General features: G+C 40.1%; 5 protein-coding genes across 5 annotated transcripts in view; 2 read left to right on the plus strand and 3 right to left on the minus strand.

Moving 5' to 3' along the window:
* Positions 1–12,032: 12,032 nt before the first annotated feature.
* On the minus strand, positions 12,033–47,575 carry LOC119727549 (TBC1 domain family member 19-like). The gene is made up of 10 exons (XM_038199469.1): positions 47,502–47,575; positions 45,912–46,032; positions 44,579–44,651; positions 42,912–43,033; positions 42,730–42,804; positions 42,309–42,372; positions 38,344–38,504; positions 34,573–34,645; positions 28,758–28,909; positions 12,033–12,357 (listed from the first exon to the last, which is right to left on the minus strand). The coding sequence occupies exons 2-10, from the start codon at positions 46,014–46,016 to the stop codon at positions 12,325–12,327; spliced, it is 858 nt and encodes a 285-aa protein (XP_038055397.1). The 5' UTR covers positions 46,017–46,032; positions 47,502–47,575; the 3' UTR covers positions 12,033–12,324.
* Positions 16,880–20,534, minus strand: LOC119727548 (piggyBac transposable element-derived protein 4-like). Its single transcript, XM_038199468.1, has 2 exons — positions 17,525–20,534; positions 16,880–17,380 (listed from the first exon to the last, which is right to left on the minus strand). Exons 1-2 carry the CDS (start codon positions 19,993–19,995, stop codon positions 17,326–17,328), a joined length of 2,526 nt encoding a protein of 841 aa, XP_038055396.1. The 5' UTR covers positions 19,996–20,534; the 3' UTR covers positions 16,880–17,325.
* Positions 47,576–53,067: 5,492 nt separating the features above from the next.
* On the plus strand, positions 53,068–60,094 carry LOC119727550 (cholecystokinin receptor type A-like). Its single transcript, XM_038199470.1, has 5 exons — positions 53,068–54,438; positions 55,227–55,342; positions 55,547–55,690; positions 56,097–56,214; positions 56,578–60,094. The coding sequence occupies exons 1-5, from the start codon at positions 54,027–54,029 to the stop codon at positions 57,069–57,071; spliced, it is 1,284 nt and encodes a 427-aa protein (XP_038055398.1). The 5' UTR covers positions 53,068–54,026; the 3' UTR covers positions 57,072–60,094.
* A 2,234-nt stretch (positions 60,095–62,328) lies between these two features.
* LOC119727871 (monocarboxylate transporter 12-like) lies at positions 62,329–65,631 on the minus strand. Its single transcript, XM_038199947.1, has 4 exons — positions 65,433–65,631; positions 64,963–65,106; positions 62,855–63,682; positions 62,329–62,761 (listed from the first exon to the last, which is right to left on the minus strand). The coding sequence occupies exons 1-4, from the start codon at positions 65,629–65,631 to the stop codon at positions 62,646–62,648; spliced, it is 1,287 nt and encodes a 428-aa protein (XP_038055875.1). The 3' UTR covers positions 62,329–62,645.
* A 2,130-nt stretch (positions 65,632–67,761) lies between these two features.
* LOC119727872 (monocarboxylate transporter 12-like) overlaps positions 67,762–71,763 on the plus strand; it is a 5,143-nt gene continuing 1,141 nt past the window's right edge. Inside the window, exons 1-4 of the mRNA XM_038199948.1 lie at positions 67,762–67,960; positions 68,700–68,843; positions 69,874–70,689; positions 71,673–71,755. Coding sequence (XP_038055876.1) covers positions 67,762–67,960; positions 68,700–68,843; positions 69,874–70,689; positions 71,673–71,755 — 1,242 coding nt within the window. The remainder of the gene's footprint in view (positions 67,961–68,699; positions 68,844–69,873; positions 70,690–71,672; positions 71,756–71,763) is intronic.

Here is a 71,763-nt window from a genome sequence, read left to right on the forward strand (position 1 = left end):
TGTAATTTCCATAGTGAAATTCATTTCCCTTGTTTCAAGCACGGAGCTTAACATGAATAGCTCCAGCATTCAAGAAGCCTTTGATGTGATAACCAAAGATTTTTACCCAATTATCTCAGTGTATGCGGTATTCCAAGTGCATTTTATCAGGACCTATTCAAATATTCACATTTTTCATACAAAACAACGTACCAATAACCTAAATTCGGAGCTCAGATGTAAGATTTGAGAATTTCCAACTTTACTTTAAACATTTATAATGTGATTTATATCTCTAGAAGAAATGTCACCGTGGGGAAGATGCATTTGATTTTTTTTCTCTCAACGCATTGTGCGCCAGTTGTCGCCTGAAGATATTACGGACTTCTTAATTCATGAATTAAATTATCTTGCTTTCAGATACAAAGCACATTGTACCCTGCTGAATGAATTTAAGATGCACTCACCAGGGAGGATAATTGCTTTGGAGGGGTCGAATATAAAAACAAAAAAATCTGGGTAAAGCGGATCAGCGGCACTAATGTGGCCAGCGCGTGGCCAACTATTACAGGCTAGCTAGACATAGAACATATTAACCCAAATGTAGCTGGATGAACTCACTAAAGTGTGTTATCAGCCCATCTCGGGCCACGGGCGGAAAACTTCAAACGCCCACCCAGAGAGCATATCTCCCTCCCGTCCTGAGAAAAACATGATTTAATTAGGAAAGGGGTTAAACTGTCCCGAGATGTCGCCGGCGTTAAAGGCGTCGTTTGTCATGAGAGGAGGATGGGGCTTTTAAGAAGGAGAAGATGATGCGTATTTGGGGCTTGAATTGGCTAGATGAGTTGCTACAGTATCAGATAGGACTTGATGTATACTTCAGGGGCCGAGATAATCGGAAGATTCTTGGTCTGAGATCGAAATGGTTTTATTTTTTATCACAGTGATTTAGAACACTGTTGGCAATGTACTGGTAAGTTACATATGGGCTGTATTAACATGCCTGTATTAAAAAAACACCGTTCGGTAGTTAAATCACACTATTGAATACCACATTCGATCGAACTCATTGCTAACAGTGTAGAGTTCCTTTTTAAGAGTGGATTGATAGGCTTTCGAATCACAGTGTTTAAGTTCACTTTTATTCATCCTGGCCATCTTAGTTGGGGGTTGTCCTGTTCTTGTTTTGTCTTATTTTGTAACAACGAACTGGACTTTTTATCATCATGCTGCCTTTATTCATACCTCCTTGCTTTTGTTTACACTAGTTTGTATTGTTTCATGACTTCTTGTACTACTTGTCTCCTGTGTAGAGTTACATTGTCATATTCTCTGCATTGTTGTACATTTGTTGCAAATCTTGGGCGAATAAATAATAGTAATAATAATAATAACGGGGATTGGGTCATTAGGGAGACTTTCCCATAGACTTGTGCACACAATTTTTCAAACTTAAATGTGCCCTAACCCAATATTCCCTTGTCCTTTTTCCACGAATTTTGGTATGTTCACTATTAAATTAGACCAAGAGCAACAAATATAACCTAGTTGCGACAATAAAATGTTGCCTCTAAAGGGGGGCTGTGACATTAGGGAGACATGAAAATGTCTCCCTAATGACCGGTGTCTCCCTATTATCGAAGAAATTACGATAATGTGTCTCCCTAATGGTACTTTCAGAAATATAATACTAATCATGAAAAGGTTGTCGCTACTTGTGAGATACAATTAAACTAATGTATTTTGAAATTCATTGTAGAAAATCACACTGTTTACATGCTCTTCAAGTAGATTTTATTTAAAAAACTACATGTATCAGTTTTCCATGTAAGCAATAAATCCAATCAAGTTCCAGCATGTTTCACAATTCATCCTGTGGATCCTTCACCGGATTTCAACTGAAAACGGCTGTTCTGACTTTTCTGACAAACAACTTGATTGATATAGAACAGAAATGAACAAAACATCCCAAATTGTCCACTATTATTGATATTAACCAACATTTTGTACAGAATGATTGATATATTTTTTTGGTAACATTTTGTAACTCTATAGTGCACACAGTTCAACTATAGGAGTCTGAATTCTGAATGTGATTCTGAAGCTGAATGTCAACTCCAAAGAAGAATGTTTTTTAAATTGTCTGTTTTCCCTCAAACACCCAGCTTTATTTCACTGTATAAATACAAACCAAGCTATCTCACAAATACCATATTTGCACTGCGAGTTGGCTCTTTACACCAATATTTGTTTTGGAATGGATCCATGAAGGAAAGTGAATAAAGTTAAAATCACTTGTATTATTTACACAAACAGCCCTTTTTTCTCACTCTAGTCGACTCTCTCAAACCCTAAGGGAACGAGGATTATTAGAATTGATGAAAACTGAGAAATGTTAGCTAGAATCTGCGTAAGGTATATCAGCATATGTAATTTAAATATCTGCAATATCTGCAATTCAATAAATGTTCAAAGTAGGACAACATCGCTGAAATGAAAACACTGGTCATAACAAACTGACTACATGTAGATGGTTTTGCACAGTTTTTTGTATTGGATTCATTCATCTTTGCTCTCGGTAACAGTGATGGGGTTTTATCACAGTGTAATAACTGCATTTGTCACTCATTTTAACTCAGGTTTGTTGATAAGAAATTAAATTTTGCTTTAAGTCATCACAAGCAGAGAAAAAAAACCAGAGTAATGTAGAGAAAAGACATAAATCATCACAGAAACATGACCATGCATATTCTGAATTTCTGATTTGGAATTCGCAAAGTTTATTATCAAATTCAAATTCAGACATTATATTACAAAAGCACATTAATAATGCATTATTCAGATGTTTGGCAGATTTCATTGCGTAAACGCTGCAATGAAATTTTATGGATGTAAATTGCAACGGCAAGATTTTAGCATTATGCATTTTGTGGTTAACGATCTTGTGGGCCATTCGAAATGTGTACCTAAAACTTGGGAAATTTAGGATGTTCATCCACGGGTTAGACGATTATTATGGGGAAAATCATGTCGCTTCACACACGAAATCAAAGATAAACTGAGACAACGCTCACTGGCACTTGGCAGATCCAAAACAAAACAAAACAAACATTAATCAGCAGACCAGATTTTACAACATGAAGCTGGGTAAATCTCAGTACACATTGACATATAACTGTTTCCATCCCGAAATCCGGCTGCACTTTTTTTGATGCTCAGTGTACAATTGGAGATTATTCAAGATTTGAACAATCTTTCAATCCCATACGGAAGTTTTCAACCTAGAGTGAAGAGAATTGTCCAATCGCCAATTTTCAGCTCTCTTCTTCCTTACTGTACTTTCATTCTAGTGAGTCCAAGATTCAACGTCCCCCCCCCCCCCTCCTAAGTATCCGGTTTCAGTCGCGATAAACTCCAAAGCACACCATCGACAGACGGTTCAATCCAACTGTCCGGACTTTTGCTACATTGTATGCTATTCTGGCCGTTCGTGACTATAATAAAGACGGGGCGATTCGGGGCAGGATAAACCGGGATAAAAAAGTCTTTCTTGGCACCCGAATCTCTAGTTACAACAGGGGGGTGTTTTCCTTCATCGCAATCAGTCTATTGAGTCAGATTTCCAAACATCACAAAATCTTGGAAGATGGAAGCGCCTTCTTCTTTTGTTTAAACTAGCAGAAGTGCTGTGTTGTGTCGAGCAGGTGTGGGTCAGTGAAAAGCAGATGGAACAGCCTTTCCAGTGTAGGCAGCCAATACAATTTTAGGAACGAAAAGCTTTGTAACAAAGGGATGCTGTGATTGGCTTGAAGCTGCCAGGCAGAAGCACTCGTATCATACTTCATAAACATAATTAATTTGACAACTTAGATGTGATTTACAGTTACGTATTGTTACTAATGAGTGATATACGCTTGCAAAAACAACATATTAACATGTGCTCTCAAGTTTTACCAAAAATTGAAACGAACAATTGTGTTCAAATTCAACAAATTTGAAATCTCAGTGAGCAAGAATAACAAAAACATGGTCTTTTGGACCAAAGGTTATTACAGAAAAAGACATGATACACGTGGTTGACTTTTTTAGTTGCATAACTGGAAACTGTCCAACGTGAACATGTTGAGAACTTTGAAAGATCCCTCAACAAGCTTTGTACTACACCAAGTGTGCAAGTATCAAGTGATTCATCATGCCAGCTTGAAATTGAGTTTAGTAGGAGACTGAAAGACATGCCGGACAAACCCAGTGGAATTAGGTTGTGAAGAAAGAGGGGGAAAAAAAACAACGCAAAACCGGATGCAGATGCCCTTCAGAAATCGCACCAAATAAACCAAACTGAGCAGTGCTCAACTGCGCGACTAATCAAATAATTAGGCAAATGGACGTATCCACGTTCAAGTTAGAGTGGGGAGGTTTGCGCCGAGTGGAAAGTCATTATTCAAATGCATTCGGCCACTAGGGCCACAGGATGGAAATGGACAACAAATTAATGCTCCACTCCGAAAGTAATTAAGTGGGCCAAGGTCTTCTCTCAGTACTGAGAAACATGAAACGAGATGACAGACATGATCTGAATTTCAAAGGAGATCATTCAGTGTAAAAGAAGCTGCCTTTTGCGGCTTTATGTCAAGCACAAGTACTGCATTCATTGACATTTAAGAGATAGTAGAATACAAATTGCATGTACCGGTAATTATATACTCAACAAATTTAATGCACTGAAGTAAACATGTACTAAGCCTATGTTTTCCTACATGTACTTGAGCTTGAACCACTTGAACACACCGTATGTACAGTTTCAGCTTTCCACTGAAAACTATTTTACAGCTACATGTATGTCTTCCTTTTTCAATTTGCCAAATGATAAATGTTGAAATTACATTTGACTGTGCCTAATAAATGTAATGCCATTAGGTTCTGTCTAGCCGTCATTAAGGAATGCCGCTAGTTTGAGACATGATTTACAGAAAGATACAGCTTTTGGTGGCCACTCTGTTTCATTTATTAAAGCAATCCAATTGTTTTACTGTGACTTGTGAGAAAGCCCAAAAAAAGATGCTATTCCCATGTGCCCAATTTGTCACAGTTGACCCGTGAAATTGCCATGAGCCGTTTATTGTCCCCAGGCGTCCTAAATTCACACAGTTCAAAACTAAGGCTGGCAAAGACTGATTAGCAGATCATCTGATGGCTCATCTCTGGTTAATGTTTGCCCAGGTTTAATTACCACAAGTAAGGCAACTCAATTTTCTCCCTGATCACCGTAGGCCAATGGTCATATGTGTTTACTTTTGTACTACACTCTTTACATTTTGCGCCAATTCAGGACTCAAATTGAGCGAACGTTTGCACGTTAGGAGGATTTTGGTGGAAGAGTGTGTCAGATATATCCACCACGCATCTGCAAGATTTAACCAGTTCATGCAGGGAATATTGGACAAGAACGGAACCAGGCGCAGACTTTTCACTCGGCCTCGATGGCAGGCGGGTTGAAGCCATCACTCTTGGGCAGCACGCTTGTATTTCTGGCCTCGCTCGCTGCGTGTTTCTTTTTCATCTGTTCCAAATACTGCAAAATCCTTTGCCTGTATCCGGCGCGAACTGGTTAAAAACCCTATGCAATCAGAATTAGAGGAGAATTGAGCACTATCCGCTCCGTTCACAAGTACCTCCTCACCGGCAAAGAAAGTACAGTTGGGGGTGACCGACCGACGCCATCTTGCCTGACAGCAATTTTGCCACGACGCGCAGCCGTACCACTGCGTGTACTTAGTACAAATCCCCTGGTGTGTGTGCGTCACACACAAGGAACAGTGCGAGTCAACCAGCTAAATGTCCCGCCCATGGGACGTCGTTGCTAGGTAAAACAGTCAGTGCGCAGGGTTCGGAAAAGTGCTTGCGTTTATTTGCAGCGTATGCATAACTCGCTTGGTAAAATGAATATTCATGAGATCGGGGACCACATTTGGAAATTCATTTTCTTGATAACCAGTCTTTAAAAGAAAGTTTTTACTCACAAATATAGTAGAGAATACTCAAGCCTAATTGTGAAATGAGATTTCTAAAATTTTCATAAAGTATTTTAAGAAATATGAGAATGAAAGTTTTACTGAAATTGTCGAGAAATTTCGGTTTGCGAAAACCGTCTTTTTTCTATATAAAACGAAACCGTGCAGCATCATCTTACAGTTCGATGAGAAGCTTTGTTATTAAATTCACAAATTTTCATAACCATGAATCATGTAAGTACTCAAAACAGTCAGGAGCACGCAAAATTTACGGCCATTCTGAACGTTCCGGGTACGAAAAAAATGACACTCTGGAAGCACGTGTAAGCGCCGCACGGCACGAGTGTACATTCCTCATTGGGCAAGACCCGCAACCAACACGCGTTTTGACCAATCACGTAACAGCACACAGGTCTTCCGTATGTCGGGTACCCCGCTCTACGCGTGCTTATAGATATCGTATAATCTCGAACTAAATGTGCCCAACTATAGAAAATCAACTGGCGATGTGTCCTCTCTCAAAACGATCTAGTTTCAACGACTGGTGTGCAAGAAAATAATATACTGTCAATGCTATTATTCTAGACCGTTATGATTTAAGATTCATGTAATAAACCCTTATTTTTTGGCAATAATGTCTCCCATTTTCCTGATGCTTTTTGTTTGTTGACAGGTTCAATGTGCATGAACATGAAAAATATAAACACAAATAACAATGTGTATGAACATGAAAATATAAACACAAATAATCAAAGGCATGTCTCTTTTTCTTGACTGAAATTCTGGAAAACGATTTAATCATAAAATCAGAACTTTTTAAAAGTCACATACTTTTGAGCTGGACATAATAGTTACATCAATGAGTTAACATATTACTTAAACCCTGGAAACTTGAACCACTCACACTTACAAAACATTGCTTACAAAAAGAAAGTTTCTGAAAACATAGAATGACTTAATGACATAAATATAAAACAACTTAAAAAAATGAACTTAAAAATACATGCAAGCCAAACTTTCTTCAAAGTGTAAGGTTACTAATGCTCTAGGATGTACATACACTTTCTTGCTATATTTCATGAGCTTATAAAACAAATTCCCTACCCAAGCTTGTCCACAAGCAACTCATTCTAGGACAATAACGAGGCCATTGAACTGCTCCATTCCTCGGCAATAACAGTTAAATATGCTAACAATTACACAAATCTTTAAAAAAAATTACAAGATTTGTTTAGAATGCAGTGTACAGCCGTCTGCAGAAATTTTCATCATATTTTTGGTTTTTAAATATACAGCACACTCACAAAATGACTAACTTGAGAAAAAAAAAGAAACAGTGGAAATTCAGCAATGATTGAATTGATTCTTCAGGGTTCTTCTTATACATGATCTGAATACAACATGCCATGAGAATCCCCGACGCCTAATTTGTGGATTGTTGATGACACGTCTTTGAATTTAGACATGCCAAATAAGGATTTCAGTCTAGTGATGTGTTGGGTCAGATTGACCAGGCCAAACCAACCCAAAACATTATTTTGTAAACCGAATCCGAACGGAAACCAATTTGAACTCCCTAAAACCAATCTGATCCGACCCGACAAAAATTAAGGAAAACCAACGCAAAAAAATGTTGCAACCTGACGCCACTTCCAGGATTGTGTACAAAGTCTATGTAGAGTCAAGACAATTTTAAGTATTTTCTAACAAAATTGGAAATTTATGAAAAAAAAAAGTGGCGTCAGGTTGCAAGATTTTTCCCATGTGAATTTCCAAACTGTTTGGGGTTATTTTGGGTTGAACTGACTCAACGCAATTAGAAGACTGCAAACACAATACAGAAACCGACCTGACCCGACTAAAATGGACAAACTGATGGCGACCTAACAGAAAGTCAGTTTAAGTTTGGTCGGTTTCTGGTCGGGTTTGAACAACACTAATCCGGTCGCAGAATAAAGTTTCATTTCATGGTAAATAAAGTTCCATTGAAATAGTTGCGAACTGTCTGCAAGTTCAGGTGTTGTGTTCAACTAGTCTTGACAGGAAAAAGGGTCAATCACTCTGCGTACTTGGCCTGTAAGAAAAGAGAAAGAGAGAAAACAAATCTAAGTAATAATCTACATGTATTTTGCTGATGTTTAGGAAGGAATTGTTTTAGACTACCATGACTACTTCAAAAAATCCCATCCCCACGGCAAGATCTGAAAAAAGTACCAGAGAAGAATTGTTCTTCATATTTTATGACTGACATGAATTGACCGACAAGGACAATCTTGAGTGATGCCTGTTTAATTTCATGAATTAAAAAAAAAAAATCTGATTTTTAATCGTATAGGCCTAGAGTAGTAGTATAAACATTGTTCGTACTTGTGACATGCAAAACTAACGGGTAGGAACCTATTGTCGACATCGGTGGTAATGCACCCACAAAATACGCACACAGTACACACAACCCGTACACAAAATACACGTATGACGTCATTCGAATCGCACATCGCGACTGCAATCATGCAATTTTCGCAAATATTTCGTATCAAATTAAAAATCGGCGGTAGAACCTGCAAAGGTGGGAATGCTATGGTTCGAAAGCGTAACTCTTCAACTTACCAGAAAGTGACGAATTTTGTCCCCAAATATCCCAAAACAGTCAGGAGCACCAAAAAAGTACAGGCATCGTCGAAAATGTTCGAGAATCACCTCTCATTTCACATCGCTTATTTATAACTTTAAGCTTGTAATAATCAGCAAAAAATGGTATCAATCGACGCAGAAATTATCGTAGTTTCAGAATCCACTCCATTTTTAGTCAGCTACTGCTACGAAACGGGTTTCCTGTCACTTTATCCAGGGGCACCACCGAACACTCGCAAAACCTCGTGCAATCTCGAACGGTCCGAGACCGTCCACGCGCTGCAAATAAAATCTCGCTGTGTGGCTCATTATCGAGTAGGCTGCGCACTGACTGAAAAGGGCGCCCTCTTTCGTTGGCACACGGGCCCATTGCATCATGCACAAATGCTCAGGAGCTTTCCTCAGGACATCCACGATAGTTAGCAGGAGGTCGCAGGTTCGACTCCCACCTAAGTACGCTTGAGTAATCTCTAAGAAAGCACCAAGTTTACAGAGCTTTTATTATTTTGGTCAGAGGGCCATTCCATAAAATCCACCGTATATCCGACCACATGATGTACATATACAAGATCGTAAAGGTGGTGGTACCTTAGTTTGGTCTTGTAATCGTTTTCTACTCATTGGATGTCACATATAAGTGGTGTCACATATAAGTGATGTATCACATTCACTTTTCCAACAGCAGCTCATTAAAGTGTCTGACATGTACGTCCACATTTACAAAATAGCCCCACAGGCAAATTATTTTTGACAAATCCCTTCATAAATGAACTTAACCAAAAGGAAAGATGAACAGAAAAGGGATGGCTGGAAACTGAGCGATGAGTCTTGACTCTTCTTGACTCTTCTTAGACATAAGATTGAATAGCGTGCTGTCTGACTGCAGAATCGAAGGATTTTTGTGTTTCTCCTGTTTTTCCTTGCAATGGTTCCTCAGTACTAGCTTTCTTTGCTTTGATTGGCTCTTGGACCTGATGTGGTCAAATCCGGCACATGCTACGGGTCGATATGCACCAGCTGGATTACTGCCAAGGCCCACACTTTGTATACATCCACACACTGATGTGCATGAGCATGGGTCCTAATCTAGCCGCTTTCAATTGCCGGGTGCCTCATTTTATAGTCCATTTGTCCGCTCCTCTGACAGCGGTCGACTGTGAAAACGGAGCGTGAACGCAGGCACGACTTGGGTGATTGAGCGGCACGGCAGTGGATGTTTACTGAGGGACAACCGATTGGGCAAACAGAGGGCCTGGAGGGTTTCACGGTGCCACTTCCTGGATTGGTACGGTGCCTGTGTGCGCTCTGAGATCAAGGGGTAGGGTAAGGGGTAGGGGGGGGGGGGGACACGGGGATGTCTTGGGCATAGCGCTTGAGTTAGCATTGGAGTGTCTGTTGTGATGCCGGCGTGGCATTATAAGCTACGGATCAATGGCGGTATAGGATGCAAGCAATAAACTGGCTTTGATTGTAAACTGACTTATAGTTACCGACAACAGGTTTTTGAGAACAGACTCTCACACAACCATGTAGGCTATGCTTCACCGATTGATATGAGAATAATCATCATACATTCAACTATGTTCAGGGGCTCTTTCATAAGAGAAGCCAAAATAATATTTACTTAGGCCTATTGCAAAAAGCCCCAGAGATAAAAACAACATAGGACATTTAAGTTTACTGTTTATCCAGAGTTACTTGTATGTAAAGACAGGAAAAATCACAGAATTATAATGGTTTCTTTGTATAAATTATCTGATCACTTCAAAATGCAAATGATCATATCAACTTCAACGATGATAAAATTACGTCTGGTATCTTTTAAACATGACATTTCTGTGGCGTCTATCTGCCATAAAGTCAAGTCATAAATAAAACTTACGTGCATAGCATTAATAAACTTTAATTTATGCAAATAATTTAAGCCAAGAGTTTTCCCTGTGAATACCAACACAACATGATCGCCCCAAGTCAACTCACAGCTACACTCTTAACCGCATGCAGAATCGCACGCTATATATGTACATGACAGATTTGCAAAAACAGGCTTACCAAAAAAATCTTCATGCAATGTACATTTGTACATTGCTTCTTAGTTGATCTGTGCTGTGCACATAAATTGTAATGCTGTAAGCTGGGAAAGAAAACAGAGAAGAAAACAAAGAAGAAAACAGAGAAGAAAACAGAGACGAAATCAGAGAAGAAAACAGAGACGAAATCAGAGAAGAAACGGAGAAGAAAACAGAGAAGAAAACAGAGAAGAAAACAGAGACGAAATCGGAGAAGAATCGGAGAAGAAAACAGAGAAGAAAACAGGGACGAAAACAGAGAAGAAATCGGAGAAGAAACGGAGTAGAAAACAGAGAAGAAAACAGGGACGAAATCGGAGAAGAAACGGAGAAGAAAACAGAGAAGAATCAGAGAAGAAAACAGAGAAGAAAACAGAGAAGAAAACAGAGAAGAAAAACAGAGAAGAAAACAGAGAAGAAAAAAAAACTAGAGGTTTGTCAAAGGCTTGTTCCAGATCTTCCAATGTGCGACAGGTTTAACCAGGCAATGTGATTTTGATCACTCATTGCTCTAACCTGCCATTGAAAGACGCTCGATCCCTTTTGCCAAATACATGTTTTGATATTGGCTAGTGGTAATAGACAGGTACAGTGATGTACGGTCAATGATTAACCAAGCAAACTACTTGAGCTCCGTTTGTCAGATCGTTCATTAACGCTCTGCCTTCCTTGCATTCAAAATGCAAAGCGGCTTTTTGATAAGTCATTAAAAACTTTATTTAATACCAATTTTTTAAAATAGTGATCAATACACGTTTAAATGCAGTGCCACTGCCAGAAGGGAGGAGAAAATTCCATTCTTACTGCAAATTCTCTATGAAGTTTCTCTCCTCAACAAAGGGGGGGGGGCTTGAAGAGGAACTTTGCTCCAACACAATGTTGGTGACAGTGCTCAACTTGAGCTTCACTCAAAAAATCTCAGCCACACCCTTTTGTTTCCACAAAAGTTGCATATTTATACAAGATACCTTTCGGTTTTTTCATTAAAAAAAAACACAAGTAGAATATTTAACCATCTGGTTAACACTCTCAAAATGTGTTACAAGGACAACGCCTACACTTTTTTCTTTTTAATTCTAAATGAAACTGAGGTTGATAGTTCGGTCTGTTTAGTCAATGAAGTCAATTGGGATGGAATCACCGAATGTAATAACAGCATTTCCGGCCCCCGCGGCCAATACTACAGGTGGCAACGTTGCAGCAAATCGTTTTTCCATATCACCGCATCCCAATCCGCAATACTGCGCTCTTCCTCATTATCGGATCCAGCACCGGTGAGCTGTAAAACTTCACTCAATTTGGGAGCCGACAAGTCCCGACTCAATATCCAAAAAAAAAAAAAAAAACACCCTTTTCCTTTTTTCTGTTTAAAATTCACATGCTTCTCTTTGTTTTAGTTTCCTCCTCCCTTTGCCACGCACCTGTTCGTAACAATCTCGCCTGATTTAACGTGGCCAGAAGCCAAACGGAGCGTTTCTCCGCTTACACAACGCACACACGGCTATCCCTGTCAGTCACTGTGGGCCCTGACGCGTTGCCGCAGACTCCCCCGGTTTTCATTAAACCAGCCTCCCAGTAGATGATACGTTGGCAGCCGGTGTCAGTCCGGGAGAGACGACACGGCTTATTGGTTAAGCTACACCGTATGGTGTGGGACGGAGTGCCTGCAGGAAAAAGGTAAGGGTAATGATTTCCCTCAACTGGTGATAATCCAATCTGCTCACACGCAGGCTCTGTGGAGAGGCTGTGCTGAGAACTGGACAGTCTACCTGTATCGCTGGGGGAGTGGAGGTCTCTGCTGTGCCTGTGAGTGAGACAGCATCACTGCAGAATGCTCCGTTCCTGAGAGGGTGGCATAACAGGTTCGGCTCTGACCGCAACGACATGTATACATAGTCTCAAGCCGGATTAGGATGATGACAAACTGTTTGGCTGTGGGCTTGGGTCGATTCCAAACCAAGTGCGGACTGATCGCGGGAGAGGCATCAGGGAAGGATTAAAACTGCAAGTGAAATGTAATCTTTAGCCTGGTGATTTATTGACCAGTGCCTCAGTGACTGGACCGTGTTGGACTTTCTTCATAAAAAGTAAGACAACTTTCTTTTACCTTTTTTTAAATTCATTCCATTTTTTGTTAGCTTATGAACTGAAAACAAACAATGTAAGTCTGGTCTAAGTTGCTTATTTCAAGACTTTAATTTAAAGAAAAGTATAGCATTCCAATGAATTGCCTAATTTCAGGGTCTGCCTGTTGGAATGTGAGAAAACATTTTTTTTAAATTCTCAAGAACTTTGTATTGCTGCATATCGTTCATCCGAAATCTCCTAAACAAATCTTACAGTATTGGACAGTTATCTGGTAAAATTCCTATCAGATTTGTGAATTTCTCAAGTCAGTCCATTCTTCAATAAAAATGTGATTCATTTTAAACATTCACAATGCCATTACCATGCAAAAAGATTTGCAGAGCATGAGACTTAAAACCACAATGATCGACAACCCAGGGAGTGGTACACTTTAGAAAAAATTGAAAGAGAACTAAATCAAAACAAATATTGAAAGTACTTACAAAAAAGTAAAAAAGAGGAACCAAAAACAAAAAGGAAAAAGAATCTAGAGCCTAAGCCATACGTTAGAACTAAAGGGAGGTAATTTAGATTGGTACTGATTTACAGGGAAATTATTCAAAAGGCTGCTTGTGTAGAAATTCATTGGCCACAAATTAAATAAATCAAACTTGTGTACACCAAGTTTTGTTCAGTTAACACAATCACACATAACAATGTATGAAAATTTCTCTCGGAACTTTTTCGTTCTAAATTTTTCCAAATGTTCAATGTCTTCAAGGGCAGATCCAGGAGGGGGGGGGGGGGGGGGGGGCAACGGGGGCCATGTCTCCCCCACCCCTAAAAAAGAAACGAACCCAATATTGTGTTTTTGTTAGTGACGTCACAATAAAGGCAGGCACTGCATACACCACCATCTTTTCCTCAAAAAAAAATGTTTAAAGTGGCCGGAAATTGCCTCAGATTGCCGTAATTTTTTGGACCCACTTTTTGGGGACCAAAATTGTTTTTGGCCCCCCCCCCCAAAAAAAATTGTGGTCTGGATCCTCCCTTGAATGTCTTTCACTTGACTTTACCTATGACATTTACTTATGGCAAACACTGATCGTGTGTGAAGAATAACATACTTGTAGTAGGATGCTAACTTCCTAACATTAAGAAAAAACACTTGCCATTGTAAAAAATATACTTGAAATCGGAATCTGAGTAAGCACTGTTCTGATAAAGATGCGTGATGGTGCCTGTAGGAGCACTATCTTGACAGTCAAGCACGTGTGTAATGCTTCACGCACATCAAACTCAAACAAGGCGTGTGAATTGCGTAGAGAGTGCAAATTTGCAGCGGTTTGTACATTAGAACCCACTGTCTGTCATTCGGCAATTTTTTTTTTAAGATTTATCAAAGAACACTACAAGTTTCCTCCATAAAAGAGTCCCTTTGTTTAAAGGGAAGATACAACATTCGCAAACTTCAAAAAACGAATTGATCAAATTATCACAAAATATCTTACTGGGTTGTTAGGGAATAAAAGTCTAAAGCATCCTGTAAAGTTGGGGCTCCTGGTGTGCTGACATATTCAAGAAAAACTGCATTTTTCCAACACTGGTCGGCCGACCAGCGTTGGAGAAAACTGGCTTTTTTCAAAAATTGCTCCGAATTTTTCATATTTAGTTCGTCTGCATTTTCTTTGCAATTGATCACACACCTGTGAAGACTACAAGCCTGCTAGACTGATTCTCAGACCTTACAATTCCCCAAAGTCCATAAATTGCTCCATTTCATCTTAAGTGGCGTCAGGGAACCAGACTACAAAAATATGATTGGTTTTCTTGGTTTTTCCAACTTCTACGAACCCAAAACGTGAAACAAGTCAGTGTTACAATATTTGCCATAACATACTAATCATCCAAATCCATTTATTTCTGAAAATTGCAGCAAAAGCAAATGTTGTACATTCCCTTTAAAACCAGAAAGATAATTGCTCATTGTATATGAAAGTGTTAGCCCAAACTTTATGACATTTTTGGAAGGAGTCTTGTCAAATCAACCACTATGCCAGAACATCATGATGTGCTCTTTATACTTCAAGGGTCTTCAATACCAAAGAAATAGTGACTGGGTTTTAATTACCTTCCTCAATCCTACAAAATCTTCCCAGACCTCCTGCTGTGATCTGGAAGGGTTACGGCTTATTCATTGTGTTAACTTCTTGATATTTGCTGATATGAGAAAAAGAATCAAATCTAAGATATCATGCAAGGTTTTCAAAACAAAAAAAATCTAACAAACTGTATTGAATAACAAAACTTATGGACTTCTACTCCAAATATCAAGAATTTAATTTTGTTTGAATGGAACAGAATTTAACCAAGATACAAATTATTCACAAGATGGGATTAGCATCAGGATGATAAATTCAATATAAGGTTTTGCCCTTCATTGAGGTATTTTATCAACACTGTGTAATAATAATAATAATCGGCATTTAAGAACGCTCTTATTAGTAAAGTAACTCACAGCGCTTACAGTATTATAATTACCCCTGATCATTGGGCCAATTAAACATTCCAAATACCATCTCAGCTCCCTGGGGAGTATACAGCTCGATGCTGCCTGTTAGGCGCAAGCAAGCTTATTCAATCACAATAACCATCTCTGCCCTCACAGGTACCAATTTACTCCTGGGTGGAGAGAAGCAACGAGTGACAAAGTGCCTTGCTCAAGGGCACACGCACCATGACCCCAGGCTGGACTCGAACCCACAACCCGCAGCTTTACTCAGTGTTCTCCCAAGTGATTTTGAGGGAAAATGTCGACAAGCTTACTCGGGTGGGATTCGAACCCATAACGTCCCGCTTACTAGTCTGCACTAGTAAGCAGGAGGTTGTGGGTTCGAGTCCCACCCGAGTAAATTGTGAATTTTTTCTGACAGTCACTTGGGACATGACCGTTTATAAAATACAATGTACGTTGGTAAAGAGCAAAACCACTGAAGATGCTAGTAGAGAGGCTTGCATGTACAACTACAAGGAACGCCAAATCTTTCAGATCACTGGCACTTGACATTTTCCTCAAACTCCAATCTACAAGATCTACCGGCGATTCTTCTAACATGCTCGTCACACTCACGCCGCAAACGCAACCCGTTACAGACGCCAAACCATTCGGAATCACGCAATCAACATTGCCGAGCGGGGGGAGGTTTTTATCGCAGACATCATTAAGTGGCTCATTGGACTGGACACAGAATGTTGATGTGTATGTGAACATGAGTGACATGTTCCATGACTGACACTCTGAATTGTTTTCCCTGCCGATACTTTCCAGTCTCTATTCCTCCTGGATAGAGACTGTACTAAACAACTGTCACATACAATTTTATCGATGTCTTGTGCATTCTTCTTCTTGAGATAAATTTCTTGAGGCTGGTGAAAATGTTTTTGGAGATAGGGCCTGACAGAATTAGAATATTAATACAAAAAAATCACACAAAGTGATCAAAAATAGACACAGAATAACTAGAATTAAGAACTTTTAGAAAAACTGCTTTTTAATTTGATAACATATAGGCCTAGGCCTGTAAGTGTGTTGTATTGTTGCAATAATGCTGTTGAACCGTTACACAGTCAGTGGTACAGCATACATTTTGTGCAATCAGGGATCGGAGTGAAAAACATAATGGAATGGAATGGCTGCAGGTTTCCTAATGTGACTTCCTTTGATTCCTAGTTATGGAAGTTTCAAGGAAGTTCCATGGAAGTTCTTTGGAAATTCTGGAAGAAACAATATATGGATTGTCTGGGTTATGTTCCTTTTTTCTCTTGCTTCTTCTTCTTCAAATTTTCCATAATTACATTTTCTGCTTATTCCTACTGTAACTTCCTCGATACCCTACAACAGAAGTTCTCAATTTCAAGGAAGTTGTTGTAGATCAAGACATTCCCATTTCTCTTGCTCGTTTTCTAAAATGCTGTTTTTTTAACCCTAACCGCACCCAACGCTACAAAATACTACTGGTAGTAATATGTAGTACTCGGTACTGAAGCTCATTTTTGTGCTGTGCTGGTAGTAATTTTTAGTACTCGGTACTTCACCTAACTACAACAAATAGTACTATGTAGTAGTATGTACTGGCAGTGTGTGGAGGGAAACTGTCTGTATTCATCTAAGGCGGAAACACAACATGAACTGCTGGTTTTCAGAGATGATACAATTTTTATCTTAGCCTTCTAATTCATGGACAAAAATAACCTGAGCCTTCTTGACTTAACCCAAGTCCCTTGAATCAAATGGCTTGGATTGGAGGTAAACTGTCTGTATTCATCTAAGGCGGAAACACAACATGAACTGCTGGTTTTCAGAGATGATACAATTTTTATCTTAGCCTTCTAATTCATGGACAAAAATAACCTGAGCCTTCTTGACTTAACCCGAGTCCCTTGAATCAAATGGCTTGTTGTTTTTTTTTGGTGTTTTTTTTTTTTTTTTTTTTTTTGAGATTTTTTGTATTTTTTTTTCTGGAGGTTAGTGGAGGTTGGGGAGGGTGTCCTCGATCCTGTTGTTCTTAGTTGTCGGTGTCGGGGTCCTCTGCGACTGGAATCCCGGAAATGGCATGGTATCTGTGGGGAAATGAAACAACATTTGCCATTTCTAATTATTTGCAATAGAAAGAATTTTGTTTTTTATATTTGAACTGTCAATAGCAAGAAGGAGCAGCAACTTTTAGTGATTTTATCAACAATGTTTGTGAAGTTTGTTATTACCTTGGAAAGCAGTAGCTTGTGCAGAGATGGACGCCGCAGGCAGCACAGCCAAAGTGCGTCTTCACTGGGAAGCCGGAGGGTGTCTTCTTCTTGTCCCGGGCACACTGCTTACATCCTTTGGGAAATTTGGCACCCATGTAGACAAGGCTGTGAAGCCCCCCAAAGTTGTGAAGTGGCACTCGGGGTGTCTTTGGCTGCCGTTTGGTCTTGGATCCATGTGCGTAGCCTTGGATGAGCTGCTCGGCAACATCCATGGTGAAGTGGCAGTGGTTCAATGGACCAGATTCATCATAGGATGTGTCGTCTTCTGATCCATCAGAGAGGTGTTGCTGCAGATGCTGCTTATAGCACAACCATCCATTGACGCGGCAGATGTCCACTAGGAAATACACGACCTGCTTCCACCAGTCTTGGGATTTCCTGTTGATAGCATGGTAGCTACGTAGCTGGTCAGCCCGATCTACGCCGCCCATGTGCTGACAGTAATCGATGACTGCTGGTGGAGCTGGAACCCGGTGGGCCTGCCGTGCCTGGGCACCTTCGATGGTGTAGCGGCGTTCCACAAAGTCTCGGGCTGGGTCCCTGAAAGCAGAGTGAGCAGAGGACAGAGTGGACAGCAGGGAAGAGTCGTTCCACAAGGTGTAAGTCAGCTGTCCACTCTGTCTTGCGTAGAAAGTCCCCCTAGGTGTCTTTCGGATGTTCTGAACGGCGGCCAGGTTGGTGCTATTCTTCTTGGGATTGGCAGACAGGTCTAGAGGAAGTCTCGCCGAATTCATCTTGATCGCCCCAGTGAGGTAGGTCCCTCGCTGTAGGAGCTGGTTGGCCAGGTCCCTCGACGTATATAGCTTGTCCGTGAATATATGATGGAAGCGGTCCAGGTGAGAAGCAGCCACTGACATTGCAATGTCCACCATTTTCTTTGGGGTCTTGCTGTGGGTATGGATGACAAAGTCGCATATGTAACCGGTGGAACTTTCGGCCATGGCGTAGACTTTGAAACCTGCTCGAATCGGTTTGCATGGCATAAAAACTTTCTGGCACCATGCACGAAAGCCTCTGTAGGGGATCATCGCCTCGTCAATTGCAAGATGTTTGCGGCAATTATATTTGGTGCGGCAGTTGGCGAGGATGTTGTCCCAAAGGGTCTTGAAGTAGAACTTCTGGTGGCTGCGTATGTAGTTGAATTTGGCCTGCTTTTCCTCGGTGGTGGTGGATGGCATTTTTTTAGGGTCTGCCCCTGGGTCGGAGCAAGCAAGATGACTTGCCAGAACGTTGAATCTCGCTCTTGTCATTGTCTTGGCAATAAGATCGTTCCGAAATCCAGGCCTGGTAGACCAGTAGTCCTTGGCATTGGCGATTCTTGTCAGGCCCATGATCATGTGGATCCCGAACCAGGCCCGGATCTCGGCAGTTGAAGTTCGATGTTCTATATTGGCCAGTTGTAGGTTGATGTTGGTCATTTCGGCGATGAAAGAAAACAGGGCCAGCGAAAAGAACTTCAAGAAGTAATCTACTGCCCGCATCCCAGCTTGCTTGGGAAAAGTTGGCCCAGGTGGTGTCGGGCCTGCAAAAGGATGGGTGAAAACCCGCCTCAGTTGGCTGGACCACTGATGGACGTCTTCGTCCAGCACTGCACCTGCCCCTGCCTCCCTGGGATCATTATCTGCAGCTGGAGTGGCGTTGGTCTTCTTTTTTCTTTGCCGTTTTGCTGGACGGGCCTGCTGTTCTTTGACCTGGTCATCATCATCTTCATCTTCCTCGTCTGCCTGGGCCTCCTCTTCTTCTCCCTCAGACCAGAACCCTTCAATGAATAGGTCGCTTTCCTCATCTTCATCAAGGGATTGACCTGGAAGGTACTCCTCGTCTTCGTCCTCTGATGAGCTGGTCTCTGCCAAAGCCCGATACTTGGGTCTCGCATCTCTCTGGATGGCCATGTAGTGACTTCGTTCAGTGTGTGACATGGGCCTGGAGGGACCTGCTTGGTCTGGCGCCATAGCCTCGTCATCAATGTGTCGACTCTTCTCCTTTTTCTTTCCTCTCTTCTCCTTCGCTGGCTCTTGGGGGACACAGGAGGGGCCTGGTGGATGGGATATCTTGTCTTCATTTCTCTTCTTGTCCTTCTTTGTCTTTTTCTTCCGAGCAGGCTCCGTCCTCAACTGTTCCTCCGCCCTCAACTGTTCCTCAGACTCCTCACTTGTCTTGTCTCTCTTTTTCTCCTTCCTTGATTTCTTCCGAGTCGGCTCCTGGCTTGTTTCTTGACTGGCCTCCTGGCTTGACTTCGTTCTTTTCTTGTGTTTCTTCGACTTCTTCTTCGTCTTCTCACCACCTTCCATTTCTCTTTCCTCCCGAGCCATAGCACTACGCAGGTTGTCTTGCCTAGTACCCCCACCAGCCAGCAATGCACTTGTGAAAGTTGCCCCCTCAGACTGGGACAGACTTGTCTGTAGCTCTCTCACCTCACGGGCCGTCATATTTACTCAATGGGGGAAACATGCAAGAACTACCAACTGGCTGATGTTGTGTGTGTGCGATAATTTCAAAATTTCCACTCCTTATATACCTTTCCAGGGTATGATAATTTACATAGTTATGGTTGAAACTGCTCTTATTGGTTTATTGTCTAATTACCTTGATAATGAAATATCATATATGTTTCTATAATCATTGGTCCCTTTGACTGCCTTATGTAATGATGAAAATTTAAATACCATGTGATAAAACTCAACTTTTTAATTGGATCAATTTCCCGCCATATGTAAATGATACAGTTAAGCCTATTGTACCGGTACATGTACATGTTACCATACATCAACACCATAAATTTATTTTTCATCAGTTTGGCATTACATTTTGTTACCTACCTACCTGGAACATAAATGCTGAAGTCCAACACTGATCATGCTCACCTTTGTCTGTCATCAACCCCATTACCGTCCCAAAGTGCTGGAGACTTTTGGCCTTAACAGCCTTACCCACCCCAGTACACCCTCCCATAGCATACTTACCTATTCCCCCCCCCCCCCCCCCAAGAAAACTCAGTGCTAAAAAGTACTATGATGATAGATGGGTTGAAGGACACAGTACTACAACATACTAAACACACTTAGTAAATGGTAGTATCCAGTAACTTGTCAGTGTACACACAAGTAGTATTTAGTAGTAGCCAGCAAGATGCCCCTATGGTGCAATGTACTGACATCAAAGGCAAAGAGACTCAGTACTACAGAATACTAAGTAGTATTTTTTAGTATGTGGTACTTTACCCCAAATTAAGATTTAGGCGGTTAGGGTTAATAATCTGATTATCCTGTAATATGTGATTTCCTTCTCTTCTCATTAAAAAAATCAGTTTCCCATAATCATACTAATCCATATATGTGACTTATCATTGTAATAATTGAAGTACCTGGTTGAACGACTGCTTACAGGAATTCTAAGGATTGAATAACCACGGTGATTTATAGATGGAATATCACCATCAACACTTCTAATGATACAAGCTTCCTCATCGTTATCAATTAGTCATCACACACTTGCGCGTGACATTATCCAGCTTGCGCAAAGTTTATTCGATACCCAATAATTGGGCAATGTGTCCAAATCTGACAAAGTCAAAGCTGTGGCGACAGGCTGTGTGGTGCTGTCAAAGGACTTTTTCGAGCAGTGAACCCAGGCTTTGGGCAGTGAACCAAGAATTGTTGAACGCTAATTCTTAAAAGAATCAGAAGATGTCAAACTCTTCACAAAGAAACTCAAAACACATTTTTGTTTATATCCACCTGTCCCATCAATTAGCCAGTTACTGTGGCAGAACCTTTTCAAGCAGTGAACCAAGGCTCTAGAAATGTTGAATGCCAATTCTTAGAGAAACAAAAGATGTTCACAAAGAAACTCAAAACACATTCTTGTTTATATCCGCCTTTCACATCAACCATTGTTTTTCAACAAAATTACATGTAAAGATATTGAGGACAATAATAAATGGCAGTACATAGATCTAGATAAAAAAATACCTGAACTGGAAGACCTGTCAAATAAACATTCTTGAATTACTTCAGAATAAGACCAAACGAAAACAAAAAATGAAGGAGAAAGATGGCCTCCTGCAAGGCAGCGACACAATTCAAGTGGCAGAGTCTCTAATTTCATTTCTCCGGCGACCAATTTATGTTTTTGCTCCTCTGAAATATTGGCACAAATATCTTAAATATGCACTCGTCTCTCCCCCTCTCCCCCCCCCCCCCCTCCATTAGCAATCATATAATTGCATAGTGGGGCGCATCGCGCCTCTGCGCAGGCGACAATTGCTGGATTTTGTTCTTTACACGGGTGAGGTCCAGAGCGTATGTTTTATTGCCAATTAGCGTGGAGGCATGCTTGGTTGTTTTTTTTATCATGCGAGACGTGCAGGTAGCCTGTGGTCGTGAAGGGCACGTCCATTCCCGTAGGCGAAACCTTTTTAATTGGGTAATAAAGTATGTGCGTTAATGGGAGTGGAGTGAAGAGAAATTACACAGCCTAATTACCCTGGTAGTTCAGATGAAGGTGTGGTCTAGAAATTTATATGATAACTACTCCATCGTCTGGAACTCAAATGTTTGATGAAGTTGCAAAACGTTAGTTCTCTTGTCCTGCGTCATGGACTGAAGATTTTGTAAAATTTGTAAAATACACGTATCTCTTTGCAATAAATTGGATAGCTGTGTTCAAATACAGTAATGTGTGTTTCAATATACATGTATTTGTGATTAACGGCTTTATTATTTTAGTTTTTGACAAGTATTTTATGATTTAAGGTACGCATACATGTACCACATCCAATTACCAGCTTACTATAACAAAATTGTTTTGTTTAAAAACCAGCACCACGATATGGGTAAATGGAATTTTATTTTTTATAGAAATGAAGCAAGTGCTTTCAGAATAAACCCAAATAACAGTTTTCTACATTTAAATGTTATTATCTCGCCCTCGTGGCGACGGCTCTTACTTTCATAATTTGTACGTAAAACTTAAAGCATGCATTGTTGACGTCCCCCCCCCCTTTGATCACACGCAACGCTACCAAAAACAGAATGCCCGAAATATTACCGACAACAAATTTATTGTAATTGGTGAATCATTACCGATTTAGTTTATTTATAAAAAAAAAAAGAATTTTGATGTATGATCCATCGGTTTATTTTCGCAACCCCGGGTGACAATTGCAATTTAGTACAGACGCACGAAGCAATAAACTGTGGCAATCAACGGTACGCGCTCGTCGAATGTTAGCACCGCAGACTGAAATGTGAAGTCCAATCGCCGTTTTGTTATTTGCACATATAGTACGAGTGACGGGGGCACGGCGATGATCACTGTAAATATTTTTGAAAAGAAAGCCAGCGGGGTGCTACGGAACACCGGGAGCTCGCAAAGATAAACACCGACCAGTGGGGGCCGGGCGGTAATGCGAGTACGCCACGAACCGTCGCCAAGAAATGCCATCAATCAAACGGTGGATAACTCTTAATTACGAAACTGAAGTGAATGTTCCATGGGCTATACATGTATATGTAGTCCTTGGCTTGGCTATATTGGCATGATATTAGTTAGTTAAGTTAAAGAAACATAACCTAACTAACGGCAAAAGTCGCGTAATATGTACCTTTCAGGAAAGTACAGACACCTCATTGATGTGGTCAGTAGCATTTTGGTATTAGATTCTACTGCTGGAATTGAGCCAACACGACAACCCTAGTATTTTTTTACTGTCAACTTTGTATTTTTGTACCGGTATAGTGTTACACCAGTTAGTGGTTTAAGATCAGAAAGCTATATTAAATTACTAGAGCGTTAACTCCTCCTTCGCAGCGCGGAGATACTTTGAAGCCGTCCTGGGCACAGACATTTTGAATTCATGTGCGTGTTTGTAGAACATAATGAAATTAAATGGAATGATTTTGAAAGTGTATACTCTTAATGCAACGCGCAAGTACAACATACGCAAACAACTTAAGCACGTCATGACGGTTAAAGAACGTCATCAGCAGTGGATACACGCACGTGTTTGCGTTGTTTGCACAAAGCAAAATGAAACACCGTTTTCTGATTGCACATTTTGGTTTTTGGCCGCATCGGCTTCAATAACACACCTGTATAGAATACAAACGCAGATTTGTTAACAGCTGTACAAAACTGAGTTTTCCATAGGTTTGTGCACAAACATGGATGCACCTAGCAGGCATCACTTTGTACATAGAGTCAGCACTCTAGTAATTTAATAATATAGCTCTATGTTTTAGATACAACTTTAAAGGTATAGTCCATCATTTGTAATTTGTGCATTTTGTTCGTTTGAAGCTACAAAAGTGCTCAATATCCAAAGAAGGATGCTGAACAAACAATCTGATGAAGTTTCAGCTTAGCTTCAGCTGCATTTTTTTTAGAAAAACAACATTCTAGGATCTCAAATCAAAAGTTGCTGAATCATGTATTGAACTGGGCTTGAATTCAGCGTCCGAGACACGTTCTCACTGAGCCGATTGCAGCTACGCGATGCCACGCACTGATCCGACGAATTATAGCAACCGCGCACGCGTGTGCGTTGTCCCAATGCTTGCACGTGCTTTGCCAAATAACAAAACGAACTACTAATTTGAATTTCCTACGGTGCTTCTTAAGAAGCACCATTGGAAAGGCCTTTTTTTGTTGATTTCTTCAAAATGACAGCTTGCCAGAAAGAATAATTTCACAAGGAGTTTAGTCCCCTTACTATCTTTCAACCAAGTATGTTTTTCAACGATAATTACGCCAGTTACTTTTTGGATAGCTGCAAATGATGGACTCTGGCTTTAAGTCCCAATTGTTGGGGTGTGAAAAGTGAACATACGGCGACAGCACGTGTAGTTTTGGTTCACAGAGGCCCAAATAAACGAACAAATTCAAGTTTCATGTTTGATAGTAAATAATGACCCTTAATTGAGTAACAGGCATCCAGAGATTGAAGGGCCTTGTAAAAACAACAAAACAGTGCCAAATAGGTAATTTTTTCAAGAGCTGCAAGACAATGTCCTCGCTCACTACAAATCCAGCACTTCTCCTCTGAGTGTTTTCGTGATAGGTCCTTCGACCAATCTAATCTTGGCTGATCTTGAAGGCTACCGTAGGTTATCTGTCAAGTAATCCCAATCATACCTACAGGTGTGCTATAAATGCTACGTGTACCTAAAGACAATCCTTTGCAAGACTGGCAAGTCTGCTGCAAACAGATCTTTAAAGAAAAAATTGACGATTTCACGATACCATCTTGTGGATATGAAGATGCGATTCCCTAAATTTCTTTTTATGATTGTGATTGAATGATTGCCTCCATACATAAAGAGCGACGTCTTGCGAAAACATCCATTAACTCTAGACCTGGCCCAAAACAATAGTCACGAGAAATTTTCAGACGTGCTTGCTGACGAGCCAGCTCGTAGTAACCCGGCCTACATTAATTTATCAATCGCAGCACCTAAAGAACAAATTAAAACAACATCCATGCATGCACAACGCGTCATGATTACGGTAATAACTCTAATGTTCAGTTAAAAAACAATGGTGTACGGTTTCCCCAGCCTAGTCATTACAGCGTTTGTTACGATGGCGCGCAAAGCCTGTTTTATTAAAGGTATCAAGTTTCAAGCCCGGGTTGGCATTTGATGAAAAAAATGCAGAGGTACGGTGATATTAAAAACAGCTCGGGGCGTAGACGGAATGAAGGGGAGACGTGAACATGAGGAGGGGACGTTTGACTGGAAAATTGAAAAATCTGGCGTTGAAAATTACTTGGGTATGAAACGGCGATGGGTGGATGTCTGCCGGCATGTACTTAAATGCGTGGCTGACGCGTAATTGAACACGTATGCACGCATTCAGGGTTAGAGTGTGTGAGACGTGCGTCAAAACTTTCACGTCCCACAGAATGACAAAGACATTCCCATCAATGTAATAACTTTGTTATCACTTTTTTACATTTTTATTACTTTTTTGGACAGATAGAATCAGTACTGACAAAATATGCATGGGTGAAGGGACGAGAGTAACAAATATGACCTGAATTGTTACAGCATATTCTGAGGATCGGTTTAGTCATTCATGTGCTTCATGAAAATTCAGTGCAAAATGAACATTTTTATCTGTGAAAATCACTACAGATGTGTACGTAAACTTCAATTGTTGAAGTTACGAATTTTGCTTCACTTTTGTCTTTGCATGAAAAATATGCTACAACCTTAGCTTCTTACACTGAAAATAACAAATTTCCCCTTTCTTTCAGGTCAGAAAGAAAGACTCAATTTCTGAGACACAACCTCTGTAAACATATTTAATCATCTTTTCTATCTGCACTCTCTAAAAGAAGTACCCGAGGACACTCTTCACAGAACATCAACATAAAAAAGGATTAACAGAAATATTTCCCTCATGAGAATGATCATCCCATGTACAGAGTACAGCTTCAGAATAGATTTTCACAATTACTTGTCTGTAAGACGTAATAATGGAGGCCTAAAGATATTGTTTATCAGGCAGGCTACACTTAAAGTAATCAAGACATCAACGTTAACCGCAATATAACCTCTTTCTCTGCAAGATCACCAACCTAGAAAAAAAAGTGTTCGTGGTCTAATCCAAAAACGGGTTTGATGTGATTTGAAGGTAGATGCCTCAGGAGGAATTCGGTTAGGACATTTTGTCCAGAAAGAGTTCGGGAATGAGACAGGCAATAATCAGATCTTCTCAACTGGGATGAGGGCTCCCCAGCGAGTCCTTTTTCCACAGCGCGACAAGGTTATTGCGGGATAACGCAAATATTGTGGTAGCTTGGTTCTCCAATGACACCGGAGGGGAAAAAATTAAGGAACGCGCTGGATTGAATTTCAGGACAAATTCGATTAGGTTTGCAAATTCCGAAATGCAGAATTCACGTTGTATGTTTGCTTTTCTTTCCTGGAAAGACCGTGTACCGCTGTCTTAAACTGTTCAAAATGATTTTCGTCAAAAACTCAACCCAGAAATCTAAAATAAGCAAATGCCATGGGGAAAATCAATCTGTAAAGAGTCATTCATTAGATCATGGTGCTTCATCAGGGCCACACTTCAGACTGCAATACAAACTTCACCGCTAAAACACTCCGAAACTGTGTGAGTCATCGCTGAACGTCACACCACTACACTGACAACTAGATACTACTGGGCATCATACCTGTCTGTTTTTCAGAATTTGACACGCAGGCACTGCGCATGAATATGCATCAATTCAACATGACACTGGCAGAATATCACTTGACTTGCATGTCAAACACCAGCTTTTCTGTTGAGTGGCATTAAAGACTGAATTGGAACAAACTTCCTGAAACAACTGACAATCTCAAGTGGCTTTTACGGTCTTGCCTGGGGCAATTTTCCTTAAAAAATAAAAAATAAAACAAATCTAACTACAAAAATCTATCGAAGAAATACATGTAAACACCAAAGATACCGTACCAAGAGAACTTCAAAACAGCACCTGAAGGAATCAAATACATAGTTTAAAATGCAACAAAGTTAATCCGTTTTCTTGAATCTGTTTTTCTTCTTGTTTCGAACAAGAACAGGAGTAAACTCTTTACGTTTCTCCAACTTTCTCCATGTAGTTCTCTCAGGTTGAACGCAGAGTTTTTATGCAGTGCACGGGTGTTCTTAATTTTTTTCAGTGCAATTTATTTGGGGTGTGTGTATCTGTATATTGCTTGTTTTTTCTGGCTGGTCCGTGATTAATTTTTTTTAAATATATATTTTAAGTGTTTTTATGTACCCCGCATTTAACTGTTTACTATTTTTAGTGTTTTCTACAATTGTAATTTTTAAATGAATTGTACTGTATAATTGCTGGGCACCTCTGGAAAACAGTGTACCGGTACCACTGAGAGGTTTCCCCAGGGTAAATAAGAAATAAATAAACTTAATACAACCCTTAATCTCAATTTAAAGGGAATATACATCATTTGCTTTTGCTGTAATTTTCAGAAATGGATGGAATTGGGGGGTTGGAAATATAAAGCAAATATAGTTACACTGACTTTTTGGAGGTTTTTGGTTCGAAAATGCTATAAAAACCAAGAAAAACGATCATTTTCCTGTAGTCTGGTTCCCTGACTCCATATAAGAAGAATTAGAGCAGTTTACATACATTCGGGAATTGTAAGGTCAGGGAACCAGTCTAGCTGGCTCGTACCCGTTCATAGGTTTGTAATCGATTGCAAACAAGTGCAATGGTCCATTGGGGCCAGTATTTGAAAAAAAAGCCAGTTGTTTCCAACGCTGATCGGCCGATCAGCGTTGGAAATTGATACAAAAATACCACTTTTCTTGAAAATGACAGTATACCAGGTGCCATAATTTTACAGGATGCTTTAGACTGTCATTTACCAACATCCTATTATGGTATTTCGCAAAAACTTGGTAGTTTTATTTTTCGATGTTTGCAAATGTTGTATATTCCCTTTAAGAGTACATAAACATGTCCTCAACTAGCATAAAAAGCTGTACAATCTTACGAAGAACATTGGCATTTGAAGTCTATACTACTACGTGTATGCGTAGTTCCCAGTAAAGCACAACCATTATGCTGCTCGAGTGTACTCCTCTTCAAGTAAACAAAATCAAGTAGTTTAGAGAACCGGACAACATGTGCGCGAAGCAAGTCATCCGTAGTTTAAGAAAGGCCTAGTGCTCACCAAGGTGTTAACTGATTTGGTTCTGTGGAGAATTCATGGAACTCTGGAAAAACGTTTTGTCTTGACGTTAAATCAATGCCCATCTTCACGCATGCTGATTGGACCGACCGAAAGGGCATTCGTGTGCGTGTTGCAAAACCAAGTTATCGGATGATTATGTTTTCAAAACTGATGTTTTCAAAGAAATACAGTGTTAAGTGTCTGGTGTACGTTTACATGCAGGGCTTGCAACAACAATTGCATCTTTTTTGTACAGAGAATAAACTTAGTTTAACCAGAATGGATAGTATAAAATGAAAAGCACAGCAGTACTCAGAATGTAATAACACTTTCTTATACACGTAACAGCAGATAGGCCTACTGTCTTTACAAAAGCTGCCGAGACTATGTTCCTTCATGCAAAAATGAAGATGTTGCGCCAACATCCACAAATAGATGTTGATTAATTTCCTAAAATCAAGAAAGAGTGAATAAAAATAAAAAGCAGTACTCACGATATCATCAGTGGTGACGCCCAGCATGCTCGCCCACATGTCAGCTCGTAAGCCTCCCGGGCAGCCAGTCTTGGCATACTGCTGGGCCAGTGCCGAGTGGTTGGCCTGTAGGATCCTCCGACCCAAACGCATCCTCTCCGCGTCAAAGAGTTCTGTAAAGTAGGCATCACAAGACAGTCAAGGAATAATTAATGCATTCAGACTTGCAAGTTTTTACCAATGCACTAAAACTGTTTTTGCCAGGAGCAGGATAACGATTCCCGCATAATCATGGAAGTACCAACAATATTGAAAACAATTCCATTGTACAAAATGGCTCACTTGGGTGGGGACAACACACGAAGAAATATGTTTTACAAATCCAAATTTTTCGGCCTGTCACAATGTTGTTTATTATTCATTAAATATATCATTTTGAAGGGTTTGAGATTATGACGCCTAAAACTTTCACCTGTGCAACGTTTGCTCCCTGCCATAACAAAATAAAAAGTATTTTTGTTCAAAGTTTGAAGTGTAAGTTCTGGGGGGGAGGGAGGGAGGGTAGGACAAGAAGCTACACGCTCGGAGGGGTCACTGAAATTTTATGCAGCAGCCATCTTAGAGGCTTGTTTTGTTACAGGGCTTAAGTTCAGTAACAACAAATGAACACAAGGTCTATTTATGCCTCTCCCTGTGCGTAATGCCCACAGAAACACAGTTAGTATAACATCCACAGAAACACCCTGTATCCTACAGCGGGATGGGTTTGTTGTCATCGGCGAAACTACTCCCATAATCCCTGACTGAATCCTGTCTGACAACCGTAAAATCCCCCCAGACTTGGGACTCTGTCATCCCTGTAATCAGTCGTAGTCGCACGTAGTGAGTGATAACAAGGCAAACATCTTGCAAACACATGTGTACTTTCCTGAGCCTAATTCAGTTGCTTGTAAAAAGATACAGGTGGTAAATATTTGATGATGAATCTTTTTTTTTTTCGATCTAATCGTGCTTATTCCATTTACAGGACCTACGATTGCAGCTATGTTAAAGGTACTATGTTTGCTTTTGTTGTAATTTTCAGAAATGGATGGATTTGGGGGTTAGTATTTCATAGCAAATATTGTTACATTGACCTGTTTAAAGTTTTGTGTTCATAGATGCTGGAAAACCAAGGGGAAAAAAGTTGTTCTTGAGGTCTGGTTCCCTGACCCTACTTCGAACGAAATAGAGCAATTTACAGATGTCGGGAATTGTAAGGTCAGGGAACCACACTAGTTGGCTTGCACCTATTCACAGATGTGTAACTGATTGCAAACAAAATGTGGACCAACTTACTTTAGGAAATTGGGGCAGAATTTGAAAAAAAAAGTCAACGATGGTCGGCCAACCATTTTTGGATATTGATACAAAAACTCCACTTTTCTTGAAAATGACAGCACACCCGGTGCAATATTTTCACAGAATGCCTGAGACTATTATTCACTTACAGTCAAGTAAGGTATTTCATAATAATTTGGTAGTTTTGTTTTTTGATGTTTGCAAATGTTGCATATTACCTTTAAACAATGAAAACCTAAGAGATATATTGGCTATGCGATAAGCGTAGCGGCAGAACTCGATATCAACCCCAAATACAAAAAAAAAAAAGTAAGTTGATGTAAGTCAGATTTAAATAGCCACTAACCAATTTCTTTGTTGATAGTGCACATTAGGGTATTAAAAAGGGGACCAAGTTCAAAACCAACCAGAGTTATTTGATTAGTCAAAGTCTAACATTGACATTTGTGTAATTCTTCTGTAACATGAAATTGGTTCTCCCTCATTCAAAAGTTGAAGTAACTGCTTAAAATCCTAGCTACACTTCATCTCTGTAGCAATTTGTGCAGTCAAATAGAAGTTCCATAGGAATGGGTCCTTCATTAGTATCTCTTATTATCGGAGTGCAACCTTCTCACTGCATTGCTTCCACAATGTTTATTTCTTAACATAAACACGATCACCACCGAGTACATGAATCATCCATGCAAGGCTTGTCTGAAGTTGTCTCATTATGAAACCGACGAATGCAGCATCCATTTGGATCCTAGCTATCAGAGGAATTCTAAACTGGCATTTTGCTCTCTATGTCAACCATTCGCTAGTGCTTCGGATGTCGTAATGGCCAAATCTGTTTGCTCGAATCTCCAGCTGTTGTTTTCGTTTACAGAATTAGAAAGCATTGTGTTTGCGGTCCCCCTTAGTCTGGGGACCGACTGGAGAGTTTGGCAAGCCATTCAAATGGAGGAGATCAAATTTACGAGCTGGATGAATCGAAGGAGCTTCCTCCGTGTTGCCAATTTACTCCGGCGGAATCAAGCGGGAAGGAAACGACTCTTATGTTTGAATAACCATTGCTGCGTCTTGCCGTCCCATAGGTGGAACCAATTCAATTTGCTTGGAGGGAAAATAAAAATACATCAAAGTTGAGTGGAGGGAGAGAAGTGCATGTATCTTTATGAGGTACTTCCTGCCCCGACAAACTTTTGTTGACCTGGCCCTTCCCGAAAACCCTTTCCCCCTCTTAGCTTTACTCTCAGACCTATCCAAACTATTTGTTTTCAACGTTTGCAAGCACAACACACACCGTTGAACTAAGAAAATACCAGTAGGTCAAAGGCTCTTCAGTGCCACTTAAACTTTCTGGTCGTGTGCCTCTGTTTGAATACATCTCCTTTGAGCAAATATTGATCTTGATACTGTTACACGACGCTTAGCGGGATATTCATTGGTTCGTCCAGCTTTCAGTGCCACAAACAACTCCAGCCAAAAAAAATGAAAGCAGCAATCCAGACTGGATTTTTATTCATGGCAGAGGAAATTCAACATGGCAGCTTCAGATAAAGTCGGGATGGGAAGATTGGGGAAGTTAGAAAGATGTTGGATTTACTGTGAGAGTGCACAGATAATTGGGGGAAAATACAACAAGGAAAACAAAGTCTGTAACTGGAAGGCCAACAAAGTAAGACTCGATAACCTAGTTGGTATATCACTGGTATGATCATTATCTACAATCAACCAAAAAAGAAAGTCCTCCCCCCCCCCCCCTTCCAATACTTTTTTGTCTTACTCACCAACTACTGAGCACCCCTCGCTCAAATAACGACTGATCAGTACAGAAATTCCTTAGCAATCCAGCCATACTCTTTATTTGGCTTAAAGCAGTGCTAATGTGTACGAGTTTATGCAATTTATGACAAATGATACCGAAAACAGTTGCACTTTTGTATACGTGCAGGTTGTGGTTCACACTCACCTTGCGCGCATACAAAAGTGCAACTTTTTCTTCGGTATCATTTGTCATAAATTGCATAATCTTGTACACATTATCACTGTTTTGGGCCAAACAAAGAATATGGCTGGATTGCAAAGGAATTTCTGTACTGATCAGTCGTAATTTGAGCAAGATGTGCCGAGAAATTTTAAGTTAGGCAAAAAAGTATTAAGGGGGGACTTTCTTTTTTGGGTGAGTGTAGTAGCATGTTCGAATCAAACTTAAATCAATTATCTCGATTCAATTTTATTATTAAGTTATACATGTAGCAGCAAACCAGTTTGTCACCCCTTTTTGTGGTTTCTTTTTTAGTTTTGTCTTCTTTTTTTCTTTAAATTTTTTGATGGGAATATAATTCTTGGAGGTTTATACAATGACAAAATCAAAATGAAAATGTTTAATGCTGATTCCAAAATTTACCAGTTTAATTTGTAAACACTGTATGCTCAGTGTTTTTCCGAGAGCCCACAGGAAAAATAAATAACCAAGATTGGACAATATGTTTATTTGATTGAGGGATCAATTCATACTGTTAATTCCTGGAACAAAGGAATGTTTTGTTCCGAAGGAACACTACAAATAGATCGGCTATGTCCCAAACTTGGATATTTTTTATCTTCGTCATTCTGTTCTTTGTCATTTTGTGCTGATCTCTGCAAATTATTTACGAACATGACTATTTTGTTAGAGTGGTTTCATCAGTCAACCCAGCAAAGTAAACATGGTTCCTAGGGAAGCTTAAGCATGCAATTGTCATACAACGTAGAAAAAATAAGATATAAATTCATTACTTTTATAATGCTGAATGTCCGTAACGAAAAGCACTAGGGAATTTTTTGAATCATGCACAGAATTACAAGCAGTGTTTGCTTTATAAGAAAAACAACATTTCACTTACGGAAATACAAACAACGAACCAGTGTTTGTATAAAACCATAAAAGCAGTCATTTATCATTTGGAGTCTACTAAGTGCATGTTATTAAAGTAGTATTAACATAAACCCATGCGTAGAACTTTTCCACCGTTGAAAAATTAATCAGTTGCCCGTCGAAAATTCAGCTTTCTCCACAACGGGAAAATGTGACTACTAGTAATGACAAAATTATGAGAATACAGAAAATTAATTTCATGTGGAAACATTCCAGTTATATTTAAGAAGTTAGATTGCAAAAAATACAACGCGATGAACATTATGTACAGTGTATTTACTTGAAAGATTTTGTAAGGGCCACCTCAGCTTCCCCTCCCCCCCCCCCAAAAAAAAAAATCTATCATGGAACTTTGGTGTGGTCTGACAACAACATTGTGTGGTTCTTGTTTTGGAGAAACCAAGTTCAAAAGCTGATAGTATGTTTTTCTCCAGAAGTGCGTGTTTGGGTAAAAAAAAAAAGAGAAGAAAATTGTGTTTTAAAAATTAGATTATGCTTTGCAGCTGCTGGCTTTTATCTGTCATCATTTTCCTATTAAAAACCGTCAGTCTTACAAGATCCACGTTTTGCACGTAGCTGTGAACGTTATCTCGTCAACTGCCAGAGTGCGACTGACAATTATAGGCGCAAGGAACACAATTGGCTGTGTCTCATGCTTCCGGCTTGCGTTCATTAAATACGCAACTTCTATAGAGGCTCCGTAGGTGCTTGTCACCTCGGTGCATTTACGTCATCACACAAAGGGACTGTGCGCAGATAGTGGCAGTAACACTCTTGTTGTCAAACATCTAATGTTACTCTGCAGTCCAAGGCGTGTTTTCTCTGATAACAACAAATACGCGCAAATCCCTTGTGCTAACAGCAGACTTTCGGCATATCAGCGACGGTGCAGAAAGATCATGTAAATGCCACTTTTATATTTGTGTGTGCATTCTCAGGGAGCTTTTAAAGCTTCTGATGATTTCTGTTCAATAATGTGACATCTAGACCTGTAGTCAGTTGAATGGCACTTATTCTGTCAAGAAGTAGAAAGGAAATTTTGGAAGAAAACTTAAGTATGCTTCGGCTCCGACTGTTGCTATTGAGAAAGTTTCCTTTTCTTTGACTGAAACTTAAACCACCTTCACTCTTCATTTTAATGTTTGACACAACTGAATTAACACCAGACAGGAGTGGAAATGTTCCGGAAATTCGCTCACACAAGTTTAATAAAATGTAGCAAATTAGACCAGCTCGGCTGGAGGTACGAGCACGTCTGGCAACACTGACCTGGACATTTTCATAACTCTGTCGTGATTTGTGTTCCAAACAACCCCTTTGATCCCTAGCAGCACTTGAAAAGACGTGTCCGAGCCACAAGGGCCCTTGGGAGAGTTTTTACAATATTTACTCCCGGCAAATATTGCCAAGTCCTTAGGTGAACGGGGATATTCGTGTTTCTCTCAACGTGTCCTTATTAAAAACAAAAGAAGAACTAATATTGGGGAGGGGAGGGGTAAAGTGGTCATACATGTAGAATGTCGACAGGATGTTTAAATTTTGATGATTTTTTTTTATCAGAGGAGGGATGGGGTGATTTTGATTGGTACCCACCTGCTGAAGTATCTGCATGGTCATCTACTCCAGTCTGTGGGGTACCGGCTGAAAATTCCTTGTAATGCTCTCTCTGAGGACATAGAAATACAAATTAAAAATTAACCAATGCTGTCTTCAAATTGTTTCCTCTATACTGATGAGTTACTAAAGGATGTCACTTCCGTCACTATGCATTCTTTTTGGGCTTCCAACAATATCATTGTAATCATGAACTTCCCCAAAAAAAACTGAAGCATAAACAGTGAAACTTACTACTTCCTGAATGTTCTGGAATTACATAAGAACAGGATTCTTAATCTTAATTTCAATTAAATCATTACTTATCATGTGCCACTTTTTTTGTTTCGTCTCAATTAAAAACCCTTGCATCAACTTATGTAATGCTAAAATTAAGCAATTCAATCATTAAAAATGTTTGTTTGTGTGGAGACACATCCAGTTTAACTTTTGGAATTGATCGAGTTAGGACTCTTAGTTTGTCAGGACAAGTGAAGTTCACTATCTCTCGGGGTCACTGGAGATCATGTGTTAAACACAGTGTTGTAATCGAGACCTCCATGACAAGAGTCAACTTAATAACTGACAAGCTACTGAAATAAACTGTGACAAGAGCATTCTTTTGTCATTGGCTGTCCCTTCTTGCCTGTGGCCCAATTTGTGATTTGACTTGTGATTGGCTTGTGATTAGCTTGTGATTGACTTGTGATTGACATACAATTTACTTGCGATTGGCTCATGATTGGCTTGTAATTGACATGTGATTGACTTGTGATTGACTTGTGATTGGCTTGTGATTGACTTGTGATTGACACGCAATTTACTTGCGATGGGCTCATAATTGGCTTGTGATTGACCTGTGATTGGCTTGTGATTGACATGCCATTGATTTGTGATTGGCTTGTGATTGACATGCGATTGACAATGTGACTGACTTGTGATTAGCTTATGATTGGCTTGTGATTGACATGCAATTGACTTGTGATTGGCTTATGATTGGCCTGTGATTGGCTTATGATTGGCTGGTAATTGACATGTGATTGGCTTGTGATTACCACTCAAACCACCTCAAACACCGATGGGCATTTGTCCCAGCTGACAAGTTTGCATGTGAACTTAAACTTATAATGCAACCTAAGCTTGACGCCTATAGCCAGCCTACTTCCCTTGCTTTGTCACACAACGTAATATACATTTGTGGGGAGTTTGATTTTTAGTTATCTCTAAATTTAGGAAGTCTTCAAGTCGCACTTTTACTACAGAGGTGGTCTTAATTAATATTTTTTTTTATTGTTTATTTTTTTTAGCGTTTTTGGATAACGAAGTGAACAGTTCTTTTTTTTTATTATAAAATATTGGATTATTTTTTAAATAATAAATAATCCAATATTTTATCTTCTACAATCCATTGTCTGAATGAACAAAAGTAGCCCCCGAAATCAATCCTCTCTGCTGAATGAAATGTCTTCAGTCTCTTGAAATACTGGATTGGCAGCTGGTTCATCACTGTTTTTATACAGTAGCAGTAGCCTTTAGATGATTCCTGTTTATTCCTGAACATGTTATTACCAAATGTCCAGCCCAAGTCCCACCCACACAAATATACAACCACCATCAAACATTAACAATATGTCTTCTACGCTAATCCACTTAAAAGGTTTGTTCATAAACACGTGTATCCAAACAGATATCGTCAAGCACTACTAGCAAAGCCAGTGTTTGATGGGCTTCATGGCTAATGGCACGCTTTCTGACAAACAAGTTGTCTAATTCATGATATTGCCATCTACTCATGTCTTTTGGTGATTTAATCGGAATCTAGCTGAATAATTGACAAGGAGATATGTTCATATGTGCCGAAAAGGTTGGCACGTTTCCAAGAAGATCAATCAATTGTACCAACTGCCGAGATTGATATCTCAAATCTCTTGCTTTGCAGGCCAAGAATTATATCTTCCCGAGAGGCAGTTTCAACCGCAAGGAGGGACTTTGGATTTGTAAGTATAACACACATTTCACTATTCTATAGACTTACTATCTTTATTTCTAATAAAGTATCATACATTGTGCAAGTGTGTTGTGTAAAAAAAAGCTTGGTCCACTAAAAAGTTCTTTTTATATTATTACCCTTGACTGGTAAGTTTAAAGTGATTCTTACAGCCACTTCAATAGTTTTGGCACAAATTTGGCTGGACTGTAGCTGCAGATATACAACATCTAAGGTCATTATCCCTGGTGAATATTTATGAGCCAAAAGGCCTTATTTTTGGTCAAAGTTCAACTTGATCAGAGAGATTTAAAAGACAAAAACTTTCTGCCTCGCACAGTTCAGCTTTGTGGCAGTATTAAAAGAAACATGGGTAGAAAAACACATTTTCTTCTATTTTCTGGTGAAAAAGCTCTTTTGTGATGGCGTGAATGCCGAGTGAAGAAACCCATTCCCTTCTTGTACAGAAACTGACTCTAAGACTGAGGATGTTTTCATTCTTTCTTAAGAACATAATTACATGAACAAAACCCGTAACCCCAGCGTAAATTGCACAGCATGAATTCTAATTATTAGGACAATCATGTGTTTTTTTCCGCTATTACTCTAGGGGCTCTGTTTCTAGACAGATCAAGAATCAAATTAGAGGTACTAATCTTCACAAACCACTGTTAATTGGATTTGCAGATGGATTTGAAGAACAGTTTCTTTGTGAGAAAGGACAATTTATGGATACAAACGTGAGAGCGGTTTCGTGTTAGTTTACAAATTTCAAAGGAAGGGGGGATATAACACGGCCTCCACGAATGTGTGTCTCTATTACACCATGCTATCTCTCAATACAGGGAGCACTTTCCTTCATTTTTTGTCGCCAATTATATTTGTCTTTCAGTCATTGCTGAATTTTCTTTGTGGAAAGTTTCATTGTTGCCCCCCCCCCCCCCAAAAAAAACAGTTCAGAAAAGTTTGAGCAATTTCTTGAAGTGTCAAACTACTTTTGACGTTATACTTTTTAACCTAGAGAATACATTTAGCAAAATTCAATATGACATTTCACATCAATGATATGTGTTAATGAGAAAATTCCAGAGAGTATAGTGTGCAAAAAAATTATAGATATTTTTATGAGCCATATAAAGCATGGCAAACAAAATATGGCATGCTTATGCCTGGGTTTGAAGCAGAGACTATGCCGAAGTGCGAGTGAGGTTTTATCATACCTGCCTCCCAGCATTCAAACAAACGTTTCAAATAAAACTGCTACAAAATGTTTACTGACTGGAATGACCTAAAACGTACAAAACAAACAAATGTACAGGGCCTGATGTTCTGACACATTACTTTCACTCTTGGTTGTTTCTCCAAGAAATACCTGCAGGCTTGAGAAATGAGAAAAGCTTCAAGGCATCTCTAGGAAAAGAGACACACAAATAGAAACAAGACACATTCTCTGACTTTTCTGGGCATAAACAACCCCCTCGACAAACTGAAGTGGACAGGCATCACATGTCCAATTCAGACTTTCAAGTTGAAAAGGTTTTACAGTTTTCCTTTTCGGATAAAACCAAAATCATGATGGAATTTCACCAGAAAAAAAAACATGTCGTCTTTTGATAGCCATCTGTGAACATGGAGCCCCCTAAAAAAATTTCAAGGGCCAATTTGGAAAGCAAACACGGACTACAGGGAGCACTGATCGCAAACGCCGAGACGTCGCTTAGAGTATGTCGTGCTGCGGATTTGTAAGGCTCTGTTGCTTATCAGTGGGTGAGGGACGTACGTACCAGCTCATCCAATGTGCGGACTCTAAAGGGCAGCTGGACGAGTCCCCAGCTCTGGGAACCGCCCACAAACTGGTTCCCCGTGGCGCAGTTGGGATTCTTCAGTGTGATCAGCATGTCCAGGAAGTCTTTAGGGGCGTACACCGGCCGGAAGGCACTCAGATCTGTTGGCAGAGGAGGGGAAAATTTTACTCTATAAATGTGCGATATGAAAATGCATCCTCTGTGCATGATCCCTGATTGTGATTTCATAAGTTCGACATATTGCTTATGTCATTAAGTAACTGTGGCTAAAGTCTTTCCCAGTGACAGTTTTTGGGTGTTAAAACTATCCAATATTAACAGTTTTGGGTGTGGCACTCAAATAAATGGTTGTCCAACTTAAAACAAAATTTTTTCCAATGTGTGGGTGACAGTAGGTTAAAACAGTGCAGCGTGTAGTACAGGTGTTTTTTAATTGTTTATAAATCTGGAGACTCCATTACATGAAATCGATTGACACAAAACATCTGAGGGAACGTAATTATTTGTATGCAAATTGACAAGTGCAGGGAGACAATTGTTCCATTTTCTAATTGAAATGTTGCAATACAGTGTTTTCCATCTTTTCAAGGATGCCGCCATTAGAAAAGAATAAATCAATCATTCAAATGCTGATTATATATCACAATTGTCTTTCTGGAGAAGTGGCATCTGTTCTTGTTCGTAATGATGTTTCATATTGATATCATATTTAGTGATGCGTGACATAAGAGAAACTTTATGAAACAGTTGAATCATAATTCTAAAATGACGACATTTTTTTTCAGGGACTCAAAATTGTGTGCTAAAGATTTTATTTCTTCCTATGTGTGTGAGTTTGTCTTACAGTCACTATGTGGACTTGTGAACAAAAGATGTCCACATTATGCAGGTTGTGTTGACGTGAAGTGGACTAAGCAATGTCCACATAACATTTTGCCCTCTCTGGAAAACAGGTTTAGAGGCAGTTTTGTGTTAGGTGTATCTGTGGCAAAATGAAGAGAAACACTAAAGAGGATCATAGGAAAAAGTTGGATTGAAAGTGTTTTCACAGTGAGAGTAAAATGATTTTTTTCCGAAACCAAGGGAATGTCCACACTAGGTATGTAACGTAAACGTGTGTGTGTGTGTGTGTGTGTTTTGCATCAAGGACACACATGTGAATCAAAACCAAGTAATTGAGGACAGGAGTCAAATCGAGGATGTCCTCGATTAGAAAATCTGTACAAAACCAATGGGAATTGTTGCAAAAAAGTTAGTCTAAACAAAGATCGATGAAGAGGAACAATAGAAAATCCTTGATTTACACCATAAATAAATGTGTGGGTTTGATCTGATACACTGTGCCCTCTGGAGACGTGCACACAATAGGGAACAAAAGATTGTATACGTCTCCACAGGGCAATTTCTATAGATGAATACGTCTCCACAAGGTTTTCACCAAATAGATTTATGGATTTTACTCAAAAACTAGGAATTTCCAAGGTGGGTTGATCCGTCGCAAATGGAAGCGTTTTAGAAAAGGGATATTAAGTCCGAATTTCAGCCAAGGAAATTAATTCTGGTTAAAATAAGAGCATTTTGAAACTTCACTTTCAAACTCGAAAACTTTACTACACGAGAACAAAGAAATGTCTCCACAGTGATACAAATTTCAGTATGTGTGTGTGTGTGTTAGTTTGTTTCTGCATTCAATTGGGGACGTTGAACAATAGAGGACAATAGGGTCCCCAATCTCTGAGAGGTCCCCAATTTGGATTCGTGTACAAAACATATGGGAGGTCTTCCCAAAAAGTTAAAGTACAAACAAAAGAGGGACAATAGGGGGTCCCTGACTGCAGGCAAATACACACTTGGGTGTGTGGGGGGTTTTTTGGTTAGTTTGTTTTTGCTTTTGTTTTTTGCTCACCAGAAGAGAGCACATTTCAAGATGCTTTCTAAATTGTTCCCAAGATGTTGAGTATTTTGACATAGACATGGATTTTGTTCCAGAGTTTCAACAAATTGACATCGGGGAGTTCATGCAGCAGTGGTTTTCCAAGAGGCAGAAAGTGATTGGAAACTTGCATTAGCTTAAACATGTTCAAATAAACCTGGCGTACAAATTTGACTTGCTGGGACAGTGCACAATTGTCGACGGCTTGCCTAAACAAGCATTCACACCCCCACACAAAGCGAAATCAATTTATAAACTAAACAGATTCCATTCTAGCTGAAATCTGACACCTCACAGATACACATTAAAAAAAAAAAAATCTCCAAAATGACTGTTTTTCTTAATGCAAGATATCCATTTAGCCGTCGCTGGTTAAACACTCTAGACAAACATTGGAAGGGCTACTAATTTCCGTCTTTCTGCGGCGCAGCGTTTGAATTCATTCGCGTCAACACCTCTGTTGCTGATTGTGCGAATGCACGAACCATTCGGAACCCTGGACAAATGCACTTGCCGCTACAGCTGTGTCTGGCATTGGTGCACTCTCGGCTTCACTTCACATTCAGATGGAAATGTAAAAATGTGAACTCTGAAACTCCGTCTTGAGTACATTCAATGCTTGAAATTAACGTCGGTAAAGGGCGAAACTCAATTTGAAATTTGCATCCACGATGCAATACGTCATCGTACAAGTCTCTAACCGCGGTACTTTCTATACCATAAGTCTTCTTTAATCTTGTTTTAATTTTTTGTGCTGGTCCCTGAGGGTCAGTCTAGTGTCCTGACTCTCACTAACCGACTGACTGTCACTTATAAATTAGACTCCTCAGACCAAAATGTCTGTGACTAGCTTTACTAGTCTCACCTCGTCTTGTTTTTTAATGAAGTGCATTTCATGTCATGCAATTCATTCAGATCTGAGAATGCAGTCTAAGTAACAAAATACAAACCGCCAACTACATGCATGAAAAGAATAAAGTTAGGCCGTCATCCAGATGAATCATCCATCAGTGAATGTACTATTCGCAAGAAAATAAGCCATCACAAGGCTGACTGAATCCGTTTGATTAACTTTATTAAAATGAAACGTTATAACCAGCACTAATTCTCAAGACAAAACAAACAGCACAGATCACGAACACTAATACATTGACTGATGCTACACTTTGGATACGGCAATCTCTGTAACATTCACACAGAGTTCTTAACGAGAATCGACGTTTCTGTTAGAAACCTAAATCCTCTGAAATCCTCTTCCACATTTTCTGCGTTTTTGTCTTTCAAGGCCCATTAAGTCCCCCGCGCAGCCAAAGTGATGTTCTCGAGTTCTAGTTTGGAAAATCTGGGTTAAATGCACTTTGCGGCTGGCAGAAAATATAAATTGTTCAATTACATCAGCCTGAAAAAGTAATGAGCAGCGAAAACACTCCACGTGTCGAGTGCTTTGCAAGCCCCCGCAGTTTGTCCGGAAATCTGGTTGTCGAAATCTATTTCAGAAGCGACAGATCCCCGATCACTTTAATCAGCGCTCGCCGAGTGAGCTGGATGTTTCGCGAGTGTAGCATTGATGGGAGAACATGCTGTGACACGGGAAAGAAGAGAACTAGGGATGGGGATATTTTGACAAAGGCAGGACATTTTCAGATTTTTATTAAGATGGTTTTGTTTCTCAGCAGGGAGTCATGACAGGATGTGACTTTGCTTCATGTTGAATGTGTTCTGGGTTTTCTCATGTTTGCTGCTGTGATAATGTTTGGGAGCTGATGGTTATACGAAAATACATTGATATTACGGACTCAAGATTACTCTAACTTGGTTAAACTTAAGTCAAATTCATAACAGAAATGGGCACTAAAAGTTGCTGGCAGCATTTGATGTCCGTATGGTGCATGTTTCTTGTTTAAAAAAATGGTAATTTTTTCACCCAATTTCAATTAATTGCAAATTGAACACTGACAGAGACAGATTGGTTGGGGGCGGGGCATAGTGTAGAAAGTAGGCGGATACTCACCAGGCTCTTCTGCACCGAGTTCGTTCCATCGTCCTCTCAGCTCTTTTTGTTCCGCAAGAGGTCTCTGAAAAAGGTTCAAAATTAAAGTTGTTTTCATTACGTTGCATATTTAGGTTATTGTGCAATTTTTAACAAAGATGCTGATGTTGCTAGCATCGTGACTTTGGGCGTGATCCCTGGCTGCACGGCATATACGGGTTATGGCCTCTGACTAGCACCCCTGAACAAAAACACTGACAAAATTGGGAATCGCCAACATAGGGCTGGATAGCTCAGTTGGTAGAGCACCGGAACGGCAATCCAGAGGTCGCAGGTTCAAACCCCGCTCCAGTCAATTTCTTTGTTAATCTTTTAGAAAATTAATAATGAACATAGCAAGTTGGAATGCGATGACATTAAATGTAAGGTGTAAGCACCTCACCTTTCTGGCTAAGGGAACAGACAGCTCCGTGCACATGCTGTTCAAACTCTTCAGGATACGCTTCTCCCAGGTAGTCTGCAACATAAGCGCATCAAATTTTGCATCAATTTTAAAATCAATCGCACTGGGTCAAGTTTTGGTGTATAATTTCAGCGTACGTACTGCTCTGGTGTTAAACCAACCTGTGCCCTTCTGATGTAAGCTAGGGATTCCTTCGCCTGGTCTGATGGGGTGCTGGGGTGGGGTCTTTTGGGGTAGTTCAGCAGGTGCTTATACACAGCATTGTGGAGCTTACGTTCCCAGCCTGTGCAAAATATTGCAAAAAATGAAAGTAGTAGTGCTAATTCAAACACTAGTAATGTTTATCTTTTATGCACCTGCCTACAAAATTGGACAAAAACGTATCCTAACACAAGTTCTCCATTGTTTCTTCAGAAGGGTATACTCAAATGCAACAACTAGTTTTGAAACCACTGCAGATAATGGATTTTGTACTAAAATAAGAAAACTTGACTAACTTTTCAGTGCATTTATTCTGTTCATGAGGGGGGAATAAAGTAAACAAATTACAACATATCATCAAGAAATGTTCAAAGATCTATTCCAATGTTACAGCAGCCAATTTTACGAAATTTTACCCCATGGCGTTAGTCCACTTGCGCCACAGTTTATTGTAAGTTGCGCAACATTTCATGCTGTGTAACATTTCAGTTATGACAATTTCACAAAAGTTTCATAAGTTTTATTAGTTGCGTGAGTCCGCGACTTGCGCAAAAAAAATTATGGTGCAACTTGCACAATTTTAGGTGGCTTATGTTGTGGCGTAGCGACTAAAATTACCTATTTTACCAGCAAATCGTGATCGTCGTGGAGTCTGTTATTGCACAAGTTATCAAGGTTGATGATACAAGACACTCACAGTTTTGTGTTTACTTGCGACAACATTTTTAGAGTTGCCGCACGATTCCGAAGAAAGTCGGACTAAACTATTTTCAAAATGGTGGGCAGAGGTGACTCAACGACTATTTCGTGAATGAACAAACTTGTACAAAAACAGCCTTTGTATTAAATGATATTAATATCCTTGTCCAAGATGTTTAGATTCTTTAAAACATTGCGCAGCTACGCTACGTTTCCTGAAATCGATCGTAAGTTTATTGCGCAGCAGCGCAATAAATTTGTTGCATAAGTCCTACACATGGCGTAAGTTACGCAGTGTTTTGTGAAATCGGCTGCAGCACATACATGTATAAAAAAAAGTGTTACAAAGTATGAATTACATAACAAAAGAATGTAATCAATGCGAGGCAGAACGCCACTCCTAGGGCGTGTTTTCGCAACCGTGACCAGAAACATGTTTGTGACGTCAAAACGGTAACCAGGAACATGTTTACGCAGGCGCGAGAAAACGCAGAACCAGAAACCGTCATTTGCCGCACGCGCGCGCATAATAGCAAAGTATTATTTGAAGTAGCAGACGACATCGTTGACAAACGACAATCGTCATTTTCACTCACTTTACAGGCCACCATTTGGTATGTTTCCACCACTGCTGCCCTTTCTTTTCACATTCTAGAAGAAAGTAACCTTTTTGGTTCGCTGCATGCAGGGAATTCATAATGCGCTAATGTTTGGGACGACAAAAATATCGTCTGCTTACGTTTTAGTATTTTCCGCCATTTTGAATCTGTGATTACCAACTCCAACCTTCGGTTCTCGTTTGGTCGAAACAATGACGTCACACAGCCATAACCGAGGACGAGAAAACGCCTGACCAATGACCAAAGCGGAAACACGTTTCTGGTCACGGTCGCGAAAACACGCCCCTGATTATGTAATTTGTCTGTACCTGTTTCGTTGAGGCCTTGGCTCACTTGCTCCTGTAGTGTCGATATCTCTACACTCGGTTTGGCTGCCTGTGCCTATGACATGCATGAAGACAAAAAATCAATAAGGTTGCGAAAATGATGAGTTACTTATTGATTTCAAAACACACATCTGGTATTTATCCTGGAGACTGTTCACAGAAGAATACAATTGTGCCCATTTGTGTGATCCATTCATCAATAAGTTGCTGCAAGGTTTAATCAGCAGCCAAGGTTATGGCCAGTCAGTCACAATTTTTTGTAACAAATGTAAGGTTGTGAGTAGAAAATGTTTGTAGTTTGATTTTAAAGAGGTTGTGGAATGCTCGAAGACATTTCCGTCATTTCTTGGGTATATGTAGCCTAAGGTGTGATGAAATAAAAACGACTATTGTTTCTGTCATGAAATGAGTACAAAGGGTACTTTTGAGAGCTATTTTTCAGGTCCTGTTTCGACCCGAACGTGCAATTTGTGTAAAAGTCGTCGTTGCGGGCAGCAAACAAAATACAGTAAATCGTGACGTAATAAACAGGACTTGTTTATGCTACTCTGCATCGGGAGTCCTGTTTATTACGTCACGATTGACTGTGTTTTGTTTGCTGCCCGCAACAACGACTTTTACACAAATTGCACGTTCGGGTCGAAACAGGCATGACAGGACTTGAAAAACAGCTCTCAAAAGTACCTTTTGTACTCATTTTATGACAGAAACAATAGTCGTTTTTATTTCATCACACCTTAGGCTACATATACCCGAAAAATGACGGAAATGTCTTCGAGCATTCCACAACCTCTTTAACCTTTAAAAAAAAATACTCAGCCATACACCTGTCTGCCATGTGGCCAGGGAACACGCCCAACGAGTGACATGATGCTAGCAACATCATGAATTCTGCAAACCCGGGAAATGGACATTTGTGATCAAGTGGGTAGCACAGTAGAATCAACATTGTGGGTTTGGAATCCTCACTTATTTGAATATTCTGCCATTGCATACAAATTTAAAGACCAATTTAAGATTCAAATTTGTTTTCAGTTCTGCGTAAGTTTTCAGATCCTGAGATTAAGTAAGAAATTAGGAAACTAACAAGACAACTATTCAATTATAAAATATCATACTTAGAGGAAAACAAATTTGGGGCCTGTGATTTGTTTTTTCAGTTTTAACAGAAAAATGAACAAAATTACGCAACTGAAATGGAAGATAGCTTTAGATATACACACACTTCTCATTTCTCTGTTTGTTTAGGCCTATATGAGCTCTTATTTACGTTAGCCTACTTGAATGCCATAAATCCCCGCGTGTGGTTTTATACCTGAGCTGCCCTTTTCAGCTGGAAATAAAGGCGTGATTTGCGGATCTCCTGAGCAATGTAGGCAACCACGACGGATTGTTCCTCCCCATCTAGATTAACAGCCATGCCACTCGCTAGAAAACTGCAAACCAGAAGAGAAATTAGGTAAAAATATAGAAACTATAGTCTACAGTTTCCCCCAGCGATTAAAAACGCAGAAAACAAAAGGCAGCACTTGGATATTTGACTGTGAACTGGTCCCCGATTTATTTCCTTGTTGAATAGGCACTGAAATGAACATGAACAGTGACTGTTTTGGCGACTTGGAACTTTTTACCCTGACCAGAGTTTATTTTTTTGTAATTTTTATTTTTTTTTTTAAATAAGATTTTTTTAATTTAAATGAGATTGAACAAACAATAACAATGAGTGGCGCAACCTCGTTTCGAAATCTTGACACCGCGCTTGTTGGTTAAACACGTAATAAATTTATCCCAACTCGAGCCACATGTTGCTCGAGTTGGGATAAATTTATTATATTACATTGCGTACTTGCATAGGTGCACATGCACAGAGGAATGCCAGCGGAAGAACGCAAAAATATGCCGGAGAAGTTCACGGTTCTTCAAACACTTTGAATACAAAATGGAAGGAATTCCATGCATGGACATCACTCATTTTTCCCTGCAGTGACCTATCAGCCATCAGAAAGCCATAACATGTCCTAAAAAGTCAAATTTAGCAGGGAAGATATTGAAGCATTTACTGAGAAAACACTTACAATTTTTTTAGACCAGTCTCACTCTCATAGGGTTTGTGCACAGACTGTCAAGTGATGTACAGGTATGGAATTCTTTCCTTCAAAATTAGGTCAACTTTACTCACCAACAGAATCCAGATGAAACTTTCCAAATTGAAAAATTTGTAGTTTTTAATGTGAGGGCTCCTTTGGAAAACAATTTTACACTGAAAATGGACTACCCTTGTAAAAGATTACGAAATACAATTAAATAAAAAAGAAGTTAGACCTAAATTCCCTATACGGGCAAAAATTCATAAGAATAAAGATCAATTATTTTCAGGCACAAATGTTAAGGTCTGTAGTTTCTCAAATTTTCTTACCAGTACAACACATACCAGGCACTCAGCATAATGTCATGTTTTGTCGGTTCTTTTATTAGTACAAGTGCTTTTAACACTAGCCTATCGTTTTCCAAATCTAACGTTACCTAGTACTGTGAACGGAAAGATTCCCATATCTGGCCATCAGTAATTTTTCCCTTAAATGACCTATCAGTATCACCCATCAGAAAGTGACAATTAATATGTCCTAAAATTAAAAAGTCAAAATTAGCATTTATAGCAAGGACAAATTTTGAATTTGTACTGAGAAAACACTTAGAAATTTTCAGACCAGTCCCATAGGGTTTGTGCACAGGGGGTGACAAGTGATGGCCTGATATGGGAATCTTTCCCTGTGAACTCATGAGACATGAACTGTCCGAAAACTGGGCCGATATGTCAAATATCGATTTTGGCAAAGTGTAGCTACGGATATCCATTTTTCTCTCGTATACTCTATGTATAGCTAAGACAGTATTTGTTCCATACCTGTCAACTTTAAATACATCGATGTCGACACCAATTTCCTGATTTTGAGAATTGTTCTTGTTGCACAGATACGGTAAACAACGTTACAGCTTTTAAAACCCCGCTTGCGCATTATAACATACGGGACTGGTACCCCATTAATAAGTTTGACTGATCGCTGTTTGAAATACGGCACCAGTCTAAAACGGCAACATTTTCCTACGAAACAACTGAGGGCGGGCTGTAACATAAACGGTGTCGATAACATTTACAACCCTACGTGCTACGTGAGGTGTGTTTTTAATTTAATCAATTTATATTGAAATTGCGCTTTCTAAAAAGAATGGAGAATAATACTGTGCTAGTATGTGAATGCACCTTGACACTAAAAGGGGCGTTAAAAGGGTTTCTTTTCTTTTTGAAATTGTCAAAATATTAATTTCCACTTAGAAATTTGCCAATGACGCCTGCATTTAAAATGAGGCATTTGAATTCCGACCTAAATTGTTAATAATTATTCATTGTGCCACAGCCGAATCATTTGATCTTTTTAATTTATCACTATTTTTTATATATGCAATTTTAAAAAGAACATCCTTTATTGACATTAAGGAAGTCATAAATTTATACCAGCACAGGTAATGCACATAATATCGATATCGATCAGGCACGCACAGAAGCTGCATTCACTGTAGGTAAAATATAATTGCATATTAATTGCTTATTTAAAGATAATTGCATATTGCAGAGGCCTATCGAGCCTGTATAGTCCGCAGCATATTAATTGCACATTAAGCCGAAAATCGAGCACCCGAAGAATTGATTGGATGGAGGCATTCTATCTCGATTTGATAACATTATCTCATTCCCACTCTTAGAGAAAAACGTGTTGATGGCCGTGTTCCTGGTTAAAGTCTAAACCCAACCCTAGCCGTTCGATTGTGTGCGTGACCGGCCACCGCGCCGTCACCATGTACCAGTCGTCATAAAATATGACGCCAGTATTCTGCTCCTTTTCTCCCTCCTGCTTGGTGCCAACCCCCGCAAAACATCACCCTCCGCCCATGCTCCGCCGTACGGTGTCTGGTGCTTTCCAGCCAATGTCAAGTCGGACTTTGTCCCACTTTTGTCGATCTAAATCGATGTTGTTCAGCACTACGCCGGCTTTCCTCTTATTAATAATTACATTTTCCCCTCCAGTGACCCCATGTCATGTTATGTGGTGATGGGTTTGAACACCCGCGCTTTGGCCAAAAAACTCATTAGACAACGTGGAAGGATACCGCCTGTGGATTTTTTTTCTTTCTCTGAGTGTTGATACTTTTTGGTGTTGGAAGTGACGTCAGTTGTTCAGCTTCGTACGTCGTTGGTACGTTCTTGTCGTGCTACGTTAATCAGCAATGCGAACAGACTTGTCAGGTAGGCCTACTTTTCGCCGCAGTTCTCTTTTATTTATTTTTTATTTTCAAAATAACCTTGGTAGAAATATTCAATCAATTTCTAACCTAGATGCGTGGCTGTTTAGATCTGGAAAGGCAGACCCAATAGGTTACAGGTCCAAATCATTGAAAATATACATGTAGTCATTTTGCAGGCGCGGTTCTCACGGGGGGCCTAGTGGGTGGGGGGGCAACTTTTGTCTTACCCCCCCCCCCCAACATGCAGTAAAAGACTAGATGTTTGTGGACAAAGACATGGCTTTTTTCGGAATTTTGTTGACATATATTGAGGTCATGATATAGACTGATAGTTTGTACATCCCAATGTTGGTGCATATCAAGTTAGCACTGAATCAAATCTGTGCTTCTGTTGATATAGGTCTTATATATTTTTCTTGATATAAATTACTTGATGTCGTCATAATGACGTCGCTTCGGATTTTGAATACCAGTATCATAACGATCGGACATTCCCATAAGGTATTTCAAATGTTACCTTTTAGATGACGTCATGATGACGTCAATGTTCGGCATACATCTGAAGGTGCTAGTCTAGGCGTGTGCCAAGTATAAAGGCAATCGGATTGATTTTTGTGCCCACAGTGCCATGCACGATGAAAACGTGTACAAATGCTATGGGAAATGGCTGAAAAAGAAAAAGGGGGAGAAAAAAAACTCTTTACAAAAACAAAGACTGGTTCGGCAATTCTAGAAATTACTGTCTATATCTAGAAATTACTGTAAGTTAAAAAATAAACACAGAGAGTCCCCCATTCAGTGCAAGAGCAGGGATAACGCAAAAACAGTTTTAAAAACTTATTTCCATTGAGGTCCAAAAAATTACCCTTTACCTCCTATAAATAAAGAGTATTAGAATCAACTGGTTCAAAGAAGGTATGTTTGCAGTAATTTAAAACAAACGCGTACTTATAGAGGAAATAATGTACACCTATACCAAATTCATATTATCTTAAAAACCATCAAAATAAATGTTAATTACATAATATTGCACCTTAGTAACATTGGAGCATGCGATTGAGCATTATGCCTTCAAAGATTGGTATTCAAAAGGAAAGAGACACTTGAGTATTGAGGGAATTGTTTCATACTTTTTACTTTTAGCCTGGACTGATTTGTTCCGTGTAATAATAAATCAAAACTTAAGTTATTAAAATACACAGACATGTGATATATTCAACTAGCGCCGGGAAACTTATATTTAGTAACACGAAGCCTAACATAATAGTGCACGTCCTATTTGTTTTACCGCTGAGGCATCTGTTGAGGTATTCTGGTAAAAATAAATAAATATAACACCAGTTGAGATATTCTGTGTCGTTTGCATGGCTCTCTATTTTGCTGGCTTTGCAGAACACTAATTACGTTCTTACACGGGAAATTATCCATATCTTCATATTCTCTTTATAAGCAATGAGAATGAACCGTCGATAAGAACTGATGGAGGGAATATGATGTGCGTCATAAAGACAAGTGCATGCACAAACATTGCCAATCGTTTGCCCGGCTTCTGTTCCACTGTGACAGACGTCATAAACGCAGATGAAGTGTATGTCAAGAGTTTTGACGTTGGTATCACATCTAATCAGACGACGCGAGCGATTTCAAGTTTTATGGTTGATAAATATTTGTATATTGCAGCTCTTATTGCAGAAATAAAATTGTCAGATACGGTAGGGTTGACTGGGGCACAAGAACAACAACAAAAACGAGCAATAAAACAAAAATAGAGTGACAGTAGCCTACATTTCATGAAATGCATCATTAAACCTACAAAGTTATATTCTAATTACAATTTCTTTTACAACGTTCTTGTCTTAAGATTGAAAACGGTGCACATATTTCTCCACATGTTGTAGGCGAAACTGGGAATCTGGTGTATCTCAGAGACTCCCTCGTGGTGTTTCTGCAAACAGCTACCGAAACCTCTGGGTAATAACACATCTTGTCATCAATAATGGTTTTTGGTAGTCCAATGCTCAAGCAACAGGTCTTCAGATCCCCCACATAAGCTTGAGTAAACTTCAATTGGCACAATCTCTCCGATTGCATGGATATCGGCTTTGCTCGCACCAGAAAAAAAAAGGCAGAGCGTTTGGGGAAAAGCAAATTGAAGTTCATTCTCGCAGACAGTAAAGTGAGATTAATCAAGCCAAAGATGCGGTTGGAACTGGGGCTGGGGGGAAAATAGAAGAAGAAAAACGAAAAAGGTATCGCGGAGATTTTGTTGGCGCGCGTTACATTGGCCGGCAAATCAATTTGCACGCGTCAAAACACATATCCCCCGCCTGCGGGAAAGATGTCTTCGATTTGCCGCTAAGCGACGACTCCACCACCTGCCTAGCCATTCACCGAAGGAAATTCACTTTGACACCTAGCCAAGGCAACCTTGCGGACATCGTACGGGGCCGTCCACTCTACACTGCGCGATGTAGCCTGCGTCTTGCCTCTGAGGCGGTAAAGGTGTTCTGCTGGCCTTCTGGTCAAAATGCTCGTCGAATTGGCGTCATTTCAGTCATTCGTAAATATCGTAATTAAAGTTTCCCTGGCCCCTTTCTCAGTTTCTATTAGCCTCTTGCTCCATACGTCTTTCACTTTGCGTAAACAGGCATTTTGCGTCGCTCGCCGAAACCTCGCGGTCATCGTAAATTGAAAATGGCGAAGTGAAAGAATCTCTCCCCTATGGCTTTGCTTCCTCCACTACCCTTTTCAGCCTTATATCTCCTCTAGGTTTTGTCTAGATAAAAGAAATAAGAGACTGCGTGTTTGACCCCATCTTGCAGCTGTCGCATGGCTTGTAGGCGGGGACGGAGAACTCTGGAAACAAAAGTCCGAGCGGTCAGTGACGGGACTTGAACCAACAGTTTACCGACCGCACCTTGGGCGTTGAACCAGTCCCCTGAGTGTCTAAATAACACTTTCTTAAACGTCAGTAACACTTTCTTAAATGTCAATCAAAGCAGACCTATTACTGGAGAGTTATCTTTCAAGACTTACATTTTTTTAGCAACAGCATCCATGCACGTGGTTACTTATTCAACAATTTGCATTCATGTCATACATAAACCCGTCTTTGTTTTTTGGGGTTTTTTTGTATATGCAACCAAAGACAGGCCCTTTCCCAATCAATACGGTAGAATGCGCAACATACTTGCTGTTCATCTTTAACGGACTCCCAGACTTGACTGTCACCATGGTAACACAATACCCACGTGGCGCCCGAGTTTGGTATGATATATAATTGTTGTGAACTTGTGAACTCATGCCTGAGGTATGGTTTGACAGACTTTATGCCGTTTGTGCCAAGTGTCTTAATTAAGCAGGCACTCCATATCGATTGGTCATTGATCAGGTTATTGCTCATGTCCCGCACAGTAAACAAAGCATTCAGCGTGCAATGAAGGCGTGTCTTCAAGTTGTTACTTATATCTGCAAACATTGGGATATTCGTCTGTTTGCACAATCATGTTCGTGTTTTTAGATTATGTATATATGGAATTAGGGAATATGGTACTGCTTGTGCTTAATTAAAGGTAGGCTGATATGCCAAAAAGAATATAAGAAGAAAAACTGAAAACGGCTGTATGTTTCCTAATATTCAATTTTGAGTTAATGGAACTTAAAACTTGCAGAAAACATTTGATTTTTGTTGTCTTCTTTCTTTGAGTTACCTATGTCACCATGGGGAAAGAGGAATTTAGCGTTACCAAAAACAGATGTGAGACTGTAAAGGGCAGGAATCTATTTACTTTATGACTTCAAAAGTAGTTTCTACAAATAAGCTATTTTTACTTTAATTACTGGTCATTAATGATACAGCTGTGTCTATTAATAATTCATTCATGTTGACAAAATGCAATACATTTCAACGATACCACACGTTTTGTGACACAAACAAATATTGAAAATGTCTATACTGGCGTCGGCATTGATATTTCGACATTCATACTAGTATGAATCGTGACACCAACAAGACAGTAATGTATCTCCTTTCCTAGTCGGGTGCGCCAATAGTTATTTTTGTAAAGTGAGTTTTCATTAACTGATCAAAAATTCGAGGTACATTTTTTTTTTTGAATTAGTGAGGTTTAATGTTTCATTTGTTTTTCTTTTCTCATGCAGGAAAGGGATGACATAGCACTTTGCGCAATCCAATCAGCATTGAAAACAGCACACCAGAGACCTAGCCCAGATGTGAAAGAAACGCACCGCCGTTACATCCAACTGTTCGAATTCAAGGCAAGACACTGTTGAAAAAAAAAACACACACATACACGAGGAAGTCTGCATGTGTTAACGACACGAGCCAACACTACCACGCAAATACCGATGCCCTAAATTTCACTGAAGCGAGAGAACGGCGCGATCGCTATCTACCTTAGATAGCCGCCATAACCACAAGTGAACTCTGTTGCTGGTGCACACACAAAAAGCAGCGCCGGGGAAAATTAATACCAAGCTGCAAAATATTACCCACGTGATACCATCGGCTGGGAAAATGCAATTAAATCGGCAGCACGAGCCCAGTATATAGGCATGTATAAAAGAGGTACTCTTTGACCAAGGAGGCAAGAGCCACCGATAGATACTACCTCATCAAGTCTACTCTTACTTCATATTTCCCATGGGATTATTTGTGTGGCAACATCTGCAGGATAAATGACAAGGAGTTGCAGCCGATACTACTTCAGCGGGGTCTGAGTCGTAATTCGCACAATCCAGACGAGGAAATAGAGAGGCGCCGAGGAGACCTGTAAGAAACGCTGCTATCTCAATGACAATCCATGAATTACCGATCTCCATATGAGAGAGAAGTGCGTAATTTGTAACCCTCAAGTTGCTAATTTTTCATTGGAAGGATTCGGAAGCCGCAAATTTGAAATTAGAAAATTGGCGTATCTCTGCGACATAATTGTACTCGACGCCGGTCAGTACCGGGGAGAGTTTGGACAGTTTCCGCTGCACTTTATGATCGAGTACCAGGCTGCTTCCTGATACTTGGAGACCTACTTCTGGACTCGCCTTGTGTAAACGGATATCCAATTTAATAACTGTCAAACTTCGATCAGCATATAGCAAGGATCGCATCATGGCGACCTCAACCTCGACCCCTGGCGCCAGTCTTCCGTTGGACTTCTCACCTGTCCCGGCGGTCACCGCCCGAAGCGACTTCACCAACGCCACAAACTCAATGCTCTGGCCAACCGAGGACTACCCCAACAGAAACGAGACCAGCCGCATCGGCTTCACCCTCAACATCCACTTTGTCGCAACCTTGTACGCCATCGTCTTCGTCCTCGCCATAGTCGGCAATATCCTGGTCTTGGTCACCCTGGCTCAAGACAAGCGCATGCGCACGGTGACCAACATGTTTCTCCTGAGTCTGTCTACCAGCGATCTTCTCTTTGGTACATTCTGCATGCCTTTCACTATAGTCGGGAACATCCTGGGCCGATTTGTTTTCGGTGAAGTCGTTTGTAAAGTCGTCCCTTTCATTCAAGGTAAGAGTTTTCTCCTTATAGCTCCATCCGTTTTTAAAGGTGATATTTGTCATGACATCACTGGAGTCCATCTTAAGACAACTGTCGACCTGCTCCTCAGAAGATTGTGAACTTTTAAATACCTTCATCTATAATTCATCAATCGTAAGACAGTGTGCATAACTATCATAGTTGTCATACAGACCTATCATCACAATTAAATTATTACAAGTTATTCGCCGGTCATCCTGGCGCAGGTTGATTGACAGGTCATTCAAAATGAACCGTGACAAAGTTGTACCGCTGTCATTATTTTTTTCATTTCCTGTAACTTGTGAACTATCTTGTGATTTGAATATAATTTACTTACAAAGTGATTGACGTGAGAAAGACTCAAATAAAATTCTGATTTGCATTATATTTCCATTTGATCTTAGCCTTAATTTCAATGCCTGCTGTCTTGGTCTGCACGTACAATGATATTGTTATTAAAGACTGAGAACGCGCCTCTAAGATATCTAATTGAATCATCCCCGAAAAAGTAACCATAAAAATAACAAACTCTTACATTATAGGGGCCTGTTTCATAAAACTGAAAAAAAAAAAAGTTTTGCGGATAAAACACAGCAACATAGCTCCCGGTTTCAGCATAATTAATATCGTATAACGTAGTCATATCCTTTTAGCTCTTTTGAGATCATTTACCTGAAACAGCCCCAAAATTCTTTTAACCAGGCAAGCCAGTATATCTTGGCGCTCACGTGAACTTAATTTTGCTCAGACTATTAACCGGATTTTTGCCTCTGCAGGGATTTCTGTGACAGTGTCTGTCTGGACCATGGTTGTCATATCTCTCGAGAGGTATCACGCTATCTGTCATCCCTTATCGTCTCGCATTTGGCAAACGAAAGCCCATGCGTACAAGGCAAGTAAATCAGAGACTTTGATACATGTCTCGATGAGACTTATTAATTACCAAACCGTTAAGTATGGTGTTGATAAGCTCAAGGAACGTACACATGCTCATAATATAACCTCTTGTCTGCTGCCACCTAGAGGCTGAATATGACCTCTCGTCTATCCCCAACCGATACAAAGCCATTAATTATAACTACTTTATCATTATCAGGCTATTGCAGGAGTATGGTTTGTTGCCATATTGCTGAACCTACCAGCCGTTATCTTCAGTAGACTGTCCCCCATAAACGACGGTGGCACGGTGTTCAGGTGCCATGAGGCGTGGCCCGCGGAAATATACCTAACAGTATACAGGGTAAGCTGACAGGCTGGATTGACATTGTTTTTTTCTTCGTCCCTGTGGCCAGCTGGGTGCAGTGACATACCCCGGGGTGCTGTCGGGGTTGAGGCAGGTCCTTCCCCTTTCCCAAGTAAGATATACAAAGAAAAAAGGAAACGGGAAAAAGACACCCGAGCCTGATAGTGTATAAGTATTAAAGGGAATTTAGCAATAGAAACTATTGGAAAGGGAGTCCGAAAAGATTGCTTTATGCGCTATCATATACTACCATAAAGAGCGCCTAAGCGTCAAAATGAAGTCTAGCCCTATTTCCATTTATAAGTTGAATTTACCAGACCCACACTTTTGAACTTGCTCATTGGTGATCGATCGATCTGACACAGCCAATTTTCATTCTTATATATACTTTCTCCAAATATAGATGTGTTTACTTGTGATCCTGATGGTCATACCCCTCTTCACAATGGCCATATCATACGGCCTTATTATCGTGGAGCTGCGAAAGGGTATGAAACTTGAGCAGTGCACTGCTGATAATGGTACGTAGGAGTCCAATATTACCTTGAAAGTAATGAATAATGTATGTAGAGTGGTTCATTTAGACACATTTTAAAAAAAAATCTAATTGTGACTTGTCTGAAATAAAGTAGCTGGTTGCTGATTTTTTTCCTTAATGTGCGATTCATATCGATATTCTCAATAATTGCTTAATTTCGCAATTGTCGACTTTGTCCCTGAAGATCGTACAGTCGTTTTCTCCTTGTTACGCTTATCCCACTTTCTAATGACTAGCGTAAATCTAACCTGGGAAAGCGTATTAAAGTAAGTTTGACAAGCAAGTATAGTCGTGTAGGTTTTTTTGGTAGTAGCCTAAATGTTTAACATTCCATCTATCATCACAGAGAAAGGAGAAAACGGCATAGCTATGAAGAATCTTGGTGACGAAGCCTCCTGCAGCCTGAACGAAAAGAAGAAGAAAGCTGCCGCCTCGACGGCCGTACGAAGCACCTCAACCAGCGGTGCCAAGAAGCGAGTCGTCAAGATGTTGATTGTCATCGTGCTACTGTTCTTCATCTGCTGGACGCCAGCCTGGGTGGCTAACACCTGGATCACGCTCGACGTGAGGAGCGCTCAGATCCACTTCGGGCGGGCTGAGGTCACTATCTTCAAGCTCATGACCTACATCTCGGCCTGCATTAATCCCATCGTCTACTGCTTCATGAACAAGAGGTTCCGACAGGGCTTCCTGAATGCCTTCTCCTGCGGGAGGGCCCGGGCTTCGGACCGGGCTACGGCCAGTGAGAACGTCAGCCGGTTCCAGTCCACGCGGCGTACCAATATGACGCGACCAAGCCCGACAAACTACACCAATGTTTCCTCCGATTCCTCGGTGTAACTCACCCTTTGAGGACCAGCGAAGTTTCGCATAGTCTAAATATAGGTCATTGTACCATACTGGCTGTGATTATTGATACATTTTCACAAGAAAGTAGTCAATGTACACCAGTTTACAAAGATACAGATGTAAATGAAAATGCAGGAATGAATCATCCAATGACCATTCTTGCCCCATGATTGGGGAAGGATCTCTGTCTATTACTGTTCCTTCAGTTCAAAATGTTTTGTATTACGTGCAGTACACTAGACTGCTGGGTGACAACTAGCGCTTAACTTCTGTGCTCAGAGATGTACATTACTGGCAACCAAAAAAAGCATGCGGACCTTGATGTCAGTTTAAATTAAGCTCTATAGGCAGAGGTGGAGAACTTTGTAATTGGGACCTAATATTCATACAAAAGGGCAGACACCAGAACTTTTCAAGCTGGCTTGACGTTTTGAGTGCGTAACTTGATAAAGCTTGGGCGGTACCTTTGCGTTATGCAGCATTACTCCCCACAGAACGAAATCTATTGTGAAAGACGAATGCCGCAAAATTCAGAGTCTTGAGAATGGATATCAAATTGTGTGAAGAGATAGGGAGAACAGTTTGTCAATTCAGGTGAATTAAGCACATTTTGTTAACCATTTTTGTTTTTTTAATTTTTTTATATAAATTCCAGATGAGGTGAAATATGAGGATGAGTGAAGATTGAGTGTGGTCTTGTCTCGAGACTGCTTCATCGTAATGACTCGTAAGTTTGATGTACTTGATGCGAGGTATGAGGTGTCAGGAGACTGTGTGCAAAAGTATCCCAGATGGTGAAAAAGGAAATGAAAAGCAATTGAGTGGGTGGAATGAATGGAGATGGGGAAAAGGACGGAGTAAAAACACGAGTGGAAAGAAGAATGGGTGTGGAAATGTATGGATCCACTGGGGAACAGAGAGAGAGAGAGAGCTTTATGAGAAGACATATGGAGCGAAATGAAGCATTGTGGAAGGAAGAGAAAGGTGAAGAATCAGATGAAACACGCAAAGGCACTGCATTCCGAGCCTCATCAGCACGCATTTTATAATTAGTATCGTAATCATAGAGCTGTATGTTAAATACGCACATCAGCCTGTTGAAATGAGTTATTCGCCCGTTACAACCCACATGCGATACCACGCAATGCACGATTCAACATGTTTGAAATGGCATGCCGCTGGCGTATGACGTAAATTAAGTTTTAGCAACTTGCCGCTACATTATGGTACTTCTCAACGAAATCACGTTTTGTGATAAAAGAAAAAATGCATTGGTTTTCTGTGTTTTTTTCTCGAGTAGGCCTAACCACTGAACCGGGGAAAAAAATGAACGTATAGTCTTGTTGGTGTTTTTGATTGCTGTTCAGGTTTAATAGGGGGAACGGAGTGGAATTATAAATGGTCCCATAAAAGGTAAAGATTTTGTAATGTTAAACGATTCTGTGTGTCCACTTGCTGGTGAGATTTGCGTTGTTTAAAATTGAACACTTTTTGTGTGTAGTAAAGTCATCCACGAAATTAAACAAAAACTCAAAATGTAAATACCAATTTCAAACAAATGATGTATAAAGCTGTGGCTTAAGTAATTGAGTAAAATGTCTTACTCAACAGAGAATAAGCACGCCTTAGATTGGAGCAATCTCTGTTAAACAAAATATGAAATCAAACGGCCATTGTATATACAAAAACAAATACATGTATAAATGTATTTTAACAGCATACTATATAAGCCATATGTATAGATGACAAAGAATTTACGTCAGAGTATTTATTAATTCCTAGTTTAAGAATATCAATAAGTACAATTAACTGTTTTAGGGTAAAGATGTAAAAACTGTTTGGCTGTGAATATATTTTTTTAAATACAGTGTGTAAACAAAACATGTTAAAAATTAAGTGGAATTCTTTGTGTAAGTTCTCATTTTGGAGATCAGGAGGGTAGGTTTAATGTTGGTCAAGAAATTCACATTTTGTGCACACGTCTTTTTTTATTTTATCATGACTAGCTGCAGAACGCAGCAAGACTGGTTGTTAGGTTGTAAAACACTTTGAATAGCGCCCTCCCTATCTCAGAGTTTGAATTGCGCCCCCTCTGTTAGAAAAGTACCTATCGGTAGCGCCCTCTCTGATAGTTTATTTGTCACACTCCCTAAATGTCAAACTGTATAATGCAACAGCACATAAGCGTCAAGGATGTGGAACAAAAACTGTGAACAAAATTAAATTGCCGTTATTATATTACCCTTGCACGTTAAATGTAACACCTATTATACTTAACAGAAAACTTTTGTGAATTGATTTAATGAAAATCTAAAGGCTTTTTTAATTTGCCAAATTGGAAGGAAAAAAACGCCAACTATTTTACCTCCAGGTTTTTTTGTTTTGTTTTTTGCTTTTGAGTAATCTATTGTTTTTACCAAGTTTGTAAATAAGAAAATATTGTTTCATTATTTATATCAAAAGATGTCTTTAGAGTGGGTTGCGTTTTCGTCAATGGTATTATTAAGAATTTTTACAAATCAATTTTTTTTTTAAGTTGCAGTCAAAACGTTAATTACAAAGTGGTGAGCAGGATTCGCCATATATAAATAGCTCTCTCTGTTGTTTTTCTAAGGTGAGGCAAAACGTTTGTTTCAAAAATTATGTTTGCGAAAAAAAATTTGAATCTCAGAAATGATTTTGCATGTAATAGGTCGAATCCAGAACAACAGAGGGCGCTACACCTTGACTCACGTTCAAATTAATGTATGATTTTATAAAAAAAAAAAATTGTTGGACTTTTGGAGAGAAAAAAACGCACGCAATTCAGCCTACAAGTTAAAAATTGTATTAACGTACATATATAATTAGTATCAGCTTCCACAGCGGTATGAACTTCCACGGCGATAAAATGAATGTCACTTGCTCATTTATCCATCCTAAAACGCAAAAATTTACACAAAACTGCATTTGTTGAGTGCAATCTGTTAGTGGCGTTTCGTCCTAATATTCTAATGATTATCATTAAAATGATTACGTGCCAGGTTATAATGTCTGTACCTGTGTCATTTTTTTCATTAGTGCCATAAGTTGCTTTCCTTCTATTCTGCACATCGTATCTCTTGGCGCTTTCAACTGAAAAGAACTGACATTAACTAGAGGTTTGCGTTTGTTGAGTTACAAACGCAGAGTGGTCGGGCTGGCATATTTTCTTGTGTTTACAATGACTTAATCATAATTGAACTGCACAATACTCCTCCAATTACCCTGCATATCCATTACCCTGTGTTTTTCACAATGAAAGTCAACACACCCTGCAGTTTAACTTGTTGCTTTACCTCGACAAGACTTGTAGGTCTATCAGGAAGCGCACATATGGTGCTGCATGGATGGCTACTCAAGCATTACAACCAGTTAGGACTATTGGTAGACTTGCCGGAGCCTCAACCGTCGTTGGAGTTTATGCAACATATGCTAATCATATCATAACATGGCTTTTATGTTTTTTTTCTTTTGCATGGGCATAATAAAATTCTGCACTGACTTTACGACAGAAACGTTTGTGGCTACACGTTGTGGAAATATTAATTTTCAGCATTCAGATATGTGAGGAAAACTGGTGAGGCGCGATTTCAATCGGTTATGGAAAGAAATCCTGTTTTCCTTTTATTTGACGCTAATTTCTATATTTTGAATTCACCTAACTTTGACCTTCCGGCAGCCCCGGAAGGAAAGGTCAAACGACCTTGACTTTCGGATGATGACGCCATCACATTGTTTTTGTGTCTGGCATTCCTCACTAAACACTTTCATAATATATGTGTCTGTAGTAAAATGCTTCCGCTTTTGAGCTATATTCAGTTTTTTATTGCACTTCCGGTAACACCGGAAGTAAAGGTCAAGCAGTTTTGTGTCTGGGGGACAAGAAATGTTCCTCACGGCATAGTCTACAACCTCACGAAAAAACAAACACGATACTCTATTTAGTTCAAAAGATATACGCAAACTATTTTGTCAAGATTTGCCCTTAAATCGCTTGTAATTTGATACCTGATAACGTCATGATGACGTAACAAAATTCATAACATCTTCGTAACATGGTACAAGTTCACACAAGGTTTTGTGATCATACCGTGAACCATTCGGAAGAAATGCTGCTTTGTTTTGATGTCAGGCTAACGTCTTCATTTTGAATTCACCTAACTTTGACCTTCCGGTAGACCCGGAAGTAAAGGTCAAGCGAGTTCACGTACGCGACAAAAACTGTTTAGCGATTAATGGTCTATCTGATGACAGAATACAAACATCATTGATTGTTTAGTTCAAGAGTTATAGGTGAAAGTAATTGGTCACTTTTTCAGATAAAATCACTTGTAATTTGACACCTGATGACGTAATCATGACGTCAGAGTAATATGCACCACTTCGGATGAGGGTCGATATATATTGAAAGTTACAAGTTCATACCATATACCGTTTAAGAGAAAACCCGCGGAGAAGTATTGTCCGGAAAAAAAAAAAAGAAAGAAAGAAAGAAAGAAAGATTAATCGTAACAGATCCAAAGAGTGGTCGGGTTGTGCCCGACCACTCAAAAACATAACCTCTGTTACATCATCTTGATTAAAATATAATGTAGTGAATTCAATCACAAATTGTTCAAGGGGGTGGGGTGTGATCTCAAAGTAAATTGGGATGAGCGTGTTGGAGATTGTCCCGATACGGATTGATGTCACAGAATCACAATTTCACGGCTGAATTTCAGCGAATTAATTGCAGAATTTATTCAATCATGGGTAAAATCAAGTTTATCAGAAACACATCAAAGCTCAGCAGAATCAAAAACCAGAATGGTAAAATGTAAAAATCAAAAGATGTAAAGATCCAAAGATGTACACAGGTTTAGGAAGAGCCCACTTTCTTCTACATTTAAAGCATATAGGCATGCTTCCAAATATGAACGGACTCAGCCAAAATGCGAGAAGGCCCCAATAAAATTATCGTCGCCGCTGATGGAAAAGAAAACCAGCGCCTCGATCCCGCGCACGGCACTATGTGGACACACCACCAAGCGTCACACCCTCCATAAAATGGCGTTATGAAACTAAATAAACCGATAAAACATAATAATCTCGTTAAAAAGAAACTAATACAGTTATTATAAGCGACAAAATAGTGTAGGAGAAAAGCCTCCCAAATGTTGGGCCTAGTTGTTTCTAGTGCAGGGATTTCAAGACAACTGCTGCTGCAACATTTGCATGTGCATTCAGGTCACAAGCAAACATTTCAATAAAGGTAAGGATGTATTTTAACAATAAAACTCGCTTTATATACAATATACAAAATACGATAGGACACCCTTTCAAGTTATGGATACAACGTGACCGCAGAACATGAAATGCGCCCTCTGCTGGCTAATAACACATTTAGTTTGGGGTGGTTGATTTTGTTTTTGTTTGTTTGTTTCGATATTTTCAGTCTAAGGTTCTTTTGCACATGCTTAATGACAAAAAAAAGTGGCATCGGTGTGCCAAAAATGAAATGGTTCTTATTCATGGATGTTGCCCTTCACACGAGTACTCTTGGTGCTATTTGACGATCTTGAGATATCCAAGACTAAGAAGAGGTATCAGTGACACGCCTTGAACGAAGCCTAGCATGATGAATGCTGCGGTGAAGCTACCAGTGGTATCGTACATCCATCCTGAAATAAAATTAAAAAAACACCAGTAAACTTGAATAACTAATATTGATTACGAAATTAGCGATTCAATTTGTTGTGAGGGTGACTACTTACCAGGCAGAAATCCAAAAGCGGTGGCCAACACGGCAGCTTTTAGCTCTATCCACCCAAAGGCGCCAGCTAGCAATTCAACTCCCAGGACCTGCTTGACAAGGACATCCGTTTGTGAGAAGATTACTCCGTTGCTGGTCAACATCACTAATGACACCGCCATCATAGTCCAATACGAAGTCGTCAACGCGGTCCCGCAGAGCGACACAGAGCCCACCACTGTGGCTACGGCTGACATACACCAGGATGGTGCCAGGCCCCGGTCCGTTACGGACCCCTGGACGACTTTGGAAACCAGATTTCCGATCCCAGCGACCAGGATGAAATGGCTTGCGTCCTGGATGGTAAAGCCTTGAGCAAGCGCATGTGTCACAAAATACACAATCCACATGTCATAAGCGAAGTTTGTTGTGCAAAATATGATAGCAACAGACCAGTATCTCGCACTGCACATCAGACCCAAATTCAAACTCCCGGAAACCTTCTCCCATGAAGCGCAACAGCGAGACGGGACGGTTGTTCCTCGTGAGGCTGAAGATTCGTTCTTGCCAGCCAGATACTGATAATCAGTCTTTGGTTTGGTTGAATCCGCTGCACCTTTTGTGACCATGAGGGCGCCACACACGACACCATGTGACATGATTCCTCCAATGAGAAGCGTAGTTCCTCTCCATCCGTAGGTATCGAGGAAAAGTTGGACTAGGGGCGTGAAGACGAACAATCCCGCCGAGTAGCCGGTCCGCGCAATCCCGTTGGCTGTCGCGTAGTTCTTGGTAAAACAGCGCCCGACAGCCTCCTTTGCCACAACGTTTAATATTCCCCAACCAGTGCCTGAAAAAGGGGGAAAATTGAAAGTCGCATTTTTTTTTATTCAATCGACCAAAGAATCATGGTTAAACAAAGGTCGATAGGAAGGATCTCCTCATCCCTCCCCTGCCCTTAGCCCCTCCCCTCTCCCCGCCCAGCGCTGACGTACAGCGCCACACGGAGTCAAACACAGGGTAACTCCAAAAAAGTGACATGGTTTAATGATTTGTTTCTCGAGAAACAAATTAAATTTGATGCACCAATGAAGCATGTATTAAGCCAGCATCTTCTACTCGTGAAAAAAAGAAGAAGAATTACTGAGATTGATCCATGCTTCCAGAAGTTCAGGAATGAAAGCAGCACTTAACAAATATCAAAATAAAATGTTTAAAAACACCTTCCATCGCCAACCATGCTGCGAGTTAACGTTATACCGTGCATGGTTGCATGAATATACTGAAGTATTTTATTGTAAATTCTTTCCCCCGTATCGCACTGAAGCAAAAAGCAGACATAATTTAAAAGCTTTTTCATAATTAGGTACGCAAAATTTATGGAAGTTTTATGATCTTGTAGTTCAAGTTGAATTTCCACGCGCATTATTTTTAGCAAAATCCTCTTCAGTTTTTATGGAGGTATGCTTTATAAATTGTCGTTGTTTCAGCTGAGTGACAGTTTTGTATGAGCTGGCGATATGTGGCGTCGAGGATGTTTTGCCCTATGAATTTTTTTCGCGTAATTTTCGGGCCGAAAAAATGTGCATATCAATCATTTTGAGCCCGGTTTAACGCCAAGAAAAGATTTGGTAGTCGTGTTGCTCGTAGGCCAGGAGTATTGAGTCAACTATAAAGTGCGGGGACCAACAAAGTTATAGAAGTCAGTAAAATCAAGACAAAAATCCCGCTCATGGTGCTGTTTTCGTGGGGGGATTTTAAATTGATTAAAAACAAGTATTTTACGCCATTATTTTATTTACCAAGGCATGAAATACGAACGGCATTTGAATTTTGTTTAGGAACCCCTGCAAACTCAAAGGTTTTCAAACCCTTTCACGGCGTACAGTTTACAAAATATCTACCAATTTATAAATATCGGTTCATGATAATATTTCCACATACAAATTCACCAAATTTCCCTAATCGTGTATGCAGAAAATGCTGTGGGAATACAGGATTGCACATTGAAAGTTTGGTCACTAAACACAAATCACGTCTGAGAAGAAATCAAAATACAGTATTGCAAAAGAGAGTTGTCGCCATCGATTCGTTTTGCGTAACATTTGAATGTTTAACTTGATTTCCTACCCGCCATCAAGACAAACAGCAAAGCCAGTTGCAGAGTGGTCTGTGCGAAAGATGCAGCAATAGCAGCAGCACTAATCATTGCACTGCACGTCATGATGATGTAAGGTGCCCCAAACCACCTTCTGAATAAGTCCGCAAAAGGAGCTGCAAAAGAAAATAAAAGTACTTGTTATCTCAAAGTCGTTCACACAAATCTTCCATACTAAATCGATTTTTTTTTTATCATTGGTAAAACCATTAGTTAATCAGCAAACAGACTGGCTTCTCTAGTTCGTAAGAACTGCCATGAGAATTCGTCGCTTCAATGTAATTTACAAAAAAAATAACTGAGTTATTGCACCACCAAACTGACCGTTTAGGGTTGAATTGAAGTCAAGTTTGGCTGTTTCCCAGCGAATACTAAGTACATGCCTACATTTTAGTGTGGGCTTCCCGCATAGGCCTTCTTCTCACAAATTTCTAATATTTACCTACGAACCCAAACATAGCGATCACCAGGGCCACAATCCAGCCAATGATCCATGTTTGGGACACCAGCTGTTGCTTCAAAGTCGGCAGCATTATTCCGAGTCCCTTAGTGATCCCGACCCACATGAAGTTGTTCGTCCACCAGGCGAGGACCGCAATCCAGCCCATGAGGCCGCCGTCTGGCCCCGTTGCCTCGCCCATGACGGTCGTACGTCGCTTCGACACCAGAAAGATCTGAAATTGAAAACGTTCAAACGATTATTCTGTTATACCATTCAAAACTGTCAATGCACATCACTCTGCCTTATCTGCGCTTGCGCGGTAATAATTAGGGCTACTAAAATTGCAGAATTGTAAGTATTCATTGCAAGTATTTTTATGGAGTAAATGCCCCGAGAATTTTAATTTCATAAAAGCATTGCAGTTATATTAGAAGAGCTCGGAAGTAATGTAATTGAAGTCTGTTCAATCATCAGGCTTATTTGCAGCATGTGCGTTTTATCGTCAGTGTTGTTTTTATTCCTAATTTGGCGATATTCAAATAGGCCCACGTATGCTACTTCCTACAATAAAGAGATGAACTCCCTTAACTCCATAATTTTGGTAATTTGCAAATAGATGTTATAACTGGAGTACTTACGGGTCACTGAATGCTGAGATCCATCTCGAGTCTTTAAAGATAAGCCGAGAGATTGATGATTTTCAAAATTAGCATTGAAACCGAGGGCCCCAGAGCTCTCTTTTGTTGAGAGGATAAAAATGGACCTCTATTCATGCGATGACGTAGCACGAGAGCCTCGGTTTCAATGCTATAATTTTTTCAACGCCCTTTTATAATGCGATCGAAATACACTATACGGTGCGCCACCAATCGTTTGTCTCGAAAATGACACTTTCCAAACACAAACACAAGTGCATTTCAAAGTCTCGTTTTCAAATCGTATAGTTATGCCCCTCAAAATAAATCTAAATTGAATCACGTGTGACACAAACTAACTGTCTAGCCCTTACTGAAATCGAATACCTGTGCACTCGTCGTACAGGTCGACATATAAATACGAAATGTATGGCCACATGTGCAGCACAAAAATGAGAACATGCGCGCAATATTAGTTTAGGGTTTCTGCAGACCAGTAAATAAACTACCATACACCCCAGTAATAAATAACCCCATATCCAAAAAAATCCGGAAAATACTCACAACCCAAGGGTATTTGAGACACACATCAAATTCAAGTTTGTTTTATCATCTTTCATTTTCTGTTAAAGTTTTGAAGGGAAATCCGATGACTTTTTGGAGAAGTTTCCATCCAAAGCTGATCACTAAACAAGTCCTGAAGCCCATCCCACTAATGATGCCCACTCTCCATTGCAAACAGAGCAATTTAGGGCCTAACTTCAACCAAATCTCACAGAAATATTACAAGCTTGCAGTCCTGTTCCCGGCAACCGCCCTTCATTTTCACAAACCCTCAAGCTCATGTCCCACAAAATGCTTGAATAGCAGAGAATTTGGGGACAAGCAAATCCTGATTTGGCCGGCTTACGGTAATTTTGGGCCCATTTACTAGCAGGCTGCAATACAGCATACACGACGAACACCTTTTGCGCCCTCCAGCGGGAGTCAAGGTGCAGTCTGTTATATAATCGCAAGGCCGTAGATTCAGTGCAAACAGGGCGCTGGGAACGTCTGATGCCGCTTCGCCAACCTCGTGTCCAGGGCTTACCGGGTACTTTATTTTCAACCTCGTCTGCAATAGTGAGACAGCAGTAATTGTGAGCGCGTACTGCTCAACACCCTGGGGACGAGGTGGGCCACTTCGCATACATGACGTATGATAAACAGCTGTATAATTATGTAGCGAGTTTGAGCGCTGCATCTACGTCACAGGTCGCGCAAAATCTATCCAATGAGAGCGCAAAGAGCGGATCAGCCCTTCCCAGCGTCCTGGATGCAGGGCGGGGGTACCGGTGTAGCATGAATTTAGGTTTTATGAAATACGGACTCATTGGTGGTATTGCGCATGCTCATGCATAGATAATTAGAAGAGGCCGGTCACGTGAGAGGGTTTAACCAATAAAAGGGAAAAGAGTCGATTTTCATACGAGTCTGATTTTATATGACACCGGTCTCAGTTTGCAGAGCGATGGTCCGGGTACGAGAAAAGGCCGAAGAAACTTTCATTGAACTTTACTGCAGTGAACAGAACACGTTTAGAAGTTAGAGTCACTGATCTATGTATGTTGATGAGAGGTTTATGTGAACAGTAGAGTTGCTTTCTTTCTCTTCGAATGTCAGCGAATTGGTTTTAAAAAGTAATACACATCATAATGCCAGACGATTCACAGCGAGAATTTGATTCCATGGGTTGTTCCCTGGTTCTTCTGTCCTTCAGCGTCAACTTGTTGTATGGATGTGTATTAAAGAGTCTCGGTGTGCTGCTACCGACGCTAACGGACCAGTTTACGACGGACACATGGATCATTGGCATTGTGACATCATTGATTTCCTTTGCCTCAGATATCACAGGTAAATCTTACTATCTTGACAATGTGCAAAAGTTATTGTACATTATGTATTATTTTGATTTGTATTTGAAACTTCGATGTAAAACCCTACTGCATCATGCTTGCCTAATCTTTTAAATTATATGATTGTTTGTCACTAAAACCCCCGGTATATAGGATGGAAATGATGGTCGGTGGATTTGGCAGCGGCTTTTGTGTATGTATAGGTCGCCTTGTAAAACAGCTCAAAACCTTTTGGTTTTTTCCTCAAAACTGTGCAGTAAAGGGGATCTGTTAACGGAGAGTCAACAGAACTTGCCCTGTTTTATCGCAGTGTGCTGCGTCTCACTGTAACATGGCGAATTGACGAGCAAAGATCGTATAGTCTCTGTGAAAACGGTTTTGTAAAGATGTTCTTCCTAGTGGTGTGAGATAATGCATGAAACAAGCAGTTCATTAATTATTAAACAACGAAAATTAAATCGTCTGGGAGGTCACTATAGCTGCATCTGTTAAATTGTAATGCCTATTGGTTGTGTTATCAGCATTATGGGGATCAGTGCCATAACCAATAATTAAATATGAGAAACAAACATCTGCTTTTATGGCACTTTAATTATATAAGCTGATGTCATTACCTAGTCTGAGTATCACCCTAAATACGGCATTGAGGGGCATCCACAGTTCATATATAGACCCGTTCACAAAGACTATAATACCCTCAATAATACCTGACCCCATTTTACTTGCATTTGTCCAAGGTCTATTCACCGCACCTCTAGAAAACCTATTTGGTAGCCGCAGGGTGGTCGTCGTCAGCACTTTGATGATGTGCCTGGGTTTACTCGTAGTTCCCTTTGCAACAAACATCTTGCAGATAGCCGCCTTATTGGTACTTCTTGTAGGTAAGGTATCAAAGTTACAACGTTTGGCGGATCAAGGGGGCCAACGGGAATCATGCCCCCACCCCAGAAAAAAGGGTGACCGACAGTTTGCAATTAAAACCAGAGAAGGAGAAGAAGACTGTTTTGGATCGATGTTTTTGTTTAAAGTGCCTCCTAGTGTCCAGTAAAATTATTCATCAAGGCCTACCAGTACCATATTGCACGAAGTTTCAAAGCTTCAAGGGTTTTACTTTAATAATTACGCTAATTATCCATGGCAACTTTTGCGAGAAAGTGACACTTTATGTTTTCACGAAGTAGCACTCAAGTTCCATTATACCTTGTAATGTATGGCGCGCACGGTGCTCAATTGCGAGCAGAAACTTTTTCACGAAGTAACACTCTCCTTGTTTGAGTGCGCGCGCGCTGACCTCCGTTTCCACGAAGTAACACTCACCTATTGTTGTAATACATTGAAGCGCTACTCCGTGAAAACAGAAATTTATAGTTTTGCAGGTTTTTTGGTTTCACGAACTAGCACTCACATTTTTTCTCTTATTTCTTGTTGATTTAATATACAAACGAGTCAAAACCAGCAAATTTAATAAATTCAATACATCAAGTGTCCACAACGAGAACCCAAATGAAAATACTCTGCAGTTTTGACGCAAAGCGTTGTTCTAGAAGGCGTTCAACTTTAGATGCCGTTTTCTCCGATATAGTTTTTACTCGTATGTTACTTCGTGGTACTGACGACATTTCAGAATAGTATCCCGACCAAATACGACGAAGGATCCTGGTATACATTTCACTTTATCTCTGACTTTTAAAAGACGTGAATTTTATTTAAGATTGAAATTCACTTGTCAGTGCAATTTGAAGATCTCCACGAAACGAGGTCAAATTTATTCTGGTAACGAGAACATAATGCCAGCCACCACAATGACAGAGTTGAACATTGACTTGTATAAGTTTTTTTTTTAAATTGGAAATATTTGACAGAATTTTTCAAAACTACATATCTTCTGTGATCGTTTTTGTTTTTTTACAGGAACGAGTATTGGAATCCTCAATGTTCTCAGTAAAGCTTTACTTGCGAAGCACTTCCGTCGACATTTAACCGTCGCCTGCGGCATGGGCAATATAGGGCAGGCGGTGGCTCTTCTTGTTTTTGCCCCCATGATGCAGCTTTTCCTGGATACATACGGCTGGAGAGGGGCAACACTTTTGATGGCTGGGGTCTGCTTTCATGCCGTACCATTCGCTGTCCTCGTCAGAGATGCTGATCATAAACCCAACTATCAGCCCCTGACGGGTCGAAATGAGCATCACGAAGCAGATTCACCTGGCAAGAAGTGTCCTCTTTCTGCCGGAGCAAGTTGTCTTCGTCTCTGCAAGGCTACGAACCTCGGAATCCTCCTTGAGTTCAATTTCGTGATAATGTACATGTGCCGATTCGGACTCAACATTGCTTACAACTCCTGGATGGTCTACTTCGTCCCCCATCTTGTAGCCAAGGGGTGCTCGCCCCAAGTGGCCGCCGCGCTTTGCTCGCCGGCAGCGGTAGGGTACTTCATCGGGACAGTCATCTGGGCTCCTTTCATCGACCGTGGTCTGGTGAAGTGTACATCAGGGATAATCGTGAGCAGCTTGGCTTTGTCCGTCTCCTATGTGGTAGATCCCTGGGTGAATGACGTCATTGGCATGGCGGCTATTACCTTTTTGCTGGGTCTATCCTTATCGGCGTTGTATACCCTGACGGATGTCCTGACCAAGGAACTGTTTGAGATGGAACGACTCACGAGCGCGTTTGGATGGATTCGAGCCTTTGGATTCCTGCCCAGGATTCTGGCAGGATTTTTCCCTGGTAAGATACACAATTTGGGCTGAGTTTGTCATCAGCAAACACACAAAAGATTACTAGGGCCTATAAGGATCCGTTTTACAAGTGTACATGTCAATCAAATTACATTAGTGGAGCAGAAGAATGTAGTTAAAAGTGCAGTTACCTGAACCTGAAAATGATCAAAAACTGATAAGGCTCTATAATCCGAAATTGAAGTCTAAAGTATAATAGGCCATCAAACGTCGATCCCAAGTCCAGTCACGTCGATTACAAGTCATATCACAAGTAACATGGGATGGAGGATGGCAAACGAATGCCTCAGTCACTGTTCATTTGAAAAGCTTATAGTTAATTGACTATAGTGGTAGGATGACTTCAGTTGTAATTGACTTGTGATTGATTTAGCTATGTACACCTGTGCCGTTCCCTTTCAATCAACGGATATGATAACCGTTATTACTAACAGGGTGACCGTTTTTAGCCGATTTTCGGCTAACTTTGACAGATTTTTTGAAGGAAAACGATACATTTGTAAAAAAGCTTCAATCTTTTCAAAGAAATCCTTGCATAATGGGATAGGTTGTCTGGTCTATGTGCCGAGGTTCACTGAGAACCGTATTTTGTCGTGACGCAACCGCGTTTTGCCTAAAATGTATATAGGCAATTTTATAACATCTTTATGTTACTATAGATTGTTTATAAAATAATTTGAACCGTAATTAAGGCAATACTACAACATCTACATGTGATCTTAAGTGATTATAGTGTATTTTGAGTAATTCTGGGAAATTTAGCATATTTTGGATGACACTGACAGATTATTGAATTGCATTTAGCAGAATTTGGCCATGATCTTACGGTCACCCTGATTATTAGTTTTATTTGGGGGAATAATATGTTATCACCACTATTCCCACTACCATCAAAAGCCATCGCCATCATTACTTACCAAACCTGTAGGTTTTTTTCTCCAAATATTCTCCATCTTTGCTTCTATTTGGTAGGTTGGATTTATGACACGAGAGGTAGCTACGACGTGGCATTCGTCGTCTTCGGCTTTTCGCCTGTTGTCTCTCTACTCCCGATGGTTTTTGG

The sequence above is a fragment of the Patiria miniata genome, unplaced genomic scaffold (assembly GCF_015706575.1).
Source record: "Patiria miniata isolate m_02_andy unplaced genomic scaffold, ASM1570657v1 HiC_scaffold_20, whole genome shotgun sequence".
In the NCBI taxonomy this organism is placed as follows: domain Eukaryota; kingdom Metazoa; phylum Echinodermata; class Asteroidea; order Valvatida; family Asterinidae; genus Patiria; species Patiria miniata.

Coding starts and splice junctions, on each gene's coding strand:
- LOC119727548 (XM_038199468.1), bottom strand. CDS start 19,995: ATGACGGCCCGTGAGGTGAGAGAGCTACAGACAAGTCTGTCCCAGTCT. Junction 17,381..17,524: donor ACAAGCTACTGCTTTCCAAG/GTAATAACAAAC, acceptor ATTTCCCCACAG/ATACCATGCCATTTCCGGGA.
- LOC119727871 (XM_038199947.1), bottom strand. CDS start 65,631: ATGGGCGAGGCAACGGGGCCAGACGGCGGCCTCATGGGCTGGATTGCG. Junction 63,683..64,962: donor GCTGTTTGTCTTGATGGCGG/GTAGGAAATCAA, acceptor CCCCTTTTTCAG/GCACTGGTTGGGGAATATTA. Junction 62,762..62,854: donor CGCTTTTGGATTTCTGCCTG/GTAAGTAGTCAC, acceptor ATTTTATTTCAG/GATGGATGTACGATACCACT.
- LOC119727550 (XM_038199470.1), top strand. CDS start 54,027: ATGGCGACCTCAACCTCGACCCCTGGCGCCAGTCTTCCGTTGGACTTC. Junction 55,691..56,096: donor TATACCTAACAGTATACAGG/GTAAGCTGACAG, acceptor CTCCAAATATAG/ATGTGTTTACTTGTGATCCT. Junction 56,215..56,577: donor GCAGTGCACTGCTGATAATG/GTACGTAGGAGT, acceptor CTATCATCACAG/AGAAAGGAGAAAACGGCATA.
- LOC119727549 (XM_038199469.1), bottom strand. CDS start 46,016: ATGGCTGTTAATCTAGATGGGGAGGAACAATCCGTCGTGGTTGCCTAC. Junction 44,652..45,911: donor AGCTGAAAAGGGCAGCTCAG/GTATAAAACCAC, acceptor TGCATGTCATAG/GCACAGGCAGCCAAACCGAG. Junction 43,034..44,578: donor CCAAGGCCTCAACGAAACAG/GTACAGACAAAT, acceptor TATTTTGCACAG/GCTGGGAACGTAAGCTCCAC.